Source organism: Hyperolius riggenbachi, unplaced genomic scaffold, assembly GCF_040937935.1.
Source record: "Hyperolius riggenbachi isolate aHypRig1 unplaced genomic scaffold, aHypRig1.pri scaffold_170, whole genome shotgun sequence".
Taxonomy (NCBI): domain Eukaryota; kingdom Metazoa; phylum Chordata; class Amphibia; order Anura; family Hyperoliidae; genus Hyperolius; species Hyperolius riggenbachi.
The window spans coordinates 256,196-324,736 of NW_027152381.1; the positions used below are offsets into that span (position 1 = coordinate 256,196).

The following is a 68,541-nucleotide window of genomic DNA, read 5'->3' on the forward strand; positions in this document are numbered from 1 at the left end:
ATGCTCCTCACAGATCAAATGCAGATATCATGCCCCTCACAGATAAAATGCAGATATCATGCCCCCCACAGAACCAAATGCAGATATCATGCCCCCCACAGAACCAAATGCAGATATAATGCCCCACACAGATAAAACACAGATATCATGCCCCACACAGATCAAATTCAGATATCATGCCCCCCACAGAACCAAATGCAGATATCATGCCCCACAGGTCAAATGCAGATATAATGCCCCACACAGATCAAACACAGATATCATGCCCCACACAGATCAAATTCAGATATCATGCCCCACACAGAACCAAATGCAGATATCATGTCCCCACAGATAAAATACAGATAACGTTATACAGAATATGCTTTTCCACATAACAAGCCTAGAGTGAAAACATCACACTATGGCTATGATAGTCATTGGACTAATAGCTTCTTTAAAGGAATGATCCGCGGTAAAAAAAAACCAAAACGTTCCACTTACCTGGGGCTTCCTCCAGCCCAGGGCAGCTGTCCTGTGCCCCCGCCGCAGCTCCTGCATCTCCCGGTCCTCTTCGCCGGCGGAGCCGACCTCGCCAGGTCGGGTTCCGGGTCGGCTTCTCTGCTCCACCACGGGGATCACGTGGTCCGACCGACGTCATCTGGAGGCTACTGCGCAGGAGCAGTAGCGTCCAGATGACGTCGGCCGGACCACGTAACCCCCGTGGTGGAGCGCAGTAGAGGCCGACCCGGAACCCGACCTGGCGAGGTCGGCTCCGCCGGCGAAGAGGACCGGGAGATGCAGGAGCTGCGGCGGGGGCACAGGACAGCTGCCCTGGGCTGGAGGAAGCCCCAGGTAAGTGGAACGTTTTGGTTTTTTTTTACCGCGGATCATTCCTTTAAAGAAGCTATTAGTCCAATGACTAATATAATGAATAATAACAATATGGTAGGACATTTGACTGTGAAGGGATTAGATTGTGAGTTCCACAGGCACAGTACAGCTGTGTGAAGAGGAGCGGGGTCTGCTCAGATTTCCGACAAGCCCTTGTCGGAAATCTTTAGGTCGGAAATCTTTGGGTGTCCACAGCGACAGGGGACCAGAGGACGCCATGGGAAGCCTCTATAGAAGGCTTCCGTCTTGTTAGGCAAGTACTGTAAATTTTCCACATTCCAACCAGCTGGCTTGAAACTGAAACTAGCAGATTTTCTCAGTGCTGTTTCCTATATACATGAGTGGTCTCAGTGGGGAAGAGGGGATTTCTGGGGCCATAGCATGATATTGATAAGCAGGCAGCTTATCAATATCATGCTATAAGTCATATTTAGCCCCAGAAATCCCCTCTTTTCCAACACCACACATGTATATAAGGGAAAACCACTCAGAAAACGACTAACTTTATTTTAAAATCATTAAAAAAAAACAGCACTCAGAAGCAATGCAGCAGCATCAGTGTGATTGTGCCATGCTCATCATTTATTCCTACTGCTGCAGCTGCTGCATCAGACACACAAACAGTGTGTATGACACTCTGACCCATGTGTTGTCACCTTGTCTGTGTCCACCATGGAGCCCTGGTAATGCTGCAGCTGCTGCCTGTGTCCTCAGAGCTGGCAGACTGTGCTTGTCTCTCTCACACACATACACACTCTGGTGCATGCCTTCCTGCCTGTGTCCACTCACTGCCTGCAGCTCCTGCTGGAGTCTCTCTGTGCCTGGGGGATTCAGGGGGGCACAGCCACGCAGGGGAACAGTCTCTCTGTCGCCCTTATGCCTGGCAGAACGAGCGGGGGGCGGGGTTAGAGGCGGGGCCTCACGAACATAGTAAACCCTACTCTGGAGGCTGTTGGCTGCTGCAATGAGGAGGGGGCGGGTTTAGAGGAGGAGGCTGAAGCAGAGAGCAGTGTTGACTGCCTCTATTGGCCGGGAGCAGAGGGGGGCGTGTATGGAGGCAGCGTTGGGCTCTCCTGAGCTCATAGCAGGGTTGCCGTAAATTAAACAAATGCACGGAAGGTATTCCCTATACTGTCTGACCGCGGGGCCTCCTTCAGATGCGGGGCCTGGGGCGACCGCCCCAGTGGCCCCCCCCAAAGGCCGCCTCTGCTACGGTGCCTTATGGTAAATCTGGCCCTACTCAACATAGATTCTCTGAGAATGCTTTATTTTAAAGGGATGGGCTTTGTTCCCTGCAAACATTCGCTAGTGCTGTACACAAACTAAACTCGTCAGAGGTATCCGCTAAAGAACGACTGCCAAGAATCTTGTGTGTGTTCTATGTACAGTGATTCCAACGTCTTCGGCACGCTGTGGATTGTCTTGTCTAAATGCTGCTTGACTTCATGGGGCTGGAGGAAGCCCCAGGTAAGCATAAATACACCATATGCTGCCATGCCATCTCAGGTACCCTTTAAAAGGAAATAAACATGTCAGCCTGAGGATCCCTTTAAATTTGCCATCGTTATTAAAGCGGACCTGAACTCAGTAAATCCTCTCTGCTCCAAGAGATACACAACAGCATAATAACCTTTAACGGGAAGGTCCGAGGTGATTAAAAAAACAAAAATCGACTTACCCGGGGCTTCCACCAGCCCCTGGCAGCTGTCCTGTGCCCTCACCACAGCTCAGCATCTAGCCGGTGGCCCAGGTTCCTCTCCAGTGCAGTTGCCTACCTCGGCATGCCGGCATCTACTGCGCCTGCGTGAGAGCCACTCGGGGTCACGCTGACATGGTCTGGAGTGTGCGGCGCAGGTGCAGTAGTTCTGCGCCTGTGCAGCACACTCCAGATGACATCAGCGCACAGGAGCAGTAGATGCCCATCAGCTTCTGCACCGGAAGAGCCGGGACAGGACCTCCAGGCCACTGACTGGGAGCGGAGCTGCAGCGAGGGGCACAGGACAGCTTCAAGGGGTAAGTAAATCTTTGTAAATGTTTTTTAATTCCCTCGGATATGTCCTTTAAACAAAAAAGCATTTCTTTATTACGGCTGATACAAATCCTAAAATAAATCTACACTATTTCTCCTTCCTGATTCATGGAAGCAGATATATTGTTAAAGGGATACTGTAGGGGGGGTCGGGGGAAAATGAGTTGAACTTACCTGGAGCTTCTAATGGTCCCCCACAGACATCCTGTGCCCACGCAGCCACTCACCGATGCTCTGGCCCCGCCTCTGGTTCACTTTTGGAATTTCAGACTTTAAAGTCTGAAAATCACTGCGCCTGCGTTGCCGTGTTCTCGCTCCCGCTGATGTCACCAGGAGCGTACTGCGCAGTCGCAGACCATACTGGGCCTGCGCAGTACGCTCCTAGTGACATCAGTGGGAGTGAGGACACGGCAACGCAGGCGCAGTGGTTTTCAGACTTTAAAGTCTGAAATTCCAGAAGTGAATCGGAGGCGGGACCGGAACATCGGTGAGCGGCTGCGTGGGCACAGGATGTCTGCGGGGGACCATTAGAAGCCCCGGGTAACTTCAACTCATTTTCCCCCGACCCTCTACAGTATCCCTTTAATGGCCTGTGCTTTCAAATGAGTTCTGCCACCTGAAATCTGCCATCTGAAATCTTTGCCGTGGCAATCATGTGACACAGGGGAGAGATCAAATTAAAACTTGTTATTAGACATAAATGAGGAGGAATTAAACAGGCTAAACTCTTTAAATACATACAGGGTACATTTCTCTGTTTTCCTTCTGTCCTGTGCAAGAGTTCAGGTCCACTTTAAATTATCATATCAATAACAGCACAAACTGTAAACACATATTTAAAACTTAATTATGGTGTAACATTATCACATGGCATGATGTAATTTAAACACTTATCTCAGAATAAGGACGTGTGCATGGAAGGTCTGCCTCTGTGAAGACTGTATAAAGGATCCCAGTGCCAGATTTGTGAAGCAGACCGACGCAGAACAATCCTTACATTATGCAGATTACTGGATTGCTTACGGTTGTGCTTGTTGCACTGTTCAGCCTCTCAGGTCTGTTTTAGCTACACGTACTCATCTACTTATTTAGCAAGAAGTTTATATAGCCAAATATTTTATTCTGCAAATTCTGATAATTTATGATGCAGAAGAGCTATGTTTAATTTGTAGCATACTGTCTGGCATTATAGAAAGTATTAGCATTGTTAAGCTGATAGCTATTTTTTTCTATTTGCATTCAGATGTGAATTATGTTGCTGCAGAAAGGGAGGTAAGTGCAATCCCACAACCAGTGACATGAAAATTGTATGATCTCTCTCAGGGTATTTCTCTATAGTGTCAGATAATTTTCCGTTAGCAAGGGGTAGGCAAGCAATGATACGGAAACAGTAAATTCGGGCGCCTGAGGCTAGTGGACAAATCGGGCGCCGCCATTCACTCCTATAATAAATATCGTTTAATGGGCGCCCGATAGGAAAAAAGGGCGCCGGAGAAAATTAACGTTTTAAAAGCGGCGCCCGGAGACTTAATGTTTTATTACTGTTTCTCATGATTACACATTATTTAATGATTTATACATTTTTAAATTTTATTTTTAAACGAAAAACAGTACAATATTTTTTTTCAAACATTATTTTTAAACGAAAAACAGTACATTTTTTTTATAACATTATTTTTAAACGAAAAAACCAACAGGGGGGTCTTAAGTTTAGGCACCAACAGGGGGGTCTTAGGTTTAGGCACCAACAGGGGGTCTTAGGTTTAGGCACCAAAAGGGGGGTCTTAGGTTTAGGCACCAACAGGGGGGTCTTAGGTTTAGGCACCAACAGGGGGTCTTAGGTTTAGGCACCAACAGGGGGGTCTTAGGTTTAGGCACCAACAGGGGGGTCTTAGGTTTAGGCACCAACAGGGGGGTCTTAGGTTTAGGCACTAACAGGGGGGTCTAGGGGTTAGGGGTAGGTACAGGGAGGGTTACTTAGGCACCAACAGGGGGGGTCTTAGGTTTAGGCATCAACAGGGGGGTCTAGGGGTTAGGGGTAGGTACAGGGAGGGTTACTTAGTAAATTTTTTTTTTAAACGTTATTATACGGTTCACTATTTAAACGAAAGATTAACGTTTTTACAATTGCCGATTTAATGCACATTATTTAATGATTTATAACTTTAAAAACCATTAATTTTAAACGAAAAACAGTACAATATTTTTTTAAACGTTATCCATGCTTATCGTTAAAAACCCGGCGCCCTTTTTTCCCAGCGCCCCTTTTTAACGTACGCCAATGATACTGCACAGACAAAGCTTTACCGCCCGCCTTATGTTTTTACACTTCAGGGATGATTCACAAAGCTTGTTCACCTTTTTTCACCTTATCTATGTTACATTTTTAAGAGCTATATATATAATATAAATATATATATATATATATATATATATATAAAACTCAGGAGCTATTTTAAATCAAAGATGAAAAATTATCTCCTAGGAGAAAACTCAAGAGAAAAAGTGAATTGCATATGGCCCACTGTGTTAGAGAATATGACTTAACAGCCGGGTAATGTCTGGGACAAGGGTGGGGAACAACTTCTTATAGTAGAGGGCAGACAAGCCATCTGGACCTGGTTAGATGTTATGGCTTTTATAGCTCCCAATACTTTCTCTTCTGAGCATGGGGCGCCCAAATCTTCCTCTTGTTGACTAGTTAGTTTGCAGACAGGTAACCTAGCCAACTCTTCTTCCACCTTTGATTGTGAAAAGCTAGCTCCTGGTTGAAATGGAGCTGCAAATAAATCCTTAAAGTGGGATTAAACTCTGAAAATACATTCAGTAAAAATGTGTTTTCCTACTTTTTATTACGCATACAGTTATTATATTTGCTTTTGTGCGCAAGTGTTGTTGTAAGTTTACAAATTACAAGTTCCCAAAGTACAGTGTATCTGCTCTGAAAGCTTCAATTGTATTTTCTAAATGGATGGATAAGTCCACTCTTACTTTAGCTTCATTTGATTGGTTCATATTGCACAATGGGAGTATTATTGTCATTGAGAGAAAAATGGTGAAGACAACCTATTGCTGGATCTGCCGGGAGAAATGCAATAACCCCATAGTGACCAGATAGTGGAACAGATGAGTGACCATTCATATCATATTGTGAGTGCTATTCCCTCTGGGTGTTTACTGGTAGAGGTTTATTGACAGGAAGAGCGTTGGCTTTACCACAATATATGATTCAAAAGAGAAACTCATCTCAGCAACAGAAGTGCCTCTTGTTGAATACAGGTGAAACTGGAAAAAATACATTATCGTGCAAAAGTCCATTTATTTCAGTAATTCAACTTAAAAGGTGAAACTAATATATGAATAGACTCATTACATGCAAAGCAAGGTATTGTAAGCCTTTATTTTTTATAATTTTGATGATTATAGCTAACAGCTTATGAGAACCCCAAACTCCAAATCTTAGACCATTAGAATATTGTGAAATGTTCAATATTCTAGGCTCAAAGTGTCAGACTCTAATCAGCTAATTAATCCAAACCACCTACATAGGGATCCTATTTCATGTATATATTTCACCTTTAAAGTGACTCTGTAACAAAAATTACAATGTTTTTTCTACCATCCTACACGTTCCTAAACCTATTCTAATGTGTTGTGGCTTACTGCAGCTCTTTCTACTATAACCATCTCTGTAATAAATCAATGTATCTTGTCCGCCTGTGTCTGGAAGGCTGCCAAGTTCTTCAGTGTTGAACTGTTCCTCTATGCACACCCCAGTGTGTGTTTTATTTACATAAGCCAGCAGCTTCTCTGCTATCTTATCAGTGATAGAAGAGAGCTGGATAAAAATCCTCCTCTGGAGGCTGTGAAAGGAGCTGGTCTGTCACATACTGAGGAATTAACGACATATAGGCAGAACTGTCTGCAGGAAGCCTGTAATGTTCAGTGCATGAGAGAAGCTGGGGACAGAAGGTAAACACACACAAGTGATCTCTTGAGATTCAGAAGTAAGGCTGTATACAGCCTGCTTGTGTATGGATGTATTTTCTATGTGTGGACATGCTGTACATCAACCTACTTCCTGTTTTGGTGGCCATTTTGTTTGTTTATAAACAAACTTTTAAAAACTGTTTTTGACTACTTTTAATGTGGCGGGGAGCGGTGAAATTGTGACAGAGGGTAATAGGAGATGTCCCCTAACACACTGGTATGTTTACTTTTGTGCGATTTTAACAATACAGATTCTCTTTAAAGTTGAAATACTGAAACAAATGGACTTTTGCATGATATTCTATTTTTTCCGAGTTTCACCTGTATATATGGTAGATATTGTTGGTTCACGCATAGTCATTGTGTATGTACTACTGTGGAGTGTTCAGATTAACCTCTAGTGGGTACTTGTATAGAGCTTGGTATACTATAGGTGGTGTCTTTGATAGTATTGGCAAACCGTAGCGCTGTATGATTAGTATTTGCATTACCATAACTAGACCAAGTTAACATTAGACAAGTAAGAGAAGTCATAATACATAATGGCAGCTATTTTGTTCTTTTCACAGCCTGAGTGTCCAACTAAACAACTTGAAAGTGGAGGTTATCCCTGTATCAGAATCTCTGAACCAGTATGCGGGACAGATGACACTACTTATTCTAATGAATGTGAACTTTGCAATGCCAAACTGTAAGTACAGTAGGCTATAGGATATATATATATATGGCACAAAATATTGTAAAATGTAAAATGCATTTTACAATGTATTACATGTGCTATAAATTTATTTTCTACTATAAAAATTCCAAGACTCTGCGCTAGGTGAATAAAAACGACAAATGGAGTAATATCCTGTGGAGCACTTCTTAATTGAACAAGAAAAAACACCAATAAGTACAGCGGCAATGCTTCATAGGTATACAATACTACAGTCCTTTTGCACTACTTAGGTGAAAAATAAGTCTTTTTTTTTAGAAGTTTTCTCCAGTAGATGATGCTAGAAACACTCCCTGGTTTACCAAGAAGTGTTTCTTTTCTATTTATTTACTTTCATTCATGTTCTTTATTATGAAAGGACATGGCCCCTGATCAGGGTAATGTCCATTCATTACAAGCACTGCGAATGGTTCAGGGAAGCCTTGTTTCCCTTCCCCAATCACTGACATGGAAATACCGCCTAGTCCAAGCGGCAGTCACACGTGCATGTACGTGTGCACTGCTGCTTAAACATTGGACGAGAATGCTTATCCAGTTTGCCTTTAGCGGCGCCTCTCTGGTTGAGGATACTCGTCCATATAGGCTTACGTTTTTAAAGGTAGAGATCCCCAGTTTGTGACTGATTCAGGTTTCGATGCATGAAGGATGTGCTTATATGGGTTAGGGTACTGACCAGTTCTGAAGTGGTAAGTGTGTTGAGGTAAACTGGCTGTTAATGGAAAGACACTGCAGTGTTTTTGGAAAATAATATGCTTTCCTTTGACAACTTTTTTATTGCTGTTTGAGTGAAAGCTATTATGTGAACTATAATCGTCTAGACATGCCATACAATATTAATGTTTAATTTCTGCTATGACAACAATTGACTCTTTTAATGGCAATAAAGTCAAATTTCTCTCCCTGTGTTATTTGGCCATGAAGCAGAAAACAAAAAATAATTGCAACCACCTACCAAAAAAAAAATAATAAATAAATTAAAAAAAAGCTGTGTTGATGTGAATAAACACAACATCCAAATTGATTTTAGAAAGTGATATCATTTGTTTTTAATGAAAAGCGAATGTATAGCTCTCTGTGTTACAGGTTTCTGTTATATGTAGTTTTGAGAGTTAAATATTGATTCTAACACATGCTTTATTCAGGCACATCCCTTTAGCACCTGCCGTAGCTCTATTTGAGAACTCTGGAACAGGGGCACAGCTTTATTTGCGTGTTAGCAGATGAGCATGGGCAAGACATGGAAAGGCAGTTTTAAAGGAAATCTCTATGGGGAAAAAAACCCTCTGAGGGATACTTACCTCGGGAGGGGGAAGCCTTTGGATCCTAATGAGGCTTCTCCTATCCTCTGTAGCCACAGGGGTCCAGTGCTGGCTTCCCCTGGAAATTCCTCCCAAAAAGCACTGTGCAGGCGCGGCAATATTTACCTACCGTGATCTGGCACAGTGGCGGCTATCCAATGGGCTCTGGTGGAAAAAGCTCAGCCTGAACGGGTCTGCTCTGCTGCACAGGCTTGAGTCGTCTGTGCAGTATAGCAGAGCCCAGACGGGCTCGGCTATTTCCGCCAGAGCCTTAGCAGAGAGCTGCTTTTGTGCCTGTGATGGATCGCGGTATATTGACCTCTGCGGGGGCTTCCAGCGCTGGATCACCGGGAGGTAGGACAGGGGGAAGTCTCATTAGGATCCAGAGGCTTCCCCCTCCTGTGGTAAGTATCCCCCAGAGGGTTTTTATTTCCTTACAGATTTCCTTTAAAGGATTACTGTAGGGGGTAGGAAGAAAAAGAGTTTAACTTACCCAGGGCTTCTAATGGTCCCCTGCAGACGTTCCGTGCCCGCGCGGCCACTCACCGATGCTCAGATCCCCGCCTCCGGTTCACTTCTGGAATTTCTGACTTTAAAGGGACACTTAAGTCAAACAAAGAAAATGAGTTTTACTCACCTGGGGCTTCCAATAGCCCCCTGCAGCTGTCCGGTGCCCTCGCTGTCTCCCTCCGATCCTCCTTGCCCCGCCAGCAGCCACTTCCTGTTTCGGTGACAGGAGCTGACAGGCTGGGGACGCGAGGGATTCTTCGCGTTCCTGGCCACAATAGCGCCATCTATGCTGCTATAGCATATATCATATACCATATAGCAGCATAGAGGGTGCTAATGTGTCTGGGAACGCAAAGAATCACTCACGTCCCCAGCCTGTCAGCTCCTGTTACCAAAACAGGAAGTGGCTGCCGGCGGGGCCAGGAGGATTGGAGGGAGGCGGCGAGGGCACCGGACAGCTGCAGGGGGCTATTGGAAGCCCTGGGTGAATAAAACTCATTTTTTTGTTTGACTTAAGTGTCCCTTTAAAGAGGAACTCCAGTGAAAATAATGTAGTAAAAAAGTGCTTTATTTTTTACCATAATTATGTATAAATGATTTAGTCAGTGTTTGCTCATTGTAAAATCTTTCCTCTCCCCGATTTACATTCTGACATTTATTACATAGTGACATTTTTACTGTGGGCAGGTTATGTAGCTGCTCCTAGCTGTTATGGCTGTTAGAGACAGCTGTAAACAGCTAATTCCTGTCTGTAAACCTTGTTACATTGTAACAAACTGCCAAAAGTACCGCGGTACTCAGAGCTTCTTGTGGGAGGAGTTTCAGCACAAAATCAGTCATACAGCGCCCCCTGATGGTCTGTTTGTGAAAAGCATTATATTTCCCATGTAAAAGGGGGTATCAGCTACTGATTGGGATAAAGTTCAATTCTAGGTTGGAGTTTCTCTTTAAAGTCGGAAAACCACTGCACCTGCATGGCAGTGTCCTTGCTCCAGCTGATGTCACCAGGAGCGTACTGCGCAAGAGCAGACCATACTGAGCCTGCGCAATACACTCCTGGTGATGTCAGTGGGAGTGAGGACGTGGCCGTGCAGAGGCAGTGGTTTTCTGACTTTAAAGTTGAAAATTCCAGAAGTTAACTGGAGGCGGGGAACGGAGCATCGGTGAGTGGCTGCGCGGGCACAGGACATCTGCTGGGGACCATTAGAAGCCCCGGGTATTAGTTCAACTCTTTTACCCCCTTCCCCCCTACAGTACTCCTTTAATATAATTTCAAAATGTATTATTTTATTTTGTATTCATAAAAGTTACATTATACAACTATAATACTTTAAGTTAACAAGTAACACTTAAAGCAGAACTGTATATACATTTTAAACACAGTGTTTCACTTACCTGGGGCTTCTGCAAGCCCCTAGCAGCCGTCCTGTCCCACGCTGGTCCTCCACGAGCCTCCATTCTCCCACCCCCGCTTCGTTCAGTTCCTCGACTTGTAAGTTAAGGCCAGCGCAGCCCTGCCACGTGTATCTTTTCCTCGCATTCCCCACTGCATTAGCGCTATTGCAGACTGGAACGAAAAAGAAAGGATACTCGTGGCCTGGGTCGTGCAGGCGCAGTGGCCCAGCGGCGAAACCTAAAGTAGCTGGAGGCAGGAGAACGGAGGCTCGTGGAGTACTGGCGTGGGACAGGACGGCTGCTGGGGGCTTGCAGAAGCCCCAGGTAAGTGAAACAGCGTGTTTAAAATGTATCTACAGTTCCACTTTAAGTGTCTTTTACCAGATCATCAGCTCTCTTTTTTGTGTTTTACCAGGAAAAAACAAGACCTTAAAGTCAAAACCGATTGGCAGTGCGCTAAGGTAAAACTTTTTATTTGATTATCTTAAGGTAGCCATGCAACTAGCGATTTTGCATCAAGCAATTAACTTTATTAGGCGATCAACTACATTGAGGTTGATCGAAAGTCAATTGACCAGTGGCCCACAAACTACAAGTGATATCCTATCAAATTCACTTTCACTAACTGATCTTAACAATGTTGTACCTCCATGCTCTGAATCCAACTGTTCTTTGTCGATCAAAGTCATGGGAACAGTAGCCTATTCCTGTACAATTGACCAATAGCTTCCATCCCGCTTGAGCTATAAATCAATGCAATTTACCCAAATAACGGTCAATTATTGTCAGTTGTGCATACTGAAATGTTTTCAATTGTGCATACACACTCGATTTTCTCCAGATTAGATAATATTATTGAAGCGTTTGGTCGATCTCGTCAAATGATCGACCATCGCTAGATGTATGGCCACCTTTATGGAAAGCTTAAAGTGAAATTCTAGCCATTAGAGATAATTTAGGATAGAATTGGGAAGAGGAATAACCTCAGGCAGATTTATTTTGCTATCTAAGCTACCAGCAGTGACATGTCTCCTTGTTTCCTGTCTCAGATACTTGATAGGAAGCTACAGGAAATGTCCCTATGCACGGACAAGGTGATCTAAGACACGTCACCAGAATAGATGCCCTGATTAGATTCCCTGATTGTTTCCAGCTTGTGCTCCAGCTACAGGAAGATTCTTTATTCACCTCACTTTGTGAGTCTCAGTAGAAGCTGTCACAGAGGCAGGATGGGAAGGGAAATTTGTTCGGTGTGGGCACAGAAAACAATCCGACTGATGTCTTAAAACAAGATGGAACAGGGAATTAAAAATGATTGTACCTGTTGCTAGGTACGAGAGTATTACTGTACCATAGTTACTCCCCCCTCCTTTTTTAATAAATAGATACATTTATATATTTAAAGTATTTTTCGCACCACAAAACACACTTTTTTTCCTTCAAAGAAAAAAAAGGGGGAAAAAAACTTGGTGTGTCTTATGGAGTGAATGTGGCCTCATGCTGCACTTCACTCCCCTCCGGTGCTGCCTGCATGTCAATAACCTCTTTCTGCTTGGGGGTGTGGCCAGCATGGTGCTGTAACGGGCAGGGTTGGTTCTTTTATAAGGCAATGTGAACCACGTGTTTCATGCAGAGGCAATTACAGAGCAATTAGAGGGCAACCAAGGGCCAAGCTAGCAAATGTACACAGCATGATGCAGAGCAGAGACATGCCTGCAGGGGAAAAAAAAATATGTCCTCCCTCTCATTATTGTTCTAATGACTCCATGTGCACAGCTAGATAAGGGACACAGGTTGAAAAGTTTTTGACTGTCCCTAGACTCCCTACTCCCCTCTCAGGAATCCTGAAGTGTCTGATTAGGGGAGGGGGTGCAGGCTTACAGGATACTTAACAAACCGAGATGGTAAGAGCTTCAGGGAAAAGCAATCCATATTACACTGTGTCATGGTCAGTTACCTGTCCAGGCGAGGCGGTCGGCACGTACGGATGCTGGCAGTCATCCTGGAGGGTCTCGGCGGGGTGGCCTGTCGGTGCTCTCCAGTGTGCGTTGCGTTGCGCGGCGCAAGCGTTGGCGCCGGAAGGCGTTGACGTAGGCGTTGTGTTTCGCGCGTGCACAGGGATGGTTGTTATGCATGTTTGTTCTGACAATGCGTCTGCGCGTGTGCGTGCGCGCGTGTGTGATTGCGCATGCGCGCGTGCGCGATCGCGTTTGCGCATGCGCACGCTGCGCGTTGCGTGCATCGCGCGCGTGTCTTTGCGCATGCGCGCGCTGTGCGTTGTGTGTTGCGCGCCAAAACGCCTATTTAAGTCTGGAGAATGCAACAGCTCAGTGCTGTAGTATTGCAGCTAGTGTTGTGTTCCCGTGTCGTGACTTAGTGTCTGCCTGTTGCCTGATTCCTGGATCCTGACCTCGGCTTGCCTGATTACCAACTCTGTTACTGAACCCGGCCTGTACGACTTCCCGCTTTGTTGATGACCTCTGCCTGCCTGACTACCCGCTCTGTTGCCGAACCCTGCTTGTATGACTACCCGCTCTGGTGCCGACTTCTGCTTATCCTGGGATCTGCCTTGCTGTTTACTACACTGGTCTCTGAGTCCTTGCACTACCAGACTCAGCCAGTGAGGAGTGCCGTGGTTCCAGCCTGCTTACCTGATCTCCGGTTCCAGCGATCACTCCTGCCTCTTGTATCCCTTGGTCCTCCTGTCACAACTCCAGGAATACCGGGTGTCGAGCTGCAAGGGTCGCTACACTCAGCACAACGGTCTCCGTCACTAGGACCTCGTGACACACTGTCTCCACAGGGCTTGGTGAAATTCTCTGCTTGCATGACCCAATAGCAGGAAGCACACTTATTAGAATCACATGCATTTTGTTGCAGAGCAGAAAACGCATGCACATTTGTATAATATAAGGCTAGGTTTACAGTGGGCGTTGTGTTCTCTGTAATAGAAAAACCCAACAGAATAGTAAAAGTTGTTGCTTCACGTTAGCCACTGATTGCTTTGCATGTGGTAAAGTTTACAATGAATAGTATGCTTCACTGTAACGGTTAACACACCTGTTTTGGTGAAAACGCACTGCATGCACTATGAACGCCACACAGTGGTTACATTGCTGTGTGATGTTCTGCATTACAATGCGTCTGAAAAGCTGCACTGCAATGCCCCACTGTCAATGTAACCTAAGGTTTAGTTGAAAAAATTGTACCATTAATGAGCACTTTTATGGTCTGAAGCATGCAGAACCTACTGTATGTCCCTGCAGTGTACTTTAGTTACACCCTTACCCTTCCTGCCTTTTTCCTCATAGTGACACATTGCTGTGGCAATGGCTAATGCTTCATTTTGTAACTGGCCCAAACATCCTGTCAGGCACTGTGATGTCAGTGTGATCCGGACAGTGTAAGCCTTGCAGTTCAGGTCCATTTCCGAATAATGCGTTAGCCGTTTGCCACAGTATCAAGTCACTACAGCAACGCATCACTTTGAGGGAGGAGTTTGGGAGGAGTAAATGTGTAACCAAAGGAGAGCTTCCTTCCTTTCACTCAGCACCTTCCTATATGCATGCACTGCAGGGACACAGGTAACTGTATAAATGTAACTAGGGTACACTAATACTGTAGTAATAGGTACAATAGATTTTAATTTCATGTTTCATTCCTCTTTAATCCATGTGCACATTAATTATTATTTCTGTCATCTTGAACTTTTTCAGATGACTGTACTGCAAAGACACGTTGCTCAGCTCATGGCCAAGCAACATGTTATTTTTAAATGGGGAGAGGTGTGGAGGAGGCTTCCTGCATGATCTGCATGTGCGTATTACATAAGGGGACATGCAGAGAAATGCAGAAGCCCTGAAGTGAGGTGAGAAAGTAAGGCTAAGGCTGCCTTAATACTGTGTATGCGTGTGTGCTTGTTTTGTGTGTTATGGCCCATACTCACGGGCTACAAATGTCGCCGCAACGCGCTAACGCGCGCGTGTTGTGGCGACAGGTCGCCCGTGAGTATGAGCCGTTGCACGGGCGCGCACCCCGAACCGTTGCTCATCGCTGCTGTCGCCAGGCGATTGGTGCGGTCAATCGCCCGGCGACAGTTGCCGCCGCATCTCCGCCGCAACTGTCGCTAGTCCGCGTGAGTATGCGGACTAGAGACAGTAACACCCAGGGAATACCATCTACTTCCGGCGGGGGGAGGAACAACAGCAACAGCTTCCGCCGCATTAGTTGCCAGGTCCCTCCGCCGTGTGTATGCGGAGGGACCTGGCGACGAGCTGTCGCCGGCCTGTCGCGCACACGCTCACGTGTGCTGGCGACAGGCCACTTTTGCAGCCCGTGAGTATGGGCCATTAGAGTGGGTTAGAAATGCAGACATCAAATCAACAAACGTTAATTCCAGTATTACCTTTAACCTCCTTAGCGGTAATTCCGAGTCCGGCTCGGACGGAAATCCACAGCTCAGAGCGGAAATCCCATGCCTGAGTGAGTTATATGCAGGAGATGCTGCAGATCTCTCTGTGGTATGTTTTTTTTTCTCTTGTTTTTAGAATCTAAAAGCTTGTGAAAAAAATGCATGTCTTTTAGACCCTAAATCTGGAAATAATCATAACGCCTGAGAGGCTAATGACTAACTGTACATGGTTTCTTCTTCAGGCATTAGACGAAACTGTATCAGGACCATACAATAAGAAGTTTTGAATCACATAGAGACTTACTGTATAAATGATTCTGTATGTCACACAGTTGTACCCCCTTTGAAATGTAAAAATGACTTCCTTAAAGTTCAGCTCTATTGAACTCTGGCAGCATTTGTCAATACAGGTAAACATATATAATAATTAACTTGTCTCTCAGCCAGAGAGCAGCAACAAACAGAGGTGTTAAAGTGTAATGCTAGGTACACACCATACAATTTTGTGTTAGACAGATGGTTCCATAGATAATTTCCATCATGTCCGATATTATTTCCGATCAATTTTCTGGTCGATTTCTCATAGAAGTGAATGGAAATTGATAAGAAAAGATAAGAAAATCGAGTGGAAAATCGACCGAAAAAAACGCATCGTGTGTACCTAGCATAATTGTTGGGACATAAAATATTTTTTTTATTTTTATTTGGTAAGCAAGTAATAAGGATACCAACCAGGCAATCCAAAAAGTAAAATCACTATTACTTTTCTTGTTCATAAATGATCTTAATCCCTAATTATCGGACTCTTATTTGGTACACACAAAATTTGGTACGCACAAAGGAAGTTGCAGGGCATGCTGGGTTGTCCTTTACTGCATCTCTACTTTTCCCTCAGACTTAACTAATGCAGCCTGATTGGTTGAAGCCTCTTTCCCTCCTGTTTTCCCCTCCCACACCTCTGTTCCTCTCTGATTGGCCAATATTTTTCGTGCTTAGACAATGCACTTTCTATAGTGAAGGACGGGCTGTGCACACACAATCAGGCAAAGGAGTGTAAGGGAGGAAATGACATAAGGATTGGCTTCAAAATAGCCACAGTTAAAATGGGAAATGCTAAGAAGGATTTTCTATTTTTTTTACTGTAGAAAAATCACTAAACTCAAAACGTGGACAGTACAATACATATTGGCCTGGTGCACACCAACAACTGCTAGCAGATCCGCAAAATGCTAGCAGATTTTGAAACGCTTTTTCTTCTTTTTCTGTAGCGTTTCAGCTAGCATTTTGCGGTTTTGTGAAGCGTTTTTGGTGTAGTAGATTTCATGTATTGTTACAGTAAAGCTGTTACTGAACAGTTACTGTAACAAAAAACGCTGAAGTGCCGTTTTTCAGAGCGGTTTGCGTTTTTCCTATACTTAACATTGAGGCAGAAACGCATCCGCAATCCAAAATCTGCAGCAGCCCGGGAGTATGCGTTTCTGCAAAACGCCTCCCGCTCTGGTGTGCACCAGCCCATTGAAATACATTACCCCAGCGGATCCGCACCCGCAAGCGGATCGCAAACCGCAGCAGAACCGCTCTGGTGTGCACTAGGCCATATTGTGTAAGTAGGGCAGATATTTCTCTACTTATATATGTAGTTTTTTTTTCTGAGATAGTATAGCTGACAGCTCCTCTTTAAAAAGTCAGCCAGTCTGTAAAGAAAAAGAAAGAAATTCTGCAAGGATACAGGCAAAATGGTTTTAAGATGTGGGTGGGTTAATAATTTAATTAATTTGATTAACAATAAAACTATTTATTATTGGTTTTATAACACATTTTTTAGATTATGCATTTTCGATTTTTATCTTTTATTTCCGTATTTTAGGATGAATGTGAAGGGGCTACACCTGACCAAGGGTGCCCAATGAATTTGGCTCCAGTTTGCGGATCTGATAATTTCAGTTATTCAAATGCTTGTATGTTTTGCTCAAAATGGGCAATGTGAGTATAAAACTGACACAGTGATGAAAACGTGCATCTTTTGCGTTACTAAGTTTCTGTGGTGGCTTTAGTTTTGACATGTGAAACTGTATATTATGGTTATTATATTGTATGTAATATTGTCATCTTATGCTGGGAATACACGGTTCGTTATTGCCTTCGTTTAAACCTTCGATTCGTTCGGTAAACGAATCGAGTGTTGAAAACGTATGTGAAAATAGTCATAATCTCATTATACTTTCGATTAATAGACCCCAAAAACGAACGACTAGTGATCGAACATGTTTGATATTATCTCTCTTTATCCATCTAATCGAGCCATTGGTAGGCTTGATGGCTGTTCAGATCGATTATATATTCGTTTATGCTAGTCTGTCCCTGTAAAAAGGGATTTTCGTTTCGTTTCTTTGCAGCCTTCGATCATTGGAAAAACGAAACCATCAGAATCGAAAAAAAAACCGAAACCGTGGGTGGTGATATTAACCGTATGACCGATTATTTCGGGATCGAAAAGGACAAAAGGCACAATCGAAACGAAGGTTTAAACGAAGGCAAAAACGAACCGTGTATTCCCAGCATAAGACTACGTGGTTTAACCAGTTTGCCCCAAGGGTTTTTACCCTAACGGACCAGAGCAATTTTTTACCTGTCAGTGCTCCTTCCTTTTATTCCCGAATAACTTTATTACTACTTATTACAAGAAAATGATCGGTACCTCGTTTTTTTCACTACCAATTAGGCTTTTTGTGGGTCGTACATTTTGCTAAGAATTATTTTATTCTAGATGCGGTTAATGGGAAAAATAAGAAAATAATAAAAAAATTTTATTATTTCTCAGTTTTTGGCCATTATAGTTTTAAAAATAAACATTTTACTGTGGATTAAACAGACACATTTTATTTGCCCAGTTGTCCTGATTATTAAACCATTTAAAATATGTCCCTATCACAATGTATGGCGACAATATATTATTTTGAAATATAGGTGTTATTTTTCAGTTTTTTTCTTTGTCCGGTCCATAATTACAAGCCCCTATGAGGTAAAGTAAAAGTAATTTTCCCTCATAAAATATAGATTAAAAAAGCTGAGTCCCTAAGGCAACTATTTACCGTATTTTTCAGACCATAAGATGCTCCGGACCATAAGATGCACCTAGGTTTTGTGGACAAAAATCAGGGGAAAAAAAATAAATAATATATATATATATACTGTTGTGTCCATGGCACAGGATCGTCGGATCGTCTTATGGAACTTTTGCACCAATCCCCACAAATTATTATGGTTCCCTTGTACCTTTTGGGTCCCCCTTGTGCCTTTTGTGTCCCTCCTTGTCCTCCTCGGTCCTTCCTATGTCTGTCCTGTGCCTCCCATGTCCTTCCTGCGTTCATCCTGTGCCCCCCTTTTTCTGTCCTGTGGCCTTATGCTACACCTCCCATGGTCCCCTTTAGATGCCTGCCGGCCAGTCAGGTCCTCACTAGTGTTGGGCGAACATCTAGATGTTCGGGTTCGGGCCGAACAGGCCGAACATGGCCGCGATGTTCGGGTGTTCGACCCGAACTCCGAACATAATGGAAGTCAATGGGGACCCGAACTTTTGTGCTTTGTAAAGCCTCCTTATATGCTACATACCCCAAATTTACAGGGTATGTGCACCTTGGGAGTGGGTACAAGAGGAAAAAAAAATTTAGCAAAAAGAGCTTATAGTTTTTGAGAAAATCGATTTTAAAGTTTCAAAGGGAAAACTGTCTTTTAAATGCGGGAAATGTCTGTTTTCTTTGCACAGGTAACATGCTTTTTGTCGGCATGCAGTCATAAATGTAATACATATAAGAGGTTCCAGGAAAAGGGACCGGTAATGCTAACCCAGCAGCAGCACACGTGATGGAACAGGAGGAGGGTGGCGCAGGAGGAGAAGGCCACGCTTTGAGACACAACAACCCAGGCCTTGCATGAGGACAAGAAGCGTGCGGATAGCATGCTTTGTACCACCATGCAGTCATAAATGTAATAAAGATAAGTGGTTCAATAAACAGGGACCACGCGGCAACGCTAACCCAGCAGCAGCACACGTGATGGAACAGGAGGAGGCGCAGGAGGAGAAGGCCACGCTTTGTGAGACACAACAACCCAGGCCTTGCATGAGGACAAAAAGCGTGCGGATAGCATGCTTTGTACCGCCATGTAGTCATAAATGTAATAAAGATAAGAGGTTCAATAAACAGGGACCACGCGGCAACGCTAACCCAGCAGCAGCAGCAGCAGCAGCACACGTGATGGAACAGGAGGAGGCGCAGGAGGAGAAGGCCACGCTTTGTGAGACACAACAACCCAGGCCTTGCATGAGGACAAAAAGCGTGCGGATAGCATGCTTTGTACCGCCATGTAGTCATAAATGTAATAAAGATAAGAGGTTCAATAAACAGTGACCACGCGGCAACGGTAACCCAGCAGCAGCAGCAGCACACGTGATGGAACAGGAGGAGGCGCAGGAGGAGAAGGCCACGCTTTGTGAGACACAACAACCCAGGCCTTGCATGAGGACAAAAAGCGTGCGGATAGCATGCTTTGTACCGCCATGTAGTCATAAATGTAATAAAGATAAGAGGTTCAATAAACAGGGACCACGCGGCAACGGTAACCCAGCAGCAGCAGCAGCAGCAGCAGCACACGTGATGGAACAGGAGGAGGCGCAGGAGGAGAAGGCCACGCTTTGTGAGACACAACAACCCAGGCCTTGCATGAGGACAAAAAGCGTGCGGATAGCATGCTTTGTACCGCCATGTAGTCATAAATGTAATAAAGATAAGAGGTTCAATAAACAGGGACCACGCGGCAACGCTAACCCAGCAGCAGCAGCAGCAGCAGCACACGTGATGGAACAGGAGGAGGCGCAGGAGGAGAAGGCCACGCTTTGTGAGACACAACAACCCAGGCCTTGCATGAGGACAAAAAGCGTGCGGATAGCATGCTTTGTACCGCCATGTAGTCATAAATGTAATAAAGATAAGAGGTTCAATAAACAGGGACCACGCGGCAACGGTAACCCAGCAGCAGCAGCAGCACACGTGATGGAACAGGAGGAGGCGCAGGAGGAGAAGGCCACGCTTTGTGAGACACAACAACCCAGGCCTTGCATGAGGACAAAAAGCGTGCGGATATAGCAGCAATGCTTTTTGCCGCCATGCAGTCATAAATGTAATACAGATGAGAGGTTCAATAAACAGGGACCGGAAACGCTAAACCATCCCAGATGTTCATCGGTCATGTTACTTGGTTGGGGTCCAGGAGTGTTGCGTAGTCGTTTCCAATCCAGGATTGATTCATTTTAATTTGAGTCAGACGGTCTGCATTTTCTGTGGAGAGGCGGATACGCCGATCTGTGATGATGCCTCCGGCAGCACTGAAACAGCGTTCCGACATAACGCTGGCTGCCGGGCAAGCCAGCACCTCTATTGCGTACATTGCCAGTTCGTGCCAGGTGTCTAGCTTCATGCCCGGTTTCAGGTCCAGCGGTGCCAGCCACAAATCCGTCTGTTCCTTTATTCCCCTCCAAATTTCCTCCCCTGTGTGCTGCTTATCCCCAAGGCAGATCAGCTTCAGCAACGCTTGCTGACGCATGCCAACAGCTGTGCTGCACTGCTTCCACGATCCTACTGCTGCTGGTGCTGGGTTAGCATTTCCGGATGAGGTACAGCTTTGAGATGCGTTGGAGGAGAAGGAGTCAGAGAGGTAGGTGCTGCTGTTGTTATCCAGCTGTTTGCGGCGTGGGCAACACCCGCGCCGTAGCAGGTGAGGAATCGCTGCCAGGCTCCACAAGGTTCACCCAGTGCGCGGTAAGGGAGATGTATCGACCCTGGCCGAACGCACTCGTCCAGGTGTCAGTGGTGAGGTGAACCTTGCAGGCAACGGCATTCTTCAAGCTTCGGGTTATTTAGCTGACCACGTGCTCATGCAACTCAGGCACTGCAGAGCGCGCAAAGTGGTAGCGGCTGGGAACCACGTAACGTGGGATGGCCACTGACATCATGCCCTTGAAGCTGTTTGTCTCCACCACTCGATATGGCAGCATTTCGCAGGCCAGAAGCTTGGCTATGCTGGCTGGCTGTTACTGCCACGGCCCGGGGGTCATTTGCTGGCAATTTCCTCTTGTGCTCAAACATCTCAGAAACAGACAACTCAACCGTAGCGCTGCACACCGAAGGGCTGTTGGTTGTTGTGTTTGATGAACACTGGGAGACCTCAAGAGCACTAGTCCGGAAAGTGACAGTGTCAGCATCGTCTGATGTTTGTGAATGTTGTGAACCACGCAATGGCTGGGCTACTGCTGCTGCTGAGGCGGGTCTGGTGGTGAGTCTGGTGAACCCAAGGGAGGCAGTGTTGCTGGTGGTACCCTGTCCTGCCGCGTTTGCCCACAGAGTGGGATGTTTGGATAGAATGTGGCGGCTCATGCTGGTGGTGGAGAGGTTGTTAATACTTTTCCCCCTGCTCAGGCGGGTCTTGCACACCTTGCAAATCGCCATGGTAACATCCTCAGTGCAGTCTTCAAAGAAAGCCCAGACTTTAACTGGCTGAGGACTCGGACCTCGTGCGTGATGTGCTGGTGCTGCTTAACCCACTGCTGGACGCTTGAGAGGTCATCCAAGTAATTATCTGGTCCTGTTCTTTTGGATCTGTGAGGGTTGTTGTCCTGGACAACATGGGCAGTATTGAGTGGGTTTTCTTGGGTGCTCCCCTGTGGCCTGTACGTGAACCGTCAGGGGAAACACCTCTTCCCTTGCCCCTCCCTCTTTCACCGGATTTCTTCCTCATTTCACTTATCCTTAAAGTACACGCTGACTGGCAGCAGTACAGTGGCAGTACAGAAATGCTATACAGTGGTGGGTGAGCGGTGTACCACTATTGTCAGCAGTGACACAGAGCACAATGCTATACAGTGGCGGGTGAGCGGTGTACTACTGTTCCCAGCAGACACAGAGTGGAAGTAAACACAATGCTATATAGTGTGGCTGAGCCGTGTACACAGAGTGGCATTAAACACAATGCTATATAGTCTGCTATATAGTCACCCCGAACAGGGTGATGTTCTGCAGAACCCGAACAGTGGCAAACACTGTTCGCCCAACACTACTGGGAGGGAACGCAGATTTTAGTACCTAAACACACGATACAACATGTTTTCCGGGGTCGGACTCTGAGGCACATACAGATGGTCCCGATCATCATCCTCATCATACAACTCTTCTCCTGAGTCTGACCCACCCACCACCTCTGCCACCCCAACATCCCCAGACACAGACCCCTCATCGTCCTCAACATTAACTTGGGATGCTGGCCTGAGCCAGACCTCCTCCTCCACATCAGGCCCCATCATCTCCTCAATGGCAGCCCTCATTAATCGCTCTGGCGACGGACTGATGGACACAACGTTCTCCTCCGGGGAGGGCTGCTGCTGACCACTGGCTGCTGGGGTGGATGTTATAGCTTGCGTGGGGCGTTGGCTGTTGCTGTTGTTGGGAGTGCTGCTCACAGCGGAGGTCTCTGGGGAACTCATGTTGAGCTCATATAGTGGTTGACGGTGAGTGGAGTATTACTGATCCCAGCAATATACACACTGACTGGCAGAGTACGCAATGCTATATAGTGTGGCTGAGCGGTGTACACAGAGTGGCAGTAAACACAATGCTATATAGTCTGGCTGAGCGAGCGGTGTACTACTGTTCCCAGCAGAATCAGAGTGGCAGTAAACAATGGTATATAGTCTGGCTGAGCGGTGTACACAGAGTGTCAGTAAACAATGGTATATAGTCTGGCTGAGCGGTGTACACACAATGCTATATAGTCTGCTATATAGTGTCAGTAAACAATGGTATATAGTCTGGCTGAGCGAGCGGTGTACTACTGTTCCCAGCAGAATCAGAGTGGCAGTAAACAATGGTATATAGTCTGGCTGAGCGGTGTACACAGAGTGTCAGTAAACAATGGTATATAGTGTGGCTGAGTGGTGTACACAGAGTGTCAGTAAACAATGGTATATAGTCTGGCTGAGCGGTGTACACAGAGTGTCAGTAAACAATGGTATATAGTCTGGCTGAGCGAGCGGTGTACTACTGTTCCCAGCAGAATCAGAGTGGCAGTAAACAATGGTATATAGTCTGGCTGAGCGGTGTACACAGAGTGTCAGTAAACAATGGTATATAGTGTGGCTGAGTGGTGTACACAGAGTGTCAGTAAACAATGGTATATAGTCTGGCTGAGCGGTGTACACAGAGTGGCAGTAAACACAATGCTATATACTCTGGCTGAGCGAGCGGTGTACTACTGTTCCCAGCAGACACAGAACAGTAAACAGAATGCTATATAGTGTGGCTGAGCGAGCGGTGTACCACTATTCCCAGCAGACACAGAACAGTGAACAGAATGCTATATAGTGTGGCTGAGCGAGCGGTGTACCACTATTCCCAGCAGACACAGAACAGTAAACAGAATGCTATATAGTGTGGCTGAGCGAGCGGTGTACCACTATTCCAAGCAGACACAGAACAGTGAACAGAATGCTATATAGTGTGGCTGAGCGAGCGGTGTACCACTATTCCCAGCAGACACAGAGTGGCAGTAAACAGAATGCTATATAGTGTGGCTGAGCGAGGTACACAGAGTGGCAGTAAACAGAATGCTATATAGTGTGGCTGAGCGAGCGGTGTACCACTATTCCCAGCAGACACAGAACAGTGAACAGAATGCTATATAGTGTGGCTGAGCGAGCGGTGTACCACTATTCCCAGCAGACACAGAACAGTGAACAGAATGCTATATAGTGTGGATGAGCGAGCGGTGTACCACTATTCCCAGCAGACACAGAACAGTAAACAGAATGCTATATAGTGTGGCTGAGCGAGCGGTGTACCACTATTCCCAGCAGACACAGAACAGTGAACAGAATGCTATATAGTGTGGCTGAGCGAGCGGTGTACCACTATTCCCAGCAGACACAGAACAGTGAACAGAATGCTATATAGTGTGGCTGAGCGAGCGGTGTACTACTGTTCCCAGCAGACACAGAACAGTACACAGAATGCTATATAGTGTGGCTGAACGAGCGGTGTACTACTGTTCCCAGCAGACACAGAACAGTACACAGAATGCTATATAGTGTGGCTGAACGAGCGGTGTACCACTATTCCAAGCAGACACAGAACAGTGAACAGAATGCTATATAGTGTGGCTGAGCGAGCGGTGTACCACTATTCCCAGCAGACACAGAGTGGCAGTAAACAGAATGCTATATAGTGTGGCTGAGCGAGGTACACAGAGTGGCAGTAAACAGAATGCTATATAGTGTGGCTGTGCAAGCGGTGTACTACTATTCCCAGCAGACACAGAGTGGCAGTAAACAGAATGCTATATAGTGTGGCTGAGCGAGGTACACAGAGTGGCAGTAAACAGAATGCTGAGCGAGCGGTGTACTACTATTCCCAGCAGCGACACACAATGACTGGGGGGGACCCTGGCTAGCGTGGCTGGAGCGCGAACTACCCTGCCTGCCTACCCAAAGCTAAACCCACAGACAAATGGCGGAGATATGACGTGGTTCGGGTATTTATTTACCCGAACCACGTGACAGTTCGGCCAATCAGAGCGCGTTCGGGTCCGAACCACGTGACCCGTTCGGCCAATCACAGCGCTAGCCGAACGTTCGGGGAACGTTCGGCCATGCGCTCTTAGTTCGGCCATATGGCCGAACGGTTTGGCCGAGCACCGTCAGGTGTTCGGCCGAACTCGAACATCACCCGAACAGGGTGATGTTCTGCAGAACCCGAACAGTGGCGAACACTGTTCGCCCAACACTAGTCCTCACTCACCGCACCAATGCACCAGCATGTCACTCGCTTTAAAGGTAGTCTCCACGTGGCCTCCACTTCCATATTCTTTCTTTAGATGCCAGCCAATCATGTGGGGGTGCTGTCAATCATGGCAGCTCCAGCAGCCCAACATGTTGACCCCTGCTGTCCCACTTCCTCCTTGCCTGATGCTTCCGTGTACAGCGGCGTCCATGCGTGCGTTCCATGAAGTCTCATCTGTCAGAGTGCTGCCTCGCTCGTCTTGAAATGCCCATTTTGAGTAACTGGCAGTCTTGGTCAGACACGCTGACCCATGTGCTGTCCCACGCACCAGCGGGTTTGATCGCTGTTCCTCCCGGCTTCTGCCTCCATATGTTCCTATCAGACGCCGCCAGCCAATCAGGAGGGGGCCAATGGTCTTGAGGGCGGGAGCAGGCTCTGCCATTCTGGCCAATCACTGCACTTGCTGAGATCAGCAAGTGCAGTGATTGGCCAGAATGGCAGAGCCTGCTCCCGCCCTCAAGACCATTGGCCCCCTCCTTATTGGCTGGCGGCGTTTGATAGGAACATATGGAGGCAGAAGCCGGGAGGAACAGCGATCGAACCCGCTGGTGCGTGGGACAGCATATGGGTCAGCGTGTCTGACCAAGACTGCCAGTTACTCAAAATAGGCATTTCAAGATGAGCGAGGCAGCACTCTGACAGATGAGACTTCGTGGAATGCACGCATGGACGCCGCTGTACACGGAAGCATCAGGCCTGGAGGAAGTGGGACAGCAGGGGTCAGCATGTCGGGCCCGTGCAGCGGCCATGATTGACAGCGCCCCCACATGATTGGCTGGCATCTAAAGAAAGAATATGGAAGTGGAGGCCACGCGGAGACTACGTTTAAAGTGAGTGACACGCTGACGACCGATGTTTATGTGTGGGCCCGCTGGTTCAAATTGTTACATTCGGACCATAAGACGCACACACTTCCCCCCACCCCACTTTTGAGGGAGAAAAAGTGCGTCTTATGGTCCGGAAAATACGGTATGTATTTTTTTTTTACTTTTATGTGTTTTTTTTTTATGGGGGGGGGGGGGGGGGCTTTAGTAATGTAAGTTATTAAATGTATTAGTATTGTGTAAGTATGTATGTGCCTGTATGTGTAATTTTATTTTTTGGCCACAAGATGGTGCTAGTAAACACTTTCCCGTTATAGGAAATGTTCACTTTTTTTTCTATATTTAAATACACTGTGACGGCTTCCTGTTTTATGAATGGACGTGGCCACTGATCGCGGTCCCATTCATTTATTCCAGGCATTGCGATTGGGTAGAGGACCACTTGGTCCTCTTCTCCAATTGCTGAGCACGGAATACCGACGGAAATGGCGGTGGGAGCAGCGCACACACGTGCGGAGCGGCGGTGGGAACGCGCATTGTATTAAAATGTCACGTTGCCGTTAACAGGCTCAAGCATGACGTTTTAATACGATACAATGTTGGTAAATGGAAAACACTGGAAATTATAGCCCATATAAATCGATAACGGCACAAGGCAAATTCTAATAACAGTCAGGTAAGCTTATGTGAATATAACCCACGTAAAGAATGTAACTGGTGGACAGAATGCCAGTTTCATGGGCCAGGTGTGCTTCGAACTGCAAATCTAAATAGGATGGATTTTCTTGTCCATAAGTGGGTCCAAATGATCACTTCAAAGTCAGACTGATCACAGTTATCAGATCGGCTGGTCGGTTATTAGGGAGATTGTATCGTTAATAAGCTATAACCTGTAAAGGTTAATTGCTGCACATGGGGACATGGGGAGGAGTTGTGGTTGCACTTGGCGGTCAGCGGGGGTAAATGGTTTTAATATTTTAGGCATTACAGCCCCTAACTCCTCCTGGTCTAAAGTGTAGCCATTAACTTTGCTGGATATACTTATACGTGAGTCATTAAAACATTCCAGCTTAACAGGGTCATACATATAGAGGTTGACTTACAGTATAGTCAAGAATTGCAAATATATATATGATTTTTTTCTGGATTTAGTTGACATCTATTTTGAAAACAGGTAAATGCGTCTCCTTCATTAACAAATTTTTAGTTTGGTATGGTTTTTTTTTTAATTACTAATTTACCTCTTATGATTAAAGAGAACCCGAGTCAAAGCTCAGGTTCAGGAATACTTACCTAAGGCGTGGGAAGCCACTAGATCCTATAGAGGCTTCCCACGCTCCACTCTAGTCCTCCCACACTGCCTGGGACCCTCCAGATGAATGAGCTTCAGCTTGGGTACACTTAATGCAAAGTGGGTCTGAAATGTACTCTACAGCAGGGGCTAAAAAGGGTTAAGTGCCCTTTCACACTGGCACAGTGCATCGCAGCAATTTACAGCATTGCTACCACAGGGAATGAAAGTCTATGGATGCTTTCATATTACGTGTGGTGCACCGGAAGTGCTCAATCTGATGCGCTTCTAAAAGGAAGTTACCGCGTGAATCTGCATTGACATGCGGTGGAATGGAAGTCATGATGACATAGGGACTTAATGTTGGCAGTGTGGTGTTGTTGCGATGCTCATGTGCGTATTTTTACAATACGCTTCCGCGCACTTCAGTATACCGAAAAGAGGAAGTGACCGCAAGCGCGTGACACTTCCTGTTTGGATGGATGCCAGATGGGGAATAATGGATAGTAACACAGTATTCCCCCGAAGGCCTGTTTTTATGGGTGCGGCAGCCGCACCGCTGACGCCAATATACAGTGAGAAGCCGCCCGGAAGTGGGTCAAGTGCGGGTTCAACCTTCTGTGGGTCAGACAGTTGTGGACCTGCAAATAAAGGGGTTTCCAAGTTAGGTAAGGAATAAGGACTGTGGTGTGGATTTAAAAAAAAATAAAATAAAAAAATAGGCCCATACAGTAGTCTACTGCACTGTAATCAACCTAAATTGGTGATCTGCAGAACCATTTAACTGAATGGAATAACAGATTGCTAGTCACTACCAGTGCTTCTCACTAGGAACAACAGTGGTTCGTGACCCACTGACATTTCAGCAGTGTACTGGTTGCTTTTTAACCACTTCACCACTAAGGGTTTCTTACTATTATGGACCAGCGGAATTTTCACCACTCCTCCCTTTCATTCAACAATAACTATATCACTACCTTTTTTTTGGGGGGGGGGGGGGGTGATATTTGTTTTCAGCAGTTACTTTACTTTCTATGCATTTTAAAAGGAAAAACAAGGAACAAAAGTAAAAAATACAATATTTCTTCAATTCCATCCCCTATAGTTTCAAAATAAGGAATGCTACTATAAATAAACCCACACATTTTATTAGCCCATGTGTCCCAGCTATCACAACATTTAAATTATGTTTCTCGTACAATGTATGGTGACAGTACAGTGTATGGTGACAATATATTATTTGTACATAACGGTGTATTTTTTCTGTTTTGTGTTTTTTTTTTCGTATCTTGTTAATAATTACAAGATCTTATTTGATAAATAACAGTAATCATCACATACTGTATATATTAAAAAAAAGCTCAGACCATAAGGTAACTATGTTTTTTTAAATTATCCCTTTTATTGAAAAAAAAGTGGTGTGTGTGTGTTTGTGTGTGTGTGTGTGTGTGTGTGTGTGTGTGTGTGTGTGTGTGTGTGTGTGTGTGTGTGTCTGTGTGTGTGTGTGTGTGTGTGTGTTTACTTTTCATCAAACAGTATTCTGGGTTACCAGGATGTGTGCAATTTTTTTTTTTTACATGATCTTATACTTTATACATTATTATGAATGGACATGTCCCCTGATTGGAGACCTGTTCATTCATTTCAGGCACTTCAATTGACTCACGGAACACATTACATAGTTACATAGTTATTTTGGTTGAAAAAAGACATACGTCCATCGAGTTCAACCAGTACAAAGTACAACTCCAGCCCGTCCCCCACAAGGCATGGTCCAATTAGCCCCAAAAGGGAAAAATTCCTTCCTGATTCCAGATGGCAATCAGATAAAATCCCTGGATCAACATCATTAGGCATAACGTAGTAACTGTAGCCATGGATGTCTTTCAATGCAAGGAAAGCATCTAAGCCCCCTTTAAATGCAGGTATAGAGTTTGCCATAATGACTTCCTGTGGCAATGCATTCTACATCTTAATCACTCTTACTGTAAAGAACCCTTTCCTAAATAAATGGCTAAAACGTTTTTCCTCCATGCGCAGATCATGTCCTCTAGTCCTTTGAAAAGGCCTAGGGACAAGAAGCTCATCCGACAAGCTATTATATTGCCCTCTGATGTATTTATACATGTTAATTAGATCTCCTCTAAGGTGTCTTTTCTTTAGACTAAATAAACCCAGTTTATCTAACCTTTCTTGGTAAGCGAGACCTTCCATCCCACGTATCAATTTTGTAGCTCGTCTCTGCACCTGCTCTAAAACTGCAATATCTTGTTTGTAATGTGGTGCCCAGAACTGAATTCCATATTCCAGATGTGGCCTTACTAGAGAGTTAAACAGGGCAATATTATGCTAGCATCTCGAGTTTTTATTTCCCTTTTAATGCATCCCAAAATTTTGTTCGCTTTAGCTGCAGCGGCTTGGCATTGAGTACGATTATTTAACTTGTTGTTGATGAGTACTTCTAAGTCCTTCTCCAAGTTTGATGTCCCCAACTGTATCACATTTATTTTGTATGGTGCTAGACCATTGGTACGACCAAAATGCATGACTTTACATTTGTCAACATTGAACTTCATCTGCCATGTATGTGCCCATATAGCCATCCTATCCAGATCCTGTTGCAATATGACACTATCTTCCTGAGAGTTGATGATTCTGCACAATTTTGTATCATCTGCAAAAATAGCAACATTGCTCACTACTGCATCTACTAGGTCATTAATAAATAAATTGAAGAGCACTGGACCCAGTACAGACCCCTGTGGGACCCCACTGCTAACAGTCTCCCATTTTGAGTACGGTCCATTGACCACAACTCTTTGTTTTCTGTCCATTAGCCAGTTCCCTATCCATGCACACAAACTCTTCCCCAGTCCTTGCATCCTCAACTTTTGCACCAGACTTCTGTGGGGAACAGTGTCGAAGGCCTTTGCAAAGTCCAAGCATATCACATCTACAGCATTCCCAATATCCATATTAGCATTCACTACCTCATAAAAGCTGAGCATGTTAGTCAAACAGGACCTGTCTTTAGTAAACCCATGTTGATGCTGAGAAATAAGATTATTTTCTACTATGAAGTCATGTATAGTATCTCTTAGTAACCCCTCAAATAGTTTGCATACAACTGATGTTAAGCTTACAGGTCTATAATTTCCTGGATCAGATTTTTTGCCCTTCTTAAATAATGGGAAAACGTGGGCTGTACGCCAATCCACTGGGACTCTGCCAGTTGCAAGAGAGTCACAAAAGATAAGATAAAGGGGCTTAGCTATAACTGAATTTAATTCTCTTAGGACCCGAGAATGCATGCCATCCGGGCCAGGTGCCTTGTCTATTTTTAATTTATTTAGTCTTGCCTTTACTTCTTCCTGCGTTAAGTATTTAATATTACAGTTAGAAGATTGAGACTCTTCTGCCTCTGTAATTTGCAACAGTGCTGTTTCTTTTGTGAAGACAGAAGCAAAGAAAGCATTTAATAACTCTGCCTTACCTTGGTCATCCACCATTGAGTTCCCACCCTCATCCTTTAGGATTCCTATACAGTCAACCTTTCTTTTTTTAGAGTTGATGTACTTGTAAAACTTTTTTGGGTTAGATTTGATATCCCTAGCGATTTGATTTTCAGCTTCGATCTTTGCCAGCCTAATTTCTTTTTTACAATTTTTATTGCACTCCTTATAATTGCTAAGTGCAGCCTCGGTCCCCTCCTGTTTTTACGTTCCTGTTCACCAATCACAGATCTTCAAGTCCCAGCGGAAACGCACGGCGCGCGTGGTGGCGACAGTGGCGAGCAATGTGTTTAAATGTCCTGTTGCCATTAACAGAGTCAAAAAGGACATTTTAATGCGTCTAGTAGTCTTTAACTGGTTTTAAAGTGGTGATTTATGGTAAACTCATTTTGATCCAGATATCAGTGTCCTCATTTTAGCTTGAGGTGATATATGGCAATTGCCTGACATCCGTGCTGATGTTCTGCCTCTAATACTTTGTCACTGGCCCAGAATGAGCATACAGATCATATGCTATGACCATGGCCTGACTCAACTGGCTTCATGGTGGCTGCATCGTAGTTGCAGATGTGTGACTCATAATTAAATCTAAAATGCGGAGCATGACAGTCAGGCAACTAGCTTTATTTATGAAGAAATGAAGATGGCAGCCAACATATTCCTCTTACTTCAGGCTCTCTTTAAAGTGAATGGGAACCGCATAAAAAAAAAAAAAGAAACAAATACTTACATAAGGAGAGGGAAGGCTCCGGGTCGTATAGAGCCTTACATCTTCTCTCTCGGTGCTCTCTATCCTGTGCTGGCCCCCCCCTCCCCGTTTCAATCCTCCACCGAAAGGGTATTTGGAAGTCTTCGGGAGCCGTGTCCTCCCGAAGACGTGCGGCTCCATACTGCACAGGCATAAGCGTGCTAGAGAGCGTGCTTGCACAGGCACAGTACAGGGCCGCCCTTCTTCAGGAGCACTCGGGCTGCCTGAAGACTTCTGAAGTCTCATTTGGCCGGGTAAAGCAGTATTTGACTAGTTTAGTCAAATACTGCTACCGCGCGAGCCAGCACTGGAACGAGGGGACCAGGAGAGGAGCAGGAAGGCTCTATAGGACCCGGAGCCTTCCCTCTCCTTGGGTAAGTATCTGTTTCATTTTTTTAAATGTGGTTCCCATTCACTTTAAGGCATAATGAGTTATTTTTTTCTTAAATAATAATATTCGTAGCAGCAGTAGTAACTTTGCACTTAAAATAGAAATGCAAACAATGTTACCTGGACTACATAATACACTTCATGCAAACGTAACTATTCCATTTTAAAATATGCTTACAATCTGTATCTCAAGTTTAAAATATCCTTGTCTTTGTTTCATCTGTAGGAACCCTGAATTGTACATTATGGCAAGAGTGGCATGTGAGGAGATAACGCAAGCATAAGTTTGGAAAGAGATGTTAAAAAAAAGCATATCTCAAACAATTTGCAATAAAATATGGTGAGACAGTTTGTGTTGTTTATTTAAAGAGACTCTGTAACAAAATTTTCAGCCGTATTTCTTCTACCCTATAAGTTCCTATACCTGTTCTAATGTGCTTTGGATTACTGCAGCCTTTTTTTAGTTGCACTGTCTCTGTAATATAACTAATCTTCTTTTCTTTGTCAGGCTTTGTCGACACAGAGAGGAATGCTGCCTCTGCTGTGATAGGGAGAAGTTATGCATGCCCTCTACAGGCCCCCTGCAGGCTCGGTGTGTGTGCTTTGTTTATCTTTCACAGACAGGCCTCTGCTCTCTATTTCAGCTTGTCATACTGAGAAACTGTGAGAATACCTGACAAGAGTGCATATAATTCACTGGTAATAAAAACTTGTAGTATACTGTATCATGATATATATGTATACACATACATCACTTCCTGGTTAGCGGCTATGTTTTTTGTTTGTAAACACTGCCTAAAACTGGTGATTAAAAGCCAGGATTGCGGTGGTGAGCAGCGGAAACGGCAAAGAGGAATCCAGGATATCACAGTGACTTGATTGGTATTGTACAAATCGGACCACTATAGGTGGTTTTGGTTTAAAACACTATGAGCAAATACATTATTTTACCCATGCTATGAGGGACATCAATGGAGGCAGGGGCGTAGCAATAGGGGGTGCAGAGGTAGCAACCGCATCGGGCCCCTCCAGAGGGGGGGCGTCAGTTAGGGTTAGGAATCCGTTGAGGGTTTGGTTAGGTTTAGGTCTTGGTTGGGAGAGTGGTTATGGTCAGGCATTGGTTGGAGGGTCGGTAAGGCATCATTTGGATGGGGGTCGGTTAGGGTTAGGCATTCACAGAGGGAGGGTTCAAGTGAGAATGAAGTCAGGTTAGATGATATTTTTCTATTATAATTTTATAGCGCCTAACTGTATAATATTGGCAGATTTACCAATATTCTGATAGTGGTTTTCTCTGGCGCCCAAATTCCCCTGCTGCCCTTTTTTCAATGTACCCTGATTAACCACATAACGACCGCCTACAGCCGATGGGCGGCGGCAAAGGCTGGGCCTAAACGACCGCAATACGCCCAGCGGCGGCGGCTCATTATGTGGCTGCTGGCCGTTATGTGCGCGCATTCTCCGGCAATAGGCTCCGCCCACCCACAACGTCAACCCACTGGCCAATCAGAAGCGCCGGCAGGTTGTTAACCCCACGATCGCCGCATAGGAAGCGTATAATATGCTTTGTAATGTATACAAGGCGTATTATACAGGCTGCCTCCTGCCCTGGTGGTCCCAGTGATCAAGGGACCACCAGGGCAGGCTGCAGCCACCCTAATGTGCACACAATCACACTGATCTGCCCCCCCCCCTGCCCTCTGATCACCAACAGCACTCCTCAGATCCCCCCTGCCCACCCCCCAGACCCATGTTTGCACCCAATCACCCCCCTAATCACCCATCAATCACTCCCTGTCACTATCTGTCAGCGCTATTTTATAGGTTAGGTCCTAAACTGTCCCCTGGGGGCTCTTCATCACCCCACCACACCCTCAGATTCTCCCCAGACCCCTCCAGACCCAGCCCCTCCATGTACTGTATACATCTATTCTCCCCACTAATCACCTGTCAATCACCAATCAATCACCTGTCAATCACCCATAAATCACCCCCTGTCACTAACACTGCCCCCTGGGAGCTTCTGATCACCCCCACACCCTCAGATCCCCCCCAGACCCCCCACAGCCCCCCCCCCCCCCTGTGTACTGTACACATCTATTCTCCCCACTAATTACCTATCAATCACCTGTCAATCACCCATCAATCACCTGTCAATCACCCATCAATCACCCCCTGTCACTAACACCCATTAGATCAGACCCTAACCTGCTCCTTGCGGGCACCTGATCACCCGCCCGCACCCTCAGATCGCCTGTAGACCACCCTCAGATCGCCTCCGAAGTGCATTGTTTACATCGGTTCTCCCCTCTAATCACCCACTAATCACCCATCAATCAACCCGTCACCACCTGTCACAGCTACCCATCAGATCAGACCCTAATCTGCCCCTTGCGGGCACCCAATCACCTGCCCATAGCCTCAGATTGCCCTCAGACCCCCCCCCCCCCCTTATCAATTTGCCAGTGCATTGCTTGCATATATTCTCCGCTGTGATCACCTACTGATCACCTATCAATCACCCCGTCAACCCCTGTCACTGCTACCCATCAGATCAGGCCCTCATCTGCCCCTTGCAGGCACCCAATCACCCGCCCACACCCTCAGATCCCAGCCCTGATCACCTCGCCAGTGCATTTCTCCCCTCTAATCACACCCTGATCACCTATCAATCACCCCGTCACCCCTTGTCACTGCTACCCATCAGATCAGACCCTAAACTGCCCCCTGCGGGCACCCAAACACCCGCCCAAACCCTCAGATCACCCTCAGACCCTGCCTGAACACCTCTCCAGTGCATTATTTACATCTGTTCTACCCTCTAATCACCCATCAATCACCCACTGTCACTGCTACCCATCATACCCATCAGATCAGACCCTCATCTGCCCCTTTGCGGGTACCCAATCACCCGCCCCACACCCTCGGATCGCCCTTAGACACCCCCCCCCCCGATCACCTCCCCAGTGCATTGCTTGCATCTATTCCCCCCTCTAATCACACCCTGAGACATCCATCAATCACCTCCTGTCACCCCCTAGCACCCCCTAGCACTCCTATCCGTCAGATCAGGCCCTAATCTGCCCCCTGTGGGCTTCTGATCACCCGGCCAAACCCTCACCCGCCCCACCGCAGTGACATAATGTCTTTCTTTCTGATCAATGCTGGTCTCTACGACTTAATTGTGGCTGAGACCAACCATTATGCAACACAATACGCAACCGTCAATCCAAGAAGCTACCATGCCCAGCCTTTTTGGTGGAAACCACTCCAAGTTTCCGAACGTAACATTTTTTGGGGCCTTCTCCTTAACATGGGTCTAGTCAAAAAGAATGTATTGCGGTCTTATTGGTCTACGCACCCAATACATCACATGCCCATGTTCTCTGCTGCCATGTCCAGGTCACGATTTGAGAACATCCTGCGCTTCCTGCACTTCAGTGCCAATACAACCTGTCAATCTAAGAGGCCACTCTGCTTATGACCGGTTCCACAAAATTCGGCCCCTCATAGACCACCTGTCATCAAAATTTGCAGATGCTTCTACCCCTGAACAGGCATTTTGAGGCATTTGGTTTCCAGACTACTCCTCACGGTTTTGGGCCCCTAAAATGCCAGGGCAGTATAGGAACCCCGCCAAGTGACCCCATTTTAGAAATAAGACACCTCAAGGTACTCTGTTAGGTGTAAGATGAGTTCATAGAAGATTTTATTTTTTGTCACAAGTTAGTGGGAAATTACACTTTGTGCAACAAAAAAAAAAAATAATAATTTCCGCTAACTTGTGACAAAAAATAAAATATTCTATGAACTCACCATACTCCTAACGGAATACCTTGGTGTGTCTTCTTTCTAAAATGGGGTCACTTGTGGGGTTCCTATACTGCCCTGGCATTTTAGGGGCCCTAAACCGTGAGGAGTAGTCTAGAAACCAAATGCCTCAAAATGACCTGTGAATAGGACGTTGGGCCCCTTAGCGCACCTAGGCTGCAAAAAAGTGTCACATGTGGTATCGCCATACTCAGGAGGAGTAGTATAATGTGTTTTGGGGTGTATTTTTACACATACCCATGCTGGGTGGGAAAAAATATCTCTTTAAATTAGATTTTTTTGATTTTTTTTTATACACAATTGTCCATTTACAGAGATATTTCTCCCGCCCAGCACCGGTATGTGTAAAAATACACCCCAAAACACATTATACTATTTCTCCTGAGTACGGCGATATCACATGTGTGACACTTTTTTGCAGCCTACGTGCGCTAAGGGGCCCAACGTCCTATTCACAGGTCATTTTGAGGCATTTGGTTTCTAGACTACTCCTCACGGTTTAGGGCCCCTAAAATGCCAGGGCAGTATAGGAACCCCACCAAGTGACCTCATTTTAGAAAGAAGACACCCCAAGGTATTCCGTTAGTAGTATGGTGAGTTCATAGAACATTTTATTTTTTTATCACAAGTTAGTGGAAAATGACACTTTGTGAAAAAAACAATAAAAATAAATTTTCACTAACTTGTTACAAAAAATAAAATCTTCTATGAACTCACCATACTCCTAACGGAATACCTTGGGGTATCTCCTTTCTGAAATGGGGTCACTTGCAGGGTTCCTATACTGCCCTGGCATTTTAGGGCCCCTAAAGTGTGAGGAGTAGTCTAGAAACCAAATGCCTCAAAATGACCTGTGAAATCCTAAAGGTACTCATAGGATGTTGGGCCCCTTAGCGCACCTAGGCTGCAAAAAAGTGCCACACATGTGGTATCGCCGTACTCAGGAGAAGTAGTATAATGTGTTTTGGGTTGTATTTTTACACATACCCATGCTGGATGGGAGAAATATCTCAGTAAATTACATATTTTTTTTTTTTTTACACACAATTGTCCATTTCCAGAGATATTTCTCCCACCTAGCATGGGTATGTGTAAAAATACACCCCAAAACACATTTACCAACAGAATTTACCAACCTGGCAGATTTGCACAGATGTAAATGTGCCGTCAAGTTTCACTGTATCTATTTGATTTTAACATGCTGTGATTAGGGATGGTCAATGTGATGGAAAGAAATTTTGAATTGATGCAGGATTATGCAAATTATGGATGCTAATGTAGGAAGTGTGAAAACGGACCTGTCAAAACATGTAAAGGCAAAATGTTATTAATTTCCAGCTTCATACATTTTCAAATAGAATTTGCATAATCATTTGCATCATTTGAATATTGACAAATTTCCTTGTGAAAGACTCCTTAGTGACAGATCACTTTGTGTAAATTCTTACAGATCCCTTAGTGGCAGACCCTTCAATTCACAACCCCATGGTGGCAAACTCCCATTGCAGATGGAGCAGTTGAGAAGGGTGACACAATTAAAAAGACGCAGTTCACATAGTGGGCGGTCCCTGTTCCCACTATTATAGTGGGTAGTGAGCGCCCTTCTATACAGGACACGTTTTAAGGGGGGGTTAGGTATGGTAGGGGGTGGGAGGCTAAAGGGACTCTGAAAAGAAAAGAAACTTATGATATAATGATTTATTTGTGTAGTACAGCTAAGAAATAGAACATCAGTAGCACAAAAATAAGTCTCATATTGTTTCCAGTACAGGAATAGTTAAGAAACTTCAGTCTATGCAAAAGAGATGATCTGAGCTCTCCGTCCCAACTTGGGTCCGCTACTGTGCTGTTTTCTGAAGCATTTATCTCAAACTGTGTCTCACTGTGTCTTGTTTGTTTAAAGTTGTACTGTTAGGAAGTTCAAAGGGTCATTAGCTCTGCTCTGTTTCATCATTTAATATACAGAGTGTAATTTGTAAACTGCAAATATTAGAGAATGATGCATTGTTATAAAAAAAAAAAAAGCTATATACCTGAAAATAAAACATGAGACTCTTTTCTTTGATAGTAATGTTCTATCAGTAATACACATACAATTCATTATATTATAAGTTTTTGTTTCGCTTCAGTGTCACTTTCAGGTTAGCTGCCCACTGTTGTATTGTTAGTTGTCCACCAGGTGGGTTAAGGGTTAGGCACCATCAGGAAGGGTTAAAGGGAACCTTAACTCTAAAAAAAAAAAACATGAGTTTCACTAACCTGGGGCATCTACCAGCCCGCTGCAGACATCCTGTGCCCTCACAGTCACTCATGGCTCCTCCAGGCCCCCGCTGCCAGTTAGTTTTCGTTTTTGCCGCCATGCGTATCTTTTTACGCATTCCCTCTGGTGCATGAAGCTATCGCGGACATTAACACATACATTTTTACGCGTTACATCCGTAAAGCGTAAAAATGTACCTGTTGATGTCCGCAATTGCTTCCTGCACCAGCAGCAATGCGTAAAAATGTACGCATGGTGGCCAGCCGACTCCCAGTCGGCAAAAACGAAACTACCTGGCAGCGGGGGACCGGAGGAGTCATGAGTGACTGCGAGGGCACAGAATGGCTGCAGCGGGCTGGTAGAGTAGAACTCATGTTTTATTTTAGAGTTAAGGTTCCCTTTAAGTGTTAGGAACTACCAGAGGGGAGATTCTGTGAGAGAGTAGGGAGAATTTAGGTCATAGTACAATACTGGTAAATATTACCAATATTTTACTATTTGAATGAAGTAGTGGAATATCGTTGAATTTACTGATATTCTACAACCACTATCCTGCGCAATTTTCAACATGCAGCGTTTTCAAATGTATGCACTGCAACTCCCAAATAGCATACCCTTAGCTAGCTATAGCCCATAAGCCACAGATACCTGACCTAAGCAGGCTGGCCCCCTTGCCTGTTATGTTACTGCTCTGAAACCCAGCTTTTTGCAGCCTCCTTTACTTCTGCCTGCTCAATCGATAAGGATGTTCATCCTCAGATATTGTTTAGTTGGTGGGGGAGGTTGATACAGGAGAAAGACAGCAGTCAGAAGCTGGGTGTCAGAGTGGGAGTGTAAGATGAGGGTAAAGAGTACACAGGAGTAGTGATGTAGTGAACAATACATTTTCAATTCGCAAACGCGAGTTTTCCGCAAAAGTTTGCGAACGGACGAACTGTCATAGATTTCAATGGGCAGGCAAATTTTAAAACCTATGGGGACTACTTTGACCACAAAAATGATCGAAAAGTTGTTTCAAGGACCGTACCTGGACCGTGGCATGCTGCAGGGGATCCATGACAAAAGTCCCACCAAAAATGACGTAGTTGACGCAGAGTCATGTTTTAATCTCTAAAGGGCAGAAATCATGCACATTCCTAAATTTGTGTAATGAAGTCCTTTAAAATGTCTGGTGTGTGCACACGGCAATGAGATAGTGTAATAGTTAGGCCCGGTTTACACTGACAAACGAAACGCCACATTTAACGCACTACAAACAACCGCAAAGAGCTTTAGTGATAACGTCAGGTGAACAAATCATTGTTTTTGCTAGTTGACACCCCCAGGACATAAATGTTAGTCCTCTCTGCAACAATCTTTGTGTAGTGGCCGCCGTGCTTGTGCGCACATTTGCAGAAGTGCAGGCGATCACGGTTTTCCAGCCCCTATGGTCAGGCTGAGGTAGTTCAAAGACAGTTAAGTAACTAAAAAAACACTGATTCTGCACTGAGGCCTTATACAGGGGCAGTAGTGGATATTAGATGCCAATAGTGGTGATGAAGGTTTATTGGGTAATGGTCGGTGCACTACTAGGACCAGCAGACCTGTCTCAAACTGCTAACATTGGACACACAGAACTCCAGGTGGGATGGATTGATGATTAGCTGCCATGTGTCTGCTGGCTCTGGGATGTGGGATACATTTTTGGCTCCATTATAATGTATAGAGGGCGAATCGAACACGCCATATGTTCACGAATAGATGTGAACGCAAACACGTGTTGTTCATCGTAAACTATTTGCTGGGTGAACAGTCTGGGCCATCTCTACACAGGAAGGGGTCTCGAGTAGTTGCTAACAGGGCCGGGACAAGGTCCACAATAAACAGAGGCTGAGCTGCCCAAGTGTGCCCCCCCGGCCTTCTCCGTAAGCTTACTGCGCATACGCGGCTTTCTGATGACTGAACTGTGCGTGAGCAGTAAGCTTACAAAGATCGAACACATTGAATCCAGCACCTTACGGCTATAGCAGCGCACAGGGAGTAACTTCAGAGCCATCACAAGACGGAGCTGAAGTTACTTTTAAAACACAATAATTATTTCATTTCCCACCATCCATGGTGGCCTGGAGGGGGAATAGTATTTAACATCGATGGGAATTTGTGCAGCAACAGGATAAGCCATATACTGGCTGTATCCTGCGCCCAAGTCTCCCACGCACTTTACTGCAACTTCAAGCAAAGTAACAGAATTTTGGAAGCTCCAGCCGGAGGACTGAGGGGGACCCTGAGGAGTGGACGCCAAGGGACCTTGGACATTACAGGGGACCAGAGGTATGTTAAAATGTCCCCAGGTATGTTAAAAAGCCTTTTTTGTTCAGTTCAGGGTCTCTTTAAAGGGACTCCGAGCTCAAGTTAAAAAGGAAAATAGCACTCACCAGGGGCTTTCTGCAGCCCAGTGCTGGTCGGGAGGTCCCGCGACGGCGTCCTGGCTCCTCTCCTAGGTCCCGCTCCAGAATGGCTGCCTGGCGGTAGCCCGGCGACACTCGGCCAAGTGTCGGGCTCCTTCCGCGTATGACGCGGCTGCCGTCACCACGCCAGCCGCCTCACGTCATCACAGTGGCCTGCGTGAAAGTACTGCGCATGCGCGTCATACTCAGTAGAAGGAGCCCGACACTCGGCCCAGTGTCGCCGGGCTGCCGCAGGGAAGCCATTACAGAGCGGGGCCTAGGAGAGGAGCCAGGACGCCGTCGTTGGACCTCCCGGCCAGCACTGGGCTGCAGAAAGCCCCGGGTGAGTACTATTTTCCTTTTTAACTTGAGCTCTGAGTCCCTTTAAATGTTCAGCAGATTGCTAAATAATACATTGTGTTTTAATCATCCCGACAGTGTCTTGAATGAAGTAAAGTTCTCACATAATACAGCAGCATTATATTCTGAATCTCCACTTCCACTAGATATTTTATGGTACACAGAATTAATTGTCTCATCAGAGAGACTCTGAGGTCACATTACTGTCTGTGTGAGCTCCTCTGAGGACAGTCAGTGACATGACTATGTACTCTGTAAAGTGCTGCAGTAGACGTCAGTGCTATATAAATACATAATAATAACATGGTAGGACATTAGACTATGACTATGGTAGGATTAGATTGTGAGCTCCTCTGAGGACAGTCAGTGACATAAGTATGTACTCTGTATACTGCTGCAGAATGTCAGTGTTATATAAATACATAATAATATGGTAGGGCACATTACACTATGGTAGGATTAGACTGTGAGCTCCTCTGTCTGTCCTAGTCAGTGACATGAATATGTACTCTGTATAGTGCTGCAAAACATGTCAATTCTATATAAATACATAATCATGTTAATATGGTAGGACATTAGACTATGATTATGGCAGGATTAGATTGTAAGCTCCTCTGAGGACAATCAGTGACATGACTATGTACTCTGTAATGTGCTGCAGAATATGTCAGTGCTATATAAATACATAATATTAATATGGTAAGACATTAGACTGACTATGGTAGGATTAGATTGTGAGCTCCTCTGAGGACAGTCAGTGACATGGCTATGTACTCTGTAAAGTGCTGCAGAAGATGTCAGTGCTATATAAATACATAATAAATATATAGTAGGACATTAGACTATGACTATGGTAGGATTAGATTGTGAGCTCCTCTGAGGACATTCAGTGGCATACCGTCCAACAGTCCCGATTTGGGCGGGACTTACCCGGTTCCCGCCCCCTTGTCCCGGGTCCCGCCCACTTATTAACAAGTCCCGTTTTTACAAACCTTTCATATGATGACACATACCAGGCATCTATGGAGCCTGTCTTTTTAAGACAGGGCTCTGTCTAAATGTGCTAATTACAAGCAGTTATGTCCTGCATAACATAGACAAAACCCCCAGACCTCTCCTCCTTCCCTCCCCTCTGTTCGTAGCTCTTACAGCTTTCTCCTCCCTCCAGCCAATAGAAACACAGAGGCAGCCCTGCCCGCACCGCCCCCCACAAGCTCGTTCAGGCACGGAGGAGAAAAGTCAGCCTGCATCTGGGAGCAGAGATCTGCATGGCTCCCTGCACTGATGTTTTATGGTAGGCAGATAACACAGCTCTCAGTCAGCTCTCAGTCACACAAATCACAGCAGCCTGTCCTGTACAGCACTGGGACAGTGATAGACCTGGGAATGTAACTCTCCTGTGCTGCTGCAGACAAATAGAGGAGGTCACAGCTCTGAGTCACACAGATCACTGCAGCATGTCCCATACAGTGGAGGCTGTGAGTGTGACTGGGACAGACAGTGACAGACCTGGGAATGTAACTCTACTCCTGTGCTGCTGCAGACACATAGAGGAGATAACACAGCTCTCAGTCACACAGATCACAGCAGCCTGTCCTGTATTGCAGAGGCTGTGAGTGTGACTGGGACAGACAGTGATACACCTGGGAATGTAACTCTTCCCTCCTGTGCTGCTGCAGACACAGAAAGAGAGAGAACTCGGCTGTCTTTTATGTAACCAGTATTATTATTTATTTGTAGTATTCCCTTTCCCCTCAGTAGCATTCATGGGAGGAAGGCATAGCTCCCTACTGTCCCTCTTTCCCCCTCATTTGTCCCTCTTTCAGGACTTTGTCTCTCTTTCTATGTTCTATACTAAAAAATGTGTTTGACTCTAAACTTTATTCCCATCCTTTAAATTGATATATTTACTCATTTTAAAATGTTACTATGAAGGAAAATGAACCAGGATAGAAAGGACCTGTGTGGTTTGAATAATAAAACACCATATTTTTCTCATGAAATCTTTATGGTATGCGTGACTAGGGGCGTGGTGGGCGTGATCAGTGGGTGTGACAGGGGCGTGGCTTAAGTGTCCCTTTTTCTCATCTCAAAAAGTTGGGAGGTATGCAGTGACATGACTATGTACAGAGTAGAAGATGTCAGTGCAATATGAATGCATAATAATATGGAAGGACATTAGACTATGACTATGGTAGGATTAGAGTGTGAGCTCCTCTGAGGACAGTCAGTGACATGGCTATGTACTCTGTAAAGTGCTGCAGAACATGTCAGTTCTATATAAATACATATTAATATGGCAGAGACTTATTACACTATGACTATGGTAGGATTACAGTTTAAGCTCTGAGGATAATCAGCAATATTGCTATGTACTCTGCAAAGTGCTATGGGGGGCATCATTACTATATAAATACTTAAAGTGACCATTAATTATACAATTCTACAGATGATTGATCGTCTGATTTGATAACATTGATCAGAAACAATCTTTCGGGCCCACTAATGAAAGAAAAGCTGCTATGCAATTTGCTCAGATTAATGGAATTGATACTTTTTTGGATCAATTCCATCAATTTGATCGAATTAGATATACCGGCAAGCTTTCATTAGTGGTCTAGCACGACTAATTGTCCGGAAAATGTTATCGTTAATGGCCACTTTAACGTGGACCTGAACTTCCACTCTGCTCTAAAAGATAGGCAACAGCATAATAACCTTTAAAGAAAAACATTTCTTTGTTACAGCTGATATAAATCCTGCAATAAATCTGCAGTGTTTCTACTTACTGCTTTCATGGAAGCAGACCTTGCTAATATCCTGTGCTTTCAAATGAGCTTATATGTCTTATCTGCCATGACAATCAGGTGGCACAGGGCAGAGATCAAACTACAGCTTGTGATTAGTCACAGATGAGGGGGAATTAGACTGGCTAAACTCTCTAAATACAAACAGGGTGCATTTCTCTGTGTTTTCCTTTTGTCCTGGGGGGTGGAGGGGGTTAAGGGTAGCTATAGCCTGATGCGGGAGGAATGGAGAGTGATAGGGATTGGGAGAGGGGCAGGGCAGTTGGTGACATAGAAGTCAGCAATATCACAGACCTAATACAGATCATAGTCACTCCCCCCCTGTGCTCTCCTTTCACCCAGGAAGCCCAGCTTTGGGGTAAAATGCTGCAGTTATTCCTGTAATCTTACAACCCCCACATAATCACACAGCAGCTTCAGGGACAGGGAAGAAGGAGAGAGAGATCCCAGCTGTGAGTTTATCCTGTACACACAAGGCAGCATTAGGGAGACTGATCTAAGCATCAGGAACAGGCAGTGTGTGAGCTGTAAGTGAGCAGAATCATGTCTGTATGTTCTGCTCTGAACATACCTGCCGTATCTCTCCCCCCTTCCCCCGCATAGTAGTGTTGTCCGGATCATGAACGATTCGGATCTTTGATCCGAATCTATTTTATGAGTCGATCATCCGAATCATCAAAATGAGTGATTCGGATCGCAAAAGGGGCGGGGCCAGGAGCGACACGCCCCCTCTCAGCGGGCAGCGGGGTCCTGGAAGCAGAGCAGAGATGGATCGCTCTGTTGGAAGGGAGGCAGCCTTGCAGGGAGACAGGTAGATGAGAGAGAGGGGACATGGGTGCCACTGCCAGATATGTGTAGAGCACACATACTGGCTATAACGTGCTGCCCATTATAGGCTGGCTGTTCCGTAGTGCTGCACAGTGAACACATGGGAAGCTTTTGGCTCAGCACAGCTCAGTAACTTTGCAGACAGTGTGATTGAAAGGCAATATAATCCTCCTGCACTCGGCACTAAACAGCTGCACTTCACTTCTGGGAATGCTTTCTTTCACTGTGCGACCTTTTCTTTCAAAGTATACAGATGAGCATATAGGTGAAATACATGTAAAGCATATGATTGCAGCATGTGGGTATTACGTGCAAACATTTCTGCTCTCTGCTCGTCCCTCCTCCCATCTCTGTCCACTCCCTGCCCTCTGTCCATCTTCTCCCCTTCTCTGTGTGTCCACTCCCTCCCCTTCTCCTGTCCACAGACCTGTCCTGCTGTTCATTTCACCCCCGAATGCTTCCGGTAGTAAAATGATCCGAGATTCGGATCAAAGATCCGGATCTCTTCAATGATCCGATTCAAATCATCCGGATCATTGAAAAGATCCGAACTTCCCATCTCTACCGCATAGCTATCTCTTCCACAGTCTGACTCCTTCATTCTTGATTGAATTGCCTGGGTTCTTACAGTGCTCAGCCCCGCCCCTCAGTGTCACATGGAGAAGAGAGGAGGGGAGGGGCGCTCTCCTCTATACATGCAGCCAGGAGAGACTGGGGACTGCGGGTAGCAGAAAGCTGATTATAGATAAACAGCCAATCTGCTCCGCTCGTCTTCCCCCGCAGCCAGCCAGCACTGCAGCCGGGATTGTTGGCGCACCTGCACTGTGCAGCATGATGATGAACACAGCGGGGGTGGTGGGCGGCAAGCCAAGTACAATACAGACCTGCTCCTTGCGCCCACCCAGACTGCAGTGAGCTCCGCCCTGAGGCTCTAGCCTCGTGAGCCTATGTGTCGGCCCGGCCCTGCTGGTTGCTAAAGTGTAATTAATAACTTCTTATTTGTTGGGTTATGAACCAAATAACTGAGCACACCTTTTCTCTACCCATATATTTACTTTCACATTTAAAAAGTGCAGTTAATTCAGATGTAATTCAATAGTAAATCTGATAGTAAGATGTACTTCTTTAAAATGAAATACTCAGATGTGTACATTTTAAGGCTGGGGTCACACTTTGATTTTGTGTGAGTTTTCTGAACAGAAAAACTAATGTAAACTGAGAACTCATTAGGGATACTAATTCGGATTCCGCGGAAATGCAATTTCCGAAATTCCGATCGGAAATTGCATTTTCGCATCGGAATGCGGAAATCGGTAATGCAAGTGCGTTAGGCGGATTTCCGCCGGAAATCGTGGAAATTCCGCCCAATTTTAACATCGATTTTCTCAAAAACTATAAGGTCTTTTTGAAAACTTTTTTTTTGCATCTTCTTCACAAGATTCTGTTTAATAAACCCTGAAAATTTGGTGTTTCTAGGACTTACGGGGCTTTGCTATTAACCACTAAAATCGGCGGATTTTTACTGTAATGTAAAATGCAGAAAAGCTGCATCTGCCTATTTCCTGCATTTTACATTACAGTAAAAATCCGCCGAATTTAGCGGTTAATAGCAAAGCCCCCGTAAGTCCTAGAAACACCAAATTGCAAAAGTAGTACAGAGGCGCCAACAGGGTAAAAACAATATTTCTTTAAAATGGATAAAATGAAGTAGGTAGCGATGGACTTACCCCTCCAAAACAGACACAAAAATTGCTGTTTTAAGCAAAAATCAGTTTCGCGGGTATATCCCACTTCCTCAGGCAATAAATAGGAGCATATCACCAATGCGGTCTGGTACATAGCCTGGCGCCAAATTGTCAATGTTTATTAAACAGAATCTTGTGAACAAGATGCAAAAAAAAGTTTTCAAAAAGACCTTATAGTTTTTGAGAAAATCGATGTTAACCACTTAAGGACCGCCCCCAGCCGATGGGCGGCGGCAAAGTCCGGGCCCAAACGACCGCAATACGCCCATCGGCGGGGGCGGCTGCGGGAGTGGTTATGCGGCGATCGCGTCATTCGTGACGCGATCAGCCGCCGGGGACTGGCTCCGCCCACCGCTCGTAGTAACCCGCCGGCCGTTCGGAAGCGCCGGCGGGTTACTAGCACCCGGATCGCCGCACTTACATTGTATAATAGGCTTTGTAATGTATACAAAGCCTATTATACTGGCTGCCTCCTGCCCTGGTGGTCCCAGTGTCCGAGGGACCACCAGGGCAGGCTGCAGCCACCCTAGTCTGCACCCAAGCACACTGATTTCCCTCCCCCTGCCCCCTGATCGCCCACAGCACCCCTCAGACCCCCCCCTGCCCACCCCCCAGACCACTGTTTGCACCCAGTCACCCCCCTAATCACCCATCAATCACTCCCTGTCACTATCTGTCAACGCTATTTTTTTTTTATCCCCCCCCCCTGCCCACTGCCCCCTCCTGATCACCCCCCCACCCCTCAGATTCTCCCCAGACCCCCCCCAGACCCCTCCCCCCGTGTACTGTATGCATCTATCCCCCCTGATCACCTGTCAATCACCCGTCAATCACCCGTCAATCACCTGTCAATCACCAGTCAATCACCAGTCAATCACCAGTCAATCACCCCCTGTCTCTGCTACCCATCAATCAGCCCCTAACCTGCCCCTTGCGGGCAATCTGATCACCCACCCACACCAATAGATCGCCCGCAGATCCGACATCAGATCACCTCCCAAATCCATTGTTTACATCTATTCTCTCCTCTAAACACCCACTAATTACCCATCAATCACCTATCAATCACCCCCTATCACCACCTGTCACTGTTACCCATCAGATTAGACCCTAATCTACCCCTTGCGGGCACCCAATCACCCGCCCACACGCTCAGATTGCCCTCAGACCCCCCTTTATCAATTCGCCAGTGCAATATTTACATCTGTTATTCCCTGTAATAACCCACTGATCACCTGTCAATCACCTATCAATCACCCCCTGTCACTGCCACCCATCAATCACCCCCTGTCACTGCCACCCATCAATCAGCCCCTAACCTGCCCCTTGCGGGCAATCTGATCACCCACCCATACCAATAGATCGCCCGCAGATCCGACATCAGATCACCTCCCAAATCCATTGTTTACATCTATTCTCTCCTCTAAACACCCACTAATTACCCATCAATCACCTATCAATCACCACCTGTCACTGTTACCCATCAGATTAGACCCTAATCTACCCCTTGCGGGCACCCAATCACCCGCCCACACGCTCAGATTGCCCTCAGACCCCCCTTTATCAATTCGCCAGTGCAATATTTACATCTGTTATTCCCTGTAATAACCCACTGATCACCTGTCAATCACCTATCAATCACCCCCTGTCACTGCCACCCATCAATCACCCCCTGTCACTGCCACCCATCAATCAGCCCCTAACCTGCCCCTTGCGGGCAATCTGATCACCCACCCACACCAATAGATCGCCCGCAGATCCGACATCAGATCACCTCCCAAATCCATTGTTTACATCTATTCTCTCCTCTAAACACCCACTAATTACCCATCAATCACCTATCAATCACCCCCTATCACCACCTGTCACTGTTACCCATCAGATTAGACCCTAATCTACCCCTTGCGGGCACCCAATCACCCGCCCACACGCTCAGATTGCCCTCAGACCCCCCTTTATCAATTTCGCCAGTGCAATATTTACATCTGTTATTCCCTGTAATAACCCACTGATCACCGGTCAATCACCTATCAATCACCCCCTGTCACTGCCACCCATCAATCACCCCCTGTCACTGCCACCCATCAATCAGCCCCTAACCTGCCCCTTGCGGGCAATCTGATCACCCACCCACACCAATAGATCGCCCGCAGATCCGACATCAGATCACCTCCCAAGTGCAGTGTTTACATCTCTTCTCTCCTCTAAACACCCACTAATTACCCATCAATCACCCCCTATCACCACCTGTCACGGTTACCCATCAGATTAGACCCTAATCTGCCCCTTGCGGGCACCCAATCACCCGCCCACACCTCAGAACGTCCTCAGACCCCAGCCCTGATCACCTCGCTAGTGCATTGCTTGCATCTATTTCCCCCCTCTAATCACACCTTGAGACACCCATCAATCACCTCCTGTCACCCCCTAGCACACCTACCCATCAGATCAGGCCCTAATTTGCCCCGTGTGGGCTCCTGATCACTCGGCCAAACCCTCAGGTCCCCCTCAGACCCCCTTCCGATCACCTCCCCAGTGCATTGATTGCATCTATTTTCCCCTCTAACCGCCCCCTGAGACACCCATCAATCACCTCCTGTCACCCCCTAGCACTCCTATCCATCAGATCAGGCCCAAAACATCCTGTCATCTAAGAGGCCACCCTGCTTATGACCGGTTCCACAAAATTTGCCCCCTCATAGACCACCTGTCATCAAAATTTGCAGATGCTTATACCCCTGATCAGTCATTTTGAGAAATTTGGTTTCCAGACTACTCACAGTTTTGGGCCCGTAAAATGCCAGGGCAGTATAGGAACCCCACAAGTGACCCCATTTTAGAAAGAAGACACCCCAAGGTATTCTGTTAGGTGTATGATGAGTTCATAGAAGATTTTATTTTTTGTCACAAGTTAGCGGAAATTGATATGTATTGTTTTTTTTTTCACAAAGTGTCATTTTCCGCTAACTTGTGACAAAAAAAAATCTTCTATGAACTCACCATACTCCTAACAGAATACCTTGGGGTGTCTTCTTTCTAAAATGGGGTCACTTGTGGGGTTCCTATACTGCCCTGGCATTTAAGGGGCCCTAAACCGTGAGCAGTAGTCTAGAATCCAAAGGCCTCAAAATGACCTGTGAATAGGACGTTAGGCCCCTTAGCGCACCTAGGTTGCAAAAAAGTGTCACACATGTGGTATCGCCGTACTCAGAAGAAGTAGTATATTGTGTTTTGGGGTGTATTTTTACACATACCCATGCTGGGTGGGAGAAATCTCTCTGTAAAAGGACAATTGTGTGTAAAAAAAAATCAAACAATTGTCATTTACAGAGATATTTCTCCCACCCAGCATGGGTATGTGTAAAAATACACCCCAAAACACATTATACTACTTCTCCTGAGTACGGCGGTACCACATGTGTGGCACTTTTTTTGCACCCTAAGTGCGCTAAGAGGCCCAAAGTCCAATGAGTACCTTTAGGATTTCACAGGTCATTTTGCGACATTTGGTTTCAAGACTACTCCTCACGGTTTAGGGCCCCTAAAATGCCAGGGCAGTATAGGAACCCCACAAATGACCCCATTTTAGAAAGAAGACACCCCAAGGTATTCCGTTAGGAGTATGGTGAGTTCATAGAAGATTTTATTTTTTGTCATAAGTTAGCGGAAAATGACACTTTGTGAAAAAAAACAATTAAAATCAATTTCCGCTAACTTGTGACAAAAAAAAAAAATCTTCTATGAACTCACCATCCTCCTAACGGAATACCTTGGGGTGTCTTCTTTCTAAAATGGGGTAATTTGTGGGGTTCCTATACTGTCCTGGCATTTTAGGGGCCCTAAACCGCGAGGAGTAGTCTTGAAACGAAATTTCTCAAAATGACCTGTGAAATCCTAAAGGTACTCATTGAACTTTGGGCCCCTTAGCACAGTTAGGGTGCAAAAAAGTGCCACACATGTGGTATCGCCGTACTCAGGAGAAGTAGTATAATGTGTTTTGGGGTGTATTTTTCCACATACCCATGCTGAGTGGCAGAAATATCTCTATAAATAGACAATTGTGTGTAAAAAAAATAAAACAATTGTCATTTATGGAGATATTTCTCCCACCCAGCATGGGTATGTGTAAAAATACACCCCAAAACACATTATACTACTTCTCCTGAGTACGGCAATACCACATGTGTGGCACTTTTTTGCAGCCTAACTGCGCTAAGGGGCCAAAAGTCCAATGAGCATCTTTAGGCTTTACAGGGGTGCTTACAATTAGGCACCCCCCAAAATGCCAGGACAGTGAACACACCCCACAAATGACCCCATTTTGGAAAGTAGACACTTCAAGGTATTCAGAGAGGAGCATAGTGAGTCCGTGGCAGATTTCATTTTTTTTTGTTGCAAGTTAGAAGAAATGGAAACTTTTTTTTTTCTTTTTTTTGTCAGAAAGTGTCATTTTCCGCTAACTTGTGACAAAAAATAAAATCTTCTATGAACTCACCATGCCTCTCACTGAATACTTTGGGATGTCTTCTTTCCAAAATGGGGTCATTTGGGGGGTATTTGTACTATCCTGGAATTTTAGCCCCTCATGAAACCTGACAGGTGCGCAGAAAAGTCAGAGATGCTTGAAAATGGGAAAATTCACTTTTGACACCATAGTTTGTAAACGCTATAACTTTTACCCAAACCAATAAATATACACTGAATGGTTTTTTTTTTTATCAAAAACATGTTTGTCCACATTTTTCGCGCTGCATGTATACAGAAATTTTACTTTATTTGAAAAATGTCAGCACAGAAAGTTAAAAAAATCATTTTTTTGCCAAAATTCATGTCTTTTTTGATGAATATAATAAAAAGTAAAAATCGCAGGAGCAATCAAATAGCATCAAAAGAAAGCTTTATTAGTGACAAGAAAAGGAGGTAAAATTCATTTAGGTGGTAGGTTGTATGACCGAGCAATAAACCGTGAAAGCTGCAGTGGTCTGAATGGAAAAAAAGTGCCTGGTCCTTAAGGGGTAGAAAGACTGTGGTCCTGAAGTGGTTAAAGTCGGGCGGAATTTCTGCTATCTCCGACGGAAATTCCGCATTGGAATGCGGAAATTGGTAGCGGAAATCGGAATCGGTAATTGGCAATGGCGGAATGCGGATTTATCGCGGAATCGAAAATTGGCATTTCCGACCATCCCTAGAACTCATGCTATTCAATGGGCTAATTCACACTTAGGACAATGTGCAGTTTACTTTTTCATCAGAGTTTTCTCCTAGGTGATATTTTCACAACTTGTAAATAAAATGCCATTTAAACCACCAGCAAGTAAACAAATTCTCAAAATAACTTTGATAGTACCTTTTCACTTACTTTTTGTGTACTTTTTCCATTGCAAAGTGCTTAGGAGAAAGCTCAGGAGAAAAAGTGAATTGCATATGGCCATTAACCCCCCTGGCGGTATGATATGTGCGGCTGCGCAGCCGCAGGAGGGTTTTTTCGCCATTTTTTTTTTAAGCATGTAGCTAGCCTAGCGTTAGCTACATGCTTCCCCCCTCGCTGCGGCGTCCGCCCGTCCCCTCCGATTGCCGCCGGCGCCGCTTGCCCATAAGGAAATCCCGTTCTGATCGGGATTTCCTTGAGGGCTTCCCCCATCGCCATGGCGACGAATGGAGTGACGTCACGATGTCACGGACGTCGTGACGTCACAGGGAGTCCCGATCCACCCCATAGTGCAGCCTGGCGGCGATTGGCCAGGCTGCGCAAGGGGTATGCGGGGGGGCTGTTTCCACGGCGGGTAGCGGCGCATCGGCGGCGGGCGGCGATCAGAGCAAACACGCAGCTAGCAAAGTGCTAGCTGCGTGTTTGAAAAAAAAATTATGTAAATCGGCCCAGCAGGGCCTGAGCGGCACCCTCCGGCAGCTTACCCCGTGTTACACACGGGGTTACCGCCAAGGAGGTTAATGTGTTTTTTTGTGCACAGAAAAAAGCTGACATCCTGCAGGATAATTCTGCACATTTTGTCAGTTTTCTCTGTCAATTACATGTGGGAATATTTTTTTTTTTTTTTTGCAAACACCAGTGGTGTGCAGAAAATGCATGCAGAAAAACATGCACAGAAAACTAAAAGACAAGTGTGTCCCCTGCCTTAAAGTGCCATGAAGATAAATGGGCTTGAGATGTTGGCAATGGTAGAATATTGGTAATTGTATCTATATTCTACTATCACCTGCTATCAATAGAAGAATATTAGCCTATCTTATCCTATTCTCACACTAACCTTCCCTGCATCTATTCCTAACAGGGATGCTCATCCGGATTTCGGATATACGGGCTGTTAACTGAAAGGTTGGTGGTTCAAGCCCACCCAAGGATGGCCTTGCATTTTGTGCTCAACAGTTGTCCGAAGAAAACCCCAGATAGCCATTTAGCAGCCATGACCTATACACAGTCCTTGTGGCACAATTGGTTAGTGCATTTGGCTGTTATCTGAAAGGTTGGTGGTTCAAGCCCACCCAGGGACACCCTTGCCATTTGTGTTTGGGAAGGGAACTAATGTACCCTTCTTAAACTTGAAGATTGTATACAAATGTAAGCAGACTGCAGAGTGGCGTAGCAGAAGTGTGCTGGGCCCATTGATTGATTGAAACCATCCTCTGCTAGGCATGATTTCATTTTTGCACCTCGCTTTATCGCATGGGCAAAACAGTTTCCATAGCCCTGTAAGAGAAAATGTAATAAGGGCCCTGCTGTAACATAGATATGACGGTAGCTAAGACTACTCCTGGGCCTTTTTTGTAGTTGAAGAGATGAGTGAACTTTGATACCACATTTAAAAACAAAAACAAAACAAAAAAACAGCAAACAGAGAAGCTTCCCCATATTGGAGCATTGGATTTGGTAAAGTCTTAAGCCAATGTGTTGTAAGACACAAGTAAGCTTTAGGTTAGCAGGAATGGTTGCATGGCCACCTAGCTTTTCATCTTTTCCAGGCCAGCTAGGCTGGCTTCAGCCTGTAGTTTTGGTAGTATAGTGGTGAGCATAGCTGCCCTCCAAGCAGTTGACTTGGGTTCGGTTCCTGGCTAATGTATGTGAGCGTGCTTTTGACATCCTACAAATCCCGGGAAGACAAGACACTCCTCTGGAGGAGGAGGGAGAAAGGGAGGAGGAAGGTGGGTAAAAGACTAAAAGGTGTTTTTAAAGGTTAGAAATGATTTTAAAGCATTTTGAAAGGCACTTCCGGTTTCTCTATCCAGGTATCCGAATAGGTCGGATATCTGCGGATAATGCGTTCGGATATCCGCGTTCATGCGAATATCTAAAAGTTCGGATTCGGATATCCGAATCGGATCCGGATATCTGGGTACCCGGATCCGGATTCATTCGGGTTTTAAAAAGTACTACTCAAGCATCCCTAATTCTTAACACTAACATCCCTTAAAATGGAGGGATCCCATTGGTCAGTGACATAACCAATAGGAAATTCAAAGATGCTTTTGCCAGGGTTTCCATTCTTTGTAGCTAGAGTGTGGCAATGAACGTGGGTGTAATGCTAGGTACACACTATGAGATTTTCTGGCAGATTTACTGTCAGATCGATTATTTCCAACATGTCCGATCTGATTTCCGAGCATTTTCCGATCAATTTTTTACCGTTTTCCATTCAGTTCAATAGGAAATCAATTGGAAAATTGTCGGAATTCAGATCAAACATGTTGGAAAAAAAATCGATCTGACAGTAAATCTGCAAGAAAATCTCATAGTGTGTACCTAGCATTCTGTGGGTGCTGAAGAAGGTGGTGGTGGGTGGATGCTGTTGGCAGTATACGTGGGTCCGGGGTTGTTTTCTTTGAGAGAATTCCCATTGGTCTGTTAAAGGCAAAATGGGAGCCCCATAAAGATGTTTTGCAAGGGCTTGCTATACTTTAACGCAAAAAAGAGATATATTTGCCAGGGATCCTTATACAGCATTATTGTGGCTGTACAGTGATCCCCGGAAAAAGTGCTCCAACTTGCCCTGGGGTTTCCTGTTGATCATTGCACTGTCAGCGTACTGACCAACAAGAAACCATGGCAGGAAAGTCCCTGCTTTTTCTGGGGATATATGCAAATTTGCAATACGGATGGGTAGATACATTATCGTTCATTAAAGAGACTGAAGCCTCCTAAAAAGCCACTTTTTATTTAACATTTCTCTTCAGCAATATCAGAATAGCTAAAACGCTGCATCCCCAACGCAGAACGCTGTATTTAAACCCCCAAATACAAAGGCAAAAATCCACAACTTTCAAAGTCATGGATGTTGCTGCCCGGAGAGGCAGAGCTTAGTGCTGTAGCTCTGCCTCCATTAGCCGCCTCTCCCCGTCCCTCTCAGTGAAAGAAGAGGAGAGGGGGGGAGAGGCGGCGATCAACTGGGATTGACGCGAGTAGAGGGAGAGCTACAGCTACAGCTAAGCTCTGACTTTACAAGAAAGCCCTCCCTGTTTTTTGCCACAGGGATTTGGGGGTTATAAAACCCTTGTTCTACTGCGGGAATGCAACGTTTTAGCTATTCTGATATTGCTGAAGAGAAATGTTAAATAAAAGGTGGCATTTTAGGAGGCTTCAGAGTCTATTTAAGCTGCTTTTAAAACCCATGTTTTTCGTAACTTTATAAACAATTCTCCCTTTTTCCCCTTGTTCCCACTATTCTCCTTAACATACCTAGCAAATGTTGTCATTATGGTGTGCCCCTGCTTGGCTGTTAACCAGTAAAGTTGGAGCCATTGACATCAATGCAGTTCCCCCTCCCCCCGGATGTTGACGGCAAATTTAGGATACGTGATCCAACCCAATTTACAAGTTCAGCAGCTATAGAAATTCAAAAGAGTATAAGATACACTCTAGGCTTCTGGTATTTCTCACCTGGCAATAAATAATTTTGAGGATATACATATTTTTGATTAAAGGAAAGCAAATATGGACATTGCTGTTTCGCTATCATTTTTGTAAAAATTTCCACAGATAAGAATTTTCAGGAAAATACAGTATGTGGGCAAGAGAAAACTCACTTGTGCAAAATGCATTGCAGTCTATGGGCATTTGACAACCACTCAACAAAAATGTATGGGCCTGCATGCCAAAACTTATTTTTACCTGGCCAATGTATGTGAGTAGGCTTTTAACATCCTACAAATCCCTAAGCAAGCTCATTTTTCTCTTGGATATATCACAATGGTACATGCTAGGCTGGCTTCAGCATGTAGCATTGTAGTGTGTTGTGTTGGTGGTATAACGGTTAGGATAGCAGCCTACCAAGCGGTAGGCCTGGGTTCGATTCCTGGCCAATGTGTGTGAGTAGGCTTTTGACATCCTACAAATCCCTAAGCAAGCTAATTTTTCTCTTTGATATATCACAATGGTACATGCTAGGCTGGCTTCAGCATGTAGCATTGTAGTGGGTTGTGTTGGTGGTATAATGGTTAGGATAGTAGCCTACCAAGCAGTAGGCCTGGGTTCGATTCCTGGCCAATGTATGTGAGTTGGCTTTTGACATCCTACAAATCCCTAAGCAAGCTCATTTTTCTCTTGGATATATCATAATGGTACATGCTAGGCTGGCTTCAGCATGTAGTGTTGGTGGTGGTATAGTGGTGAGGAGAGCTGCCTACCAAGCACTAGACCTGGGTTCGATTCCCGGCCAATGTATGTAAGCTAGCTTTTGAAATCCTACAATTCCCTGGAAGACAAGACCCTCTGGGAGGAGGAAGGAAGGGAGGAAGGAGAAAAAAGACTAAGGGAACAGTCAATAGGTTCTATGGGCTACAATTTAGCATAAACAAAGTTCCATTTGCGACTACTTTAATTTTTCCGTCGGAATCCAGAATTCCACGGAATTTCGCAAAAATCCGGTGGAATTTTCATAGCGTTGGAATTAAGCGCAAGCGGAATCCGCGCATTCCGGCAGAACGGATATTGCTTTTTCCGATCATCCCTAATCGAGGCAGCCTGGAGAGATGGTGAGGGACCCATCACCCTGAAGGGGGTTGGAGGAAGCCCCAGGTATATATCATTTTTTCCCCTTTCCTCTCAGGTTTCCTTTAAAGGAAACCTAAAGGGAAGTAAAAAAAATGAGTTTCACTTACCTGGAGCTTCTACCAACCCCCTGCAGCCATCCTTTGTCCTCAACCATCCTCCGTTCTCCTGCCGCCAGCTAGTTTTATTTTCGCAGACTTGCCACAGGACGTTATTGTGAAGGGGAAAGCGAAGAAGAATACGCATGGCCAGGGCTGCGCAGGCGCAGCGTCCTTCGACCCTGAGTCGGCAAAAATGAAACTAGCTGGTGGCGGGAGAACTAATTTTTTAATTTCCCTTTAGGTTCTTGTTCACTTAAAGAAAATATGTAACAGTCCCCTGACCCCCCCCCCCCCCCCCCCTCGGGATGGGGAAGGCTCTGGATCCGAATGAGGCTTCCCCTGATTCTTTCATGAGTTATTTACTAGTTTCTCTTTGTTTACAGCCATTGACATGTCGCCGAGATTAACATGCGAGGAGCGGATAGACATTGTGTTGATGTCTGGTGAACGCAGTAACCGAGTCATTGCAGCAGATTTCAATGCAAGACACCCTACAAGGCCACCCATCTCCCATGCTACAGTTAGCAAACTGCTTGCTAAATTTCGTGAAACTGGTTCAGTGTTGGATTTGCCAAAATGTGGACGCATGAAATCTGTCACTAATGAAGAAGCATCAGTGGCTGTCCTAGCTTCATTCAGCAAGAGCCCACAGCGAAGCACTCGCCGCATGTCACTGGAGAGTGGCATTAGTCGAACATCCCTTCGGCGGATATTAGCTACTCACAAATGTCACCCTTACAAACTCCAGCTACTACAGCATCTCAACGAGGATGACCCAGATCGGCGCACTGAATTTGCAGCATGGGCAAAACAAAAATTGGAACAGGACCCTCAGTTTACGCAGAAGATTTTGTTCAGTGATGAGGCAAACTTTTATGTGAATGGTGAAGTTAACAAACAAAACTACTACTATTGGTCTGACACTAACTCACATTGGATAGATCCCTCCAAGACTGTTGGAACAAAAAAAAAAATGATGGTATGGTGTGGTGTATGGGGTAGAAAGATAGTGGGTCCAGTCTTCATCAATGGAAACCTCTTGTGAAATTCCCAATATGTTTGATGTGTCACATGACCCTCTTCCTATTGAAAAAACAAAAGTTGGATTCAAAATGGCCGACTTCAAAATGGCCACCATGGTCACCACCCATCTTGAAAAGTTTCTGTGAGAAAACGCGGAAAAGGCGCCGCGAGTACTGAGAGTAAGGCGGCTGATTCCACGTTCAACATGGCAGCTTGCGCGCATGGGCCTGCATCCACTAGCCTGACGGAGCACGGAGAAACCGCCGCATGCCCAGTGAACAAGGCGGCGGATTCCGCGTCCGACGCGGCGGTTTGCACGCATGGGCTTACCACTAGCAGTATGGCTAAACGCGGGGAAACCGCCGCATGCTCTGACAGCGGTGCGGCTGGCCCCGCGTTCAAACCAACAGATGCATTACAACACATGTCTGGTGTGGCTGGGACTGATAGTCCACACAGGTTCAGAAGGATGTGCGCGCGCGCTGAGAGGCAGAGCCTTTATGGCAGTCAGAAGAGTGTCAGCTGATCTAGCCGATCAGCTGACAATTCTATCAGGTTTCATTGGTCCAGCACTTAGGGGAGGCGCTGGTGTATATATACTGGGTGTTGGTCATTTCTCTGGTGTCTGGCGTTGCGATCACTACGTGGTAGCACTCAGACCTTGACATTATCTGTGATATTATCTGTGTTATTATCTAGACCAGTTCCTGGGTGTTAATGATCAAGGACCTCACACTTCAGTCTAGGGAAAACTGTATATTATCTGTGTGATTATTTAGACCAGATCCTAGGTGTTGATGATCAGGGACCTCACACCTCAGACTAGGAATTAGCTTTACCATCTAGTTATACTCAGACCAGTTCCAGGGTGTTGATGATCAAGGAGCTCACACCCAAGACTAGGTATTGTTGATTATTTGTTATGACCTTCTGCTTTCCTGACTACTCTTCTGATCTCTGATTAGGTACTTCGCTATATCTGATACTCTGTTGCCGAACTCTGCTTGTCTTAGGATTCCGCATCTGTCTCTGTCCCTGATCTGTCTGTCTGTTGCTGACCCGGCTTGCCCGACCTCAAGAGCTATCTCCTCAGTCAAGGGATAGCTCACAGACCTGGGGGTGACACCCTTCTTTGGTGTCACTCACACTCTGTCCTTCCTACTCCTAGGCTATCATTCATAAAGAACCTGTCGGTAGTGCGGGAAAACACTGTTCTTCTCCGCAACCGGTACTTAAGACTTCTGGGTGGTCATTCATAAAGAAGTTGCCTGTTGTGGTAGAAGTGCGGAGGTTTTCTGGAGGAAGCTGGCGGTAGCGTGGCGGAAGACATGCGGAAACTTAAAAGCTGCCCGATTCCCTCCATGCGCTCCTCTGTCTGATGCTGCTTGGGAGGTCCGTCCCATTCATTTACACGTATTCCGCCCGCCTATCGCTACTGTCGAGCAAGCGGTGATACTGCAGATCATCAATAATCGGGTATATATCTGTATTCTCGGTGATACTGCAGATCACCGGTAATCAGACCCTCTCTGTGTTACACCGATCGTTACAGTTTCCCCCTCACATATACTAATGTGCCACAAACAGGAAGTTAATATAACCAACCATTTCCATTTTATTAAGGTGTATCCATATAAATGGCCCATCCTGTAGTTTTAGATTTACGCGGCGCCCCATTTATACAGTTGGCGCCAGTAGAGAAAAGATTTGCATTGATGTGAATGGAGTGTCATTATTACTTGCAACCTCAGTGAAATCACTGGCTACTGTAAAGGGAAATGCATGCGTTAAAACCCAGACAAATGTGTATATTGTGCGGGGAATCGTCTGCATTCCTGCAGGGGCAACTGTGATCCCTTCTCAAGATGGTGTAAAGTTTATTCATTTTATGTATGCAACTTAAAAGTGAACCAGTCAAATGTAGCAGTTTTTTTTGTTTTTTTGTTTACAAAATAAGCAGTGGGCTGGAACCCACTAGATCGCTTTTGTGAGGCTGGGTGCACACATAACAGAGCGTGAAAACTTGCGTTTTCTGTCATGTGCGTTTTTTTGTGTGTGCATTTGACTGCGTTTGCTTTTTTTCTGCAGATGCGGTTGTCAAGCGTTTTGCATGCGTTTTTATGCATTTGCGTTTCAAATATACAAAACGCATATACTGTATGTTTTGAATGCGTTTTTCATGCGTTTTTCAGTTGCATTTTATGCTAATCACTAGGAAGGAAGTGGAAATACATCACAAAACAATAAAAAAAAAATCATATAAAAATGCATACCATTGCGTTCCCATTGACTTTGATTATGTGGGTTATTGAATATTATGCAACAAAACCTGTTTTTTTTTAAAACCTGCTTGAAAGCGCATAGAAAATGCATATGCGTTTTTTATATGTTTTTCCATTAGCAGTAAAAACGCAGAGTTTTCCGCAACGCTAGCGTTTCTGCTAGGTGTGTTCTTAGCCTGAGTGTTTTCCGATCACCGACAATCGTCAGGTTTGCTAATGAAAGTGAATAGTGGTAAACACACTAGAGTGATTGTGATTAGAGCTAATCGCAATCGCAGGACATGCAGCATTTTTGTATTTGTGCTCTAATGTATTGTATTGGAGCAGGGAAATCGTTTCTAATATCACTTACAAAGCGCTACAATAAAACGCTAGCGACTGTGCTTTGTAGTGCATACCAGCCCTTACAGAGAGGCCATTATGCCACACTGCAATGCAGCACTGTGAATGTGGCCTTCTGGGAAAATTATGTGGGCTAAAGCTGAATATTGCTCAGGGCTAGAGATGAGCAATGAGATGCTTATAAGGCCTCCTTTCCATGGACTATTGAGCTGTGCGCTCAGCAATCAGTTACCAGGCAGCAGTGAGCAGTTACCAGGCAGCAAAAATAAGTTACCAGGTATCAGCAAGCAGTTGTGAGAGTTTGAGAGGCATTTCACTGCCTATCAACAGTCCGTGGAAAAGAGGCCTAATTCTGCATTGATGCAAATGATTTGTTAATTATTTGTATATTGGTACAGCATGAAAATGGACCAATGAAATACAACTGCTAATACATTTGATTTGGTCAATCTTGAAGCTGAATAAATTTGCCTAAAATTAGCATAATATTTGCATCAGATCATTATTATTTCCATACTGTTGACTATGTCTACACCAAACTAAGGCCTCTTTTCCACGGACAGTTGAAAAACTCTCACAACTGCTTGCTGCTGCCTAGTAACTGCTCACTGCTTCCTAGTAACTGCTCACTGCTGCCTGGTAACTGCTTGCTAAGCACACAGTTCAACAGTCCATGGAAAAGAGGCCTAAGGATGAATGAGGTGTAAATAATTCTTAGTTGATGCAGAATTATGCAAATCTTTAATGTATTAAGCTTTAGGCCTCTTTTCCATGAACTGTTTCTAGGTAGTGAAATGCCTCTCAAACTCTCACAACTGCTCACTGCTGCCTGGTAACTGCTTGTCGCTGCCTGGTAGCTGCTCACTCCTGCCTGGCAACTGCTTGCTGAGCACACAGCTCAACAGTTTGTGGAAAAGAGGCCTAAAAATAGACCCATGAAGTACAGCCAAGGTGGAATGTCACTGGTCCATTTTTAAGCTGCATATATTTGCATAAATACTTGCATAATTCTGTATCTACCAAACACACACGCATGCACACACGCACACACTCCAGGAGCCCCCCGACACCCCCCACATCTGGCTGCAACAGTCTACTTCTAAGGCCCAGTGCACACCGAGCGGGTTTTGGAGCAATCCGCCGGCCGCATCCGCCTCTAAAAACGCTTGTCTAATGTATTGCAATGGGATGGTGCACACCGGCGGTTTGCGGTTTTTGCCAAGCCGCAAACGCGCCTCCTGCTGCGCGTTTGCGGTTTTCGGAAGCGTTTCGTCCTCAATGTAAAGTATAGGAAAAACGCAAACCGCTCTGAAAAACGCTAGTTCAGAGCTGTTTGCCAGGCATTTTTGTTACAGTAGCTGTTCAGTAACAGCTTTTACTGTAACAATATGTGTAATCTGCTACCCAAAAACGCACGCAAAACCGCTAGGTATGTTTAGAAAACCTCTCTAAACATACCTAGAATCGCTCTGAAATCAGCTCCCAAAACCGCTAGCGTATTGCGGATCTGCTAGCGGTTTTGGTGTGCACTGGGCCTAAGACCTGTTTTCCACGAACTGTTGAGCTGTGTGCTCAGCAAGCAGTTGCCAGGCAGCAGTGAGCAGTTACCAGGCAGCGACAAGCAGTTACCAGGCAGCAGTGAGCAGTTGTGAGAGTTTGAGAGGCATTTCACTGCCTAGAAACAGTTCATGGAAAAAAGGGCCTAAGGGATCAAACCCACTAGCAGCCTTTTATAAGTGCTAGTGATTTGAAAAGCTCTTGATAATGCAATGCTGTGGGGGACTTTTATAAAATCACAACGCTCAACTGGGATTACACCCATAGCATTACACTAGCAAGAGCTTTTCAAATCACAAGCGCTTACAAATGGCTTAGTACGGTACTGCTAGTGGGTTCCAGGCATAAGGCCGCATTCAAAATGGTGCGTTGCAGTGCAGTGTAATGGCCGCTTTATAACAAGGTTTAACGCACTGCAATGCATCACCTAGGCTACGTTCACAGTTTGGCTGGTACATTGCGGTATAACGGGTTGCGGTATAGTAATTCACCCTAAATGCACGTGTTAATGGTAAAAGTGATGCATATTTTTCATTCACTGTATGCTTCACTATACCCGATGCAATGCGCTGATCATATGTGGTGCTGCTGTACCAATCTGTTTTCTTGTGTTCCTGCACAGAGAAAGCATTGCAATGGCCATTGTGAACGTGGCCAAATTGTTATAAAAAGTACAGGTATTTGTATAGTGACTTTTATTGGCAAAATTCTTTGTCAATAAAAGTCAAAATTGCGATTGTGGCAATTTTTACCATGATTTAATGAATGTGAATGGGAGCAATTTTTAAAAAGCGTTCAGAAAGCGCTAATAAATCAATAGCACTCAGAAAAGCGCTTATAGGGTATCATTCATAAACAGGCTGTCGGTAGTGCGGGAAAACACCGTTCATCTCCGCAACCGGTAATTAAGACTTCTGGGTGGCCATTCATAAAGAAGTCTGCCTGTTGCGGAAGAAGTGCGGAGGTTTTCTGGAGGAAGCTGGCGGCAGCGTGGCGGAATACATGCGGAAACTTAAAAGCTGCCCGATTCCCTCCCTGCGCTGCTCTGTCTGATGCTGCTTGGGAGGTCCCTCCCATTCATTTATATGTATTCCGCCCGCCTATCGCTACTGTCGAGCAAGCGGTATTTTCCTTCCGGATACCGCTTGCTCTAATCTTTATGAATGGATGTGTTTGTTACTTTTTCTAGATTAATCTAGAAAAACTCCGCACAAGGCGGAAATGTATCGCTCTGTCACCTTTTCATGCGGAAAGAGCCTTTATGAATGGGGCTTATGCTGAGTGGTCGGGAAAGTCACCGGTGTTAAGCATTTCCGCATGCGGAAATGCTTTATGAATGATACCCTATGTGTGGCTGAGCCCTTAGGCCTCTTTTCCACAAGCAGTTAACAGGCAAACTCAAAGGGTATCATTCATAAACAGGCTGTCGGTAGTGCGGGAAAACACCGTTCTTCTCCGCAACCGGTAATTAAGACTTCTGGGTGGGCATTCATAAAGAAGTCTGCCTGTTGCGGAAGAAGTGCGGAGGTTTTCTGGAGGAAGCTGGCGGCAGCGTGGCGGAAGACATGCGGAAACTTAAAAGCTGCCCGATTCCCTCCCTGCGCTGCTCTGTCTGATGCTGCTTGGGAGGTCCCTCCCATTCATTTATATGTATTCCGCCCGCCTATCGCTACTGTCGAGCAAGCGGTATTTTCCTTCCGGATACCGCTTGCTCTAATCTTTATGAATGGATGTGTTTGTTACTTTTTCTAGATTAATCTAGAAAAACTCCGCACAAGGCGGAAATGTATCGCTCTGTCACCTTTTCATGCGGAAAGAGCCTTTATGAATGGGGCTTATGCTGAGTGGACGGGAAAGTCACCGGTGTTAAGCATTTCCGCATGCGGAAATGCTTTATGAATGATACCCAAACTCTCACAACTGCACTCTGCTGCTTGGCAACTGCTGCGTGGTAACTACTTGCCTGAGCACACAGCTCAACTGACCATGAAAAAGAGGCCTCAGTCCAGCTGAATATGATGATTACATGGAGGGTGTGTTCACCTGAGGGTGGCCTGACAGACAGTATAAAAATGCACAGTGGCAGGTTGAACATACTTATCTAAGGATTATGAAGCAAGCATCATGAAAATCACGGGGATAGTTATTATTGTGGTCCTGGCTTCTATCAGTCTCTCAGGTCTGGATGTTGTCATCACTAATACTGGGCATATTATTTAATGGTACAGTTTATGGAGTAAAGACAGCGTACACATGTGACTAAAAGTCTTTAGAAAATGATAGATCAATGACCGATAGATAATAATAATAAAAAAAAAAAATCCTACAAATATAGTGACAAAAGATATGTTGCTCAGTCTTTACCGTTCACGCTAAACTATCTGGTCAACTGATGATTGTTAAAGTGTGTTTGAAATCTGCAGATATTTCTTTACGTCTGTTTGCACAGCATACGCATGAAGAAACAGAGTAAATAAACTACAAAAGCATTTCTTGGGCTTTTTGCATGGACTGGTTGTTAGCATGTGTGCAGCATAGTTACAACGATCTGTTGGCGAAACTTTACTGCCAAAACCACATAGCAGATTGTTTCCTTGATTTTTTTTTAATCTGGTGTGTTTGCAACTTTAGCGCTGGTGCACACCTAAAAGCGCTACCATCATCGCAAATGCTCTGTTTTTAGAAGTGATTTTCCTAAGCGATTCTAGACCTGTGCCTAGAGATTTTCTAGGTATTCCGATATGTGTGTGTGTGTGTTTTTTGGTGTAGCAACTTTTTTTTTTTAGCAGTAGAACTGGAAGTGTACAGCTTTTGTATAAAACCACTTGGAAAATCGCTCTGCTCTAGTGCTCTTCTTAGAGGGAGTTTTCCACTTTCCTATACTTAACATTGAGACTGAGTCACCTTAGAAATGCTGCAGGAACAGCGCTTGTGTTTCTCTAAAAATTACATCACTCTGGTGTGATCCAACCTATTCAAATACATTAGCTAAGTGCTTTTTAAAGCACTAGCTTTTTGAGAAGCGCACTAGGTGTGCAGCAGCCCTCTGTTGTGATTTTTGTGCAGACAAGCATGTGAATCAGGTGACCAAAAAAAAAGTTAAACGGATGAATCTGCAGATGAACAGCTTGAACTACATGAGAAAAATCTCTTGTATGTGTAAAGCGCTACTCTGAGCATTTGCGATTGATCAGTGCTTTCTGAGCGCTTTTAAAATATCGCTCCCATTCACTTGCATTAAAAATCGCCATGATCATGTGTGTTTTTATGTGATCGCTGTAACTTTTTTTTTTTTTTTTTTTTTTCTTTTTTTTTTTTTTCCTCCCCTCTCTGATGTAATGCTATGTGTGTGATCCTACCTCAGGGATTGAAGTAGGATCACACACATAGCATTACATCAGCAAGAGCTTTTCAAATCATAAGCGCTCAGAAAAAGCTTCAAAAAGCACTGCTAGCGGGTTCCAGGCTTCAGGGCTGGTTTCCACTAGGAGACCTTTCTGAATCGGCTACGGCTCCCGTTCGCTGCGTAGTCCCAGCATAAGTCGTTAAGTGATTCCACTGCGGTCTGCAGCATGCCATCCAGATCGGCACTGAAGTGGGATCTGGACGGCACTCCATTATAATAGTGAACATTTCCCTGTGCAGCTCACATGCAGGGAAATGCTGCAGATTTTGCCCGGATTAGGGCTTAGTGGAAATAGACCCTACAACTAGTTATTCCCTGCCCGTCCATTCTTTTTAATTTGTGCAGTGGGAGACATGGCAGCGCTTTCAAACAAAACTTTATACCTGAATGATTTATCTGCATTGATGTGCAGAGCTCCGATAACCGGACTATATTACACAACTAGCACTCACTACAGGCAAAGGGGGGGGGGGTGTTAGCTTCAGTGATAATGGGCTCTATTCACAATCACACATGCGGTAAGGCCTGGTGCACACCAAAACCCGCTAACAGATCCGCAAAATGCTAGCAGATTTTGAAACTTTTTCTTTTTCTGTAGCGTTTCAGCTAGCATTTTGTGGTTTTGGGAAGCGTTTTTGGTGTAGTAGATTTCATATATTGGCTATCATTCATAAAGCATTTCCGCATGTGGAAATGCTTAAAACGGCTGACTTTACCGACCACTCGGCAAAGTCAGCATTCATAAAGCCTCTTTCCGCATGGAAAAATGACACTACCGAGCAGAGTGATAAATCACCGCCTTGTGCGGTGATTATCGGTACAAATGTAGCAAAATGTTCATTCATGAAGATCACCGCAAGCGGTGTGAGGTCGGGAAGTACCGCTCCCTCTGATGTGGCGATACCAATGTAAGTGAATGGAGACACACAGACCTCCCAGGCAGCTTGTAAGAGAAATGTATCAACTCTGCAGCTTCCGTGTCTCCGCCTGCCTACCGCCAGCTTAGCTCGGGGAATCTCCGCACTACTTCCGCACATGGATACATTTTTATGAATGCTCGCACTAATTCTCTTTACCGACAGCCTGTTCATGAATGATAGCCAATGTTACAGTAAAGCTGTTACTGAACAGTTTCTGTAACAAACGCCTACAAAACCGCTCTGAACTGCCGTTTTTCAGAGTGGTTTGCGTTTTTCCTATACTTAACATTGGAGGCAGAAACGCCTCCACAATCCAAAATCTGCAGCAGCCCAGGAGTATGCGTTTCTGCAAAACTCCTCCCTCTCTGGTGTGCACCAGCCCATTGAAATACATTACCCACGCGTTTCCACATCCGCAAGCGGATCGAAAAACGTTGCCGAACCGCTGTGGTGTGCACTAGGCCTAAGAGATTTTTTTTTTAATTTTTTTTTTACCGCTATATTACCGCCAGTGATGATTTCCGAATGTTTTCCACATTCACTAAAAATGTTCCACGTGTTTCCCGCATGCGGGAACAATGCATAAAACAATGCATAAAAAAATGTTGGGAAACGTGTAATTACATAGTAAACGTGTGGAAAAAAGTGGCATAAAAAACTTGTCCAAAAAAAATTAAAGTTCAGCAAACACAGCACTCAAGGCTCCAGACTCCATTTAAAGAGGAACTCCAGTGAACATTTTACTGTTGGCAGGTGATGTAGCTGCTGCATGTTTTTTGGCAGATGTAAACAGCCATTTCCCACAAAAATTCGAACTTTTCTTGTGGGAGGGGTTACTTGTAGGAGGGGTTTTACCACAATATCAGTCATACAGTGCCCCCTGATGGTCTGTTTGTGAAAAGGAATAGATTTCTCACGTATCAGCTACTGATTGGGATAAAGTTCAGTTTTTGGTCAGCGTTTCTCTTTAAGTCAATGGGAAGCTAAATATATCACCAAGTACTAGTAGGTGATACAAAATTGGTCGTTAAGTCAGAAATAAGGCGCCGCTCTTTTTTGTGAATTTTTTTTTTTTGTGGACTTTTACCGCATTTTTTACGCATGTGGATAATTAATGCGTAAAATTTTGCGCATGCGGTAAATGTTCATGCGTACAATTTTGTGAATGTCAAGATGGTCTTATTTCAGCCGGGAATTTACCGCAAGTGCATTGCATGCGGAAAATGATTGTGAATAGAGCCCAATGTGTGCACAAATTATGACCTAATAGACTTTCCCACCAGGGGTGCTCGGATACCATTTTTCACTATCTGGAACTAATTTGGGTCCGGATACCCCTCTACACGATCCGGGTTGGATATCTGGATTCAAAATTTTCCAATCCGAATCCTGTTCGGATATCCGACCCCAGTATCCGTTCGGATATCTGGATAGAACACCGGAAGTGACCTGAAAATGGCTAAACATCCTGTCGAATGTCCCTCTCAGATTATCTGTGTAGTTCGGATATCCGGAATCCGGATGAGCACCACTGTTCCCCCACGGCGGTGACGTACCCCCTCGGAAGACCAAATGCTAATCTAACGATAAAAACATAATAATCCTCGTGCTGCTTGTCAAATGGTATACACATTTCATAAAACAAACAGACAAGTGACAGCGCTCAAGGACGCACCTGAAATGTAAGCCTACAGAGGCAATGCAGAGCCCCTCTGGAACTAAATATAATTGAATACAAAACTGATGCAAATTATGTGCTAATTCTAATCTAAAATTTTTTGAAAGTGGATGTGAAGGGGCTCTGCCTCTGTAGGCTTACATTTCAGGTGCATCCTTGAGCGCTGTCACTTTTTTGTCTCTGTCCATTATTTTTAATAATTTGCCATGCATGCATACACCCCCAAGCTGCAATATGCAGTTTTAATTGAATTAGCGCAGCAATGCATCCATGGCATGCATATTACAACTGCCTTTTAATATTTTAAAACTTGCAATGTTATAGATTTGTTTGTTCCCACAGTGACAATCTTTTACTGATGTACTATTTTTTTATTTTCTAGGTGTGATGACTGCGGTAAGTGTGTATCATTTCTGTATTTATTTATTTATTTTACCTTACATTTACCTAGGATGTTTGTGTATAATTCCATTTTTTTATGTACAATGTGTTCTCTATTAGGCTAGTTTCATATTTGTGCCATTGCATTGCTTACCCTGCAAAAATATTGTGCAATGTGTAGCATACAGTACATAAAAAGTATGCCTTCATTTATTGTGAATAGAGGTGGCTCGAACCTCTGATTTTAGGTTTGCAAACTTCCGCAGAAGTTAGTGTTCGCACGAACTTTGCGAACTGCAATAGACTTCAATGGGCAGGCGAACTTCCAAAACTACAAACCCTGTTTCTGGCCACGAGTGATGGAAAAGATGTTTCAAGGGGAAGACCTTGTTTTTTTCAAAAAAAAAAATAAAAAAAATTATACTTTTTGAGAATCAATTTTAAAGATCTCTACTGCGTGTGAAAAATGTCCCAACTGCTGATGGCGTAAACGGTTAATAGCAAAGCCCCCTTAAATGCCAGAAACACCAAATTTGCATGGGAATGTTAAGAAATAGTGGGAACAAAAGGGAAAAAAACATTTTCAAAAAGACCTTCTACTTTTTGAGAAAATCGATTTTTAACCACCTGTGCACCAGCTAACGCCGATTGGCATCAAGTACTGGGGCTGCAGTTTCCCAGGGAACGGCTGCATGCATGTGCAATTGTTCCCTGCCACTTC

General features: G+C 45.0%; 1 protein-coding gene across 2 annotated transcripts; it reads left to right on the top strand.

The window, feature by feature from the left end:
• The first annotated feature begins 3,886 nt into the window (after window positions 1-3,886).
• On the top strand, window positions 3,887-32,564 carry LOC137543701 (serine protease inhibitor Kazal-type 4-like). Of its 2 annotated transcripts, XM_068264824.1 has the most exons (7): window positions 3,887-3,957; window positions 4,146-4,174; window positions 7,462-7,583; window positions 11,229-11,274; window positions 17,092-17,207; window positions 32,100-32,213; window positions 32,382-32,564. In XM_068264824.1, the coding sequence occupies exons 1-6, from the start codon at window positions 3,903-3,905 to the stop codon at window positions 32,155-32,157; spliced, it is 426 nt and encodes a 141-aa protein (XP_068120925.1). In that variant the 5' UTR covers window positions 3,887-3,902; the 3' UTR covers window positions 32,158-32,213; window positions 32,382-32,564. The 2 variants fall into 2 exon arrangements, 1 of the variants encoding a protein (XP_068120925.1); XR_011025571.1 differs by lacking the exons at window positions 3,887-3,957; window positions 4,146-4,174; window positions 7,462-7,583; window positions 11,229-11,274 and adding an exon at window positions 14,334-14,397.
• The last annotated feature ends 35,977 nt before the right edge of the window (window positions 32,565-68,541 follow it).

Excerpts from the sequence above, each read along its gene's own strand:
- LOC137543701 (XM_068264824.1), top strand. The coding sequence starts at position 3,903 with ATGCAGATTACTGGATTGCTTACGGTTGTGCTTGTTGCACTGTTCAGC. Across the intron at positions 4,175-7,461 it reads ATGTTGCTGCAGAAAGGGAG|CCTGAGTGTCCAACTAAACA; the intron begins GTAAGTGCAATC and ends TTCTTTTCACAG. Across the intron at positions 11,275-17,091 it reads CCGATTGGCAGTGCGCTAAG|GATGAATGTGAAGGGGCTAC; the intron begins GTAAAACTTTTT and ends TCCGTATTTTAG.